General features: G+C 40.8%; 1 protein-coding gene and 2 pseudogenes across 1 annotated transcript; 1 reads left to right on the forward strand and 2 right to left on the reverse strand.

Annotated features, from left to right (window-relative positions):
- The first annotated feature begins 5,480 nt into the window (after positions 1–5,480).
- On the forward strand, positions 5,481–10,031 carry LOC147005260 (PRAME family member 8-like; annotated as a pseudogene).
- Positions 10,032–17,432: 7,401 nt separating this feature from the next.
- LOC147005261 (AMMECR1-like protein) lies at positions 17,433–19,053 on the reverse strand. The gene is made up of 2 exons (XM_085836264.1): positions 18,119–19,053; positions 17,433–18,002 (listed from the first exon to the last, which is right to left on the reverse strand). Exons 1-2 carry the CDS (start codon positions 18,949–18,951, stop codon positions 17,891–17,893), a joined length of 945 nt encoding a protein of 314 aa, XP_085692390.1. The 5' UTR covers positions 18,952–19,053; the 3' UTR covers positions 17,433–17,890.
- Positions 19,054–37,174: 18,121 nt separating this feature from the next.
- Positions 37,175–38,632, reverse strand: LOC147005262 (PRAME family member 8 pseudogene; annotated as a pseudogene).
- Positions 38,633–72,089: the final 33,457 nt, after the last annotated feature.

A 72,089-nucleotide genomic window follows, 5' to 3' on the forward strand; every position in this document is an offset into this window, starting at 1 on the left:
CAGACAGAAAGCCAAAGAGGACCCACAACACCACAAAGACACTTGCTTGACTATGTTCATAGTAGCCGTCCTTCCACTGAAGATACCAGGCCTTCTAAAACACAGCAGACCTGATTCACATATGAATTCAGAGAGCTTGAATCAGCGGGCACAGGGCATGTACAGATTTATACCACATGACAGTACTGAGAGAAACTCCCCTTCCTAACCCAAAAGCTGTCTCCAATCCATAAAGTCTTAAAAATGAAACACTAACCTTGTTAAATGGAAACTCCTTTTCCTTTTTTCTTTTTTTTGGTTTTTTCGAGACAGCTTTTCTCTGTGTAGGCCTGGCTGTCCTGGAACTCACTCTGTAAACCAGGCTTGCCTGGAACTCAGAAATCTGCCTGCCTCTGCCTCCAAAGTGCTGGGATTAAAGGTGTGTGCCACCTCTGCCTGGAGTTAAATGGGAATTTCCTGTGGATGCAAATCTCACTCTTTCTTTTTTTCTTTTTTCCCTTTTTTCCCTTTTTTTCTCTTTTTTATCTCTTTTCTTTTTTCTCTTTTTTCTCTTTTCTCTCTTTTCTCTCTTTTCTCTTTTCTCTCTCTCTCTCTTCTCTCTCTTCTCTCTCTTCCTTTTTTCCTTTTTCTTTTTTGGTTTTTCGAGACAGGGTTTCTGTGTATAGCTCTGCCTGTCCTGGAACTCACTTTGTACACCAGGCTGGCCTTGAACTCAGAAATCTGCCTGCCTCTGCCTCCCCAGTGCTGGGATTAAAGGTATGCGCCACCACGCCCTGTGCAAATCTCTCTCTTAATGGGAGACTAATTGACCAGTTGTAGGTAGGAAAGCAAAACAAACTCAAAGACTTTTTAGCAAATCTGAGTGTTAGAAAGTTGTGTCATGTACTTTTGTTTATTTATATTGTTTTAATTTTAGATTATAAGTTCTTTGCTTGTCTATTACAGCTACCATTTTCCTGTTTTTCTGGGATTTCTGTGTCTTTGAATGTATTCTGTATTTCTTTGGGATTTGTTTTTGCTGTTGTTGGTGGTTCTACTTTTTTTTTTTTTTGAGGGGGTGGGATTGGCTCCCTTTTTTCTGTTGGTTTATTTATTTTGTCCTGTTCCAACTTGTGTGTTTTTCTTTTCTTTTGGTTTTCTGTTGCTTTTTTGTTGATTTGTTAATTTCTGTGTTTGTTTTTCAAGCAGGGTCTGATTGTAAGTTCAACTGTTCTGTAACTCACTTCCTAGGCCAGGCTGGAGGTGGTCCTGCCTCTTTCTCCCCTGTCCTGGGAGTACACTTGTATACTGCCACACATGTTTCAGGATTCTTTAAGTGCCTGTTTCTTTTCTCAGGAGAGATACAAAGGGTGTGGATTGAGATGGAAAATAATGTGGGAATGATCTCAGAGGAGTTGGGGGAGTTGAAGCCATAATCACAACACATTGTATGAAAAAAAAATATTTTCACTAAGGAAAAAGCAAAGAAAAGGGGAGGGAGATATGACTGAATAGTTAGAGCACTGGCTTCTCTAACAGATACCTCAGGATCATTTCCAAGCTTCTCTGTGTCAGCTCCTCTGTCTTTATCCCCCATGCTCCTAACTCCTGAACCATCTCTTTATCCCATATGTGGTTAACATGAAGGAGTGTAATCTTAGCACATTGTCAACAGATAATGCCACCAAGATAGGAACTAGACGGGCAAAAGGCTCATACTACACAAAGAGGCAGAGATAGTATCTTCTTTAATTGGAGTGTAGACGGGTTTATACATGGAAACTATTTCACCTAGGCAGCCATAACGAATAATATGGGGTTCATTACAGGAAAGGATCTCAATATCTAGACCTGATAAGTAAGATAGTACAATTTTAGAATCTTGAAATTTGGGAGCTATAGCACTCTTGGTCATGATAGAGCCCCCAACATGGAGAAGACCAGTGGCTCCTTGAATGAGGCACAGTATTGAGGAGAGTGCCTCAAGAGAAGTTGTTCCAAGACTTGTAGCTGGTAAGCCTTTACAAGGTGTCCACTGGACTGGAAGGAAGCTGATCTATGTTTTCTACTTTCATAGGAACCTGTGTCATTGATGCTGTCCCCTGGAAGAAGTGATTCTGAAATGATCTCTGAGGTTACTCTCTAGACACATCTGGTAGAGATTTTCAAGATATGCAAAGGTTGAGGACCAAGCCTAGATGTGGCCATTGTCCTGTCACAGCCAAATTTCTGGAGAACATAAATGAGAGAAGCCGAGCTTATCAGTTCCATTGGATTTCTAGATTTTAGTCTCTGACTTATGCCTGTAAAATTCAATTGTCAGTCAAGGAAGAAAATGATTGCTCATAGCTTTGGGCAGCAAACAGGTGTTGCTCTTAGGCTCACAATGTTCCTTCCCTGGTCCTACTGGTGTGACTCAGAGGTGAAAACAGAAAGGAATTGTGTGTGCTAGGAAGATGTGAATGGCTAAATACTATAGGCACAGTTGTTGAAGGAGCTGCTACATCTGCATAGGTGGTAGTGGGCACCAAGCTACCAGAATAAAAGCTCTGGGCACCAGATGAGCAAGGGGGCTAGAAGTTTCATGGCCAGACAGAGAACAAGGCTTAGTAGCAGGATCTCAGCTTCAGCCATGTCCAGAGGAAACCCTGGAAACAAAGACAGAAGTAAAAAAATACCACCCTCCCCCAAAAAACCCACAAAGAAACAAGAAACAAATAACAACAAGAAAACCTTCAAGTCTTTCCATCATTCTACTCTGATGAGCACAGAACAGAAGGTCAACATCACCAGGACAGGGCTCCTAAAACCTTGGTGAAACAATGCCACCCAAACAGCAGATTCTACTGTGCATGAAATTCCCCAAGGACAGCCTGCACAAAGTGCTCAGAGGGACACAGGTCAATTACAGAAATTCTCTAGAAGTAAACTCATAGCAATATAACAGAATCAGGGATCTATACCCTCCCATTGAGCACAAAGCCTGAAGAAAGATTTTTTCCCACCATTGGATATGTATACAAAGGCCTCTGTTCCCTCTGATGTGTGACATTGTTCATGCATGCTAAATAGAGTATGCACATCAGGTCTCTTGAGGTTTTATTTAAGAATTTTATTTTGTGTTTTGGGCATTTTTTTTTTTTGTTTTTGCCTCTCTGTTTGTTTGATTGATTTATTGATTTTTTTGACAGGGCTGGTCAGTTTACCCATCTCTGGTTCTTCCTGAACTCACTTTGTAGACCAGACTAACCTTGACCTCAGAGTTTATACTGCTTCTACCGCCCTAATCCTGGGGTTTACGTCTGAACCTGCACGGTCTGGGAAACTTACCCTTGTTTGTGTGTTTGTTTGTTTTGTTGTTTTGAGACAGGGTGTCTTTGTTTAAGAGCCCTACATGTCCCATAAGCCACTCTGAGGAGCAGTCTGGCCTCGAAATCAAAGATGCTCCTGTCTCTGACTGTAGTGCTGGGATTAATGTCCTGTGCCACCCTGCCAGCTCTGGTTCAATTTTATGAAAGATCCTCACTCCATAGGTTTCACTGGTTGGGAATTAGTTATTTAGATAAGGGTAGCTCTGAACTCCCTGAATCAGTCAAACTTTGACTCCTGAGGGGAGGGAATAAATATGTATGCCACCATTCCCACTATAGATGTATTGCTTTAGTAAGATTTGTTCTATATGTAGGGGTGTTTTGCCTACAACTATGAATGGGCAGCCCTCACATGCCTGCTGCCCTCGAGGTCAGAAGGCAGTTTCACATTTGCTGGAACTGGACTCACAGATCATTTCAAGCCACCATGTAGATGATAGGATTAGAAGGTTGACAGGTGTTCCTTCTTTCTATGCCAAGTCTCCAGCCCAAGACCCACATCAGATCTCATACCCCTGAGGAATGTTGTGGGGCTAATTCTACTTAAGTTTCCTGAGCAGCCAAGGGCACAATCTCTCTCACACCTTCCTTTTCATGTTTTCCTTTATCCATTTAGAAAGCAGGTTGTGATGGTTTGTATATTCTTGGACCAGCGAGTGACACCATCTGGAGGTGTGAAGACTCAGATTAATTGCTTTGTCAAAGGAAGTCTCAAAAAAGCCTAGCAAAGGCTTTTTTCTCCGGTTAAGTCTTATGAAGAGAAGATTGAACAAGCATAGTAAGCATAGAAAGGAAAAATATAAAATACATGATTAAAGAAGTACCAGGGAGTGGAATGGAGCAAAATCTTGTGTTCTAGGAGATAACAGATTAAGGGAGTGGGACCTTGGGGCAAGATCCTACCCAGATAAATTTAGATCTAAGCATGGTGATACACACCTTTAATACCAGGAGACTGGCATGCTGATCTCTGCATTCAAGGCCAATCTACAGAGCAAGATCCAGGATAGCCAAGCTTAGGCAGTGAAGGATTTGGAAAACAGAAAGCCAGTGACAATATAATAGTACAATTGGGTCATGTTCTATTTCCTGCCAGCAGCAGAACTCGGCAGCTTCAGATATATGCTGAGGAAATCTGATAACAGGGAGTGGAAACAGCCCAGGAGAAAGCGGTTTGTTGCAGTCAACAAAGATGAAAAAGAAGTGGAGATCTGGAGACTGCTTTGACATCAGCCATGGAGATGCAGAGTTTGTAGTTTGCCCAGCTGGTTTAATGCCTTGCTTTGGGGATTACAGTTAAATTAGTTGGATGCATCTCAGGAGAGACCTTGAATTTTGGACTTTTAACATTATTAAGACTACTAAAGACTATGAGGACTTTGAAAGTTGGACAAGGGCTGGTGAGATGGCTCAGTGGGTAAGAGCACCCGACTGCTCTTCCGAAGGTCCAGAGTTCAAATCCCAGCAACCACATGGTGGCTCACAACCATCCGTAACGAGATCTGGCGCCCTCTTCTGGAGTGTCTGAAGACAGCTACAGTGTACTTACATATAATAAATAAATAAATCTTAAAAAAAAAGAAAGTTGGACAAAATGCATTTGCATTATGCTATGTTTAAGTATGGCCCCCATAGACTCATGTTTTTGAACAAGTCTATGGGGACCAGGGAGTGGAATGTGATGGTTTGTATATTCTTGGACCAGGGAGTGGCATCATCAGGAGTTGTGGCTTTGATGGAATAGGTGTGACATGGCTGGAACAGGTGTGTCACTGTGAGTGTGGGCTTAAAACTCTCACCCCAGTTGCCTGGAAGTCAGTCTTCCACTAGCAGCCTTTAGATGAAGACGTAGAACTCACAGCTCTGCCTGAGCCATGACAGCCTGGATGCTGCCATGCTCCCACCTTGATGATGATGGACTGAACCTCTGAACCTGTAAGCTAGCCCCAATTAAATGTTGTTTTTTATAAGACTTGCCTTGGTCATGGTGTCTGTTCACAGCAGTAAAACCCTGACTAATACACAGGTCTTTGTCCATTTAGATCAGACTATACTTCAGCTTAAAATTTGGCTGAAGATGACATTAAAACGAGCCTCCTACCTCCCACTTCAAATTTTGAGCTTACCGGCATGCCCCATCTTGTCTATTGCAAAGAGAGTTTTAGAGAGGAATCCCTGAATGTTGGGTAGCTCCTTACCAACTGAGTACACACACAACACCCTGGCTACTATAGTAATGGAATCAAGCCTTGCTCCTGCCCTACCATTTGCGTGGCTGCTGCTACATTTTACTGACAGAGCATCCACTTCAGCCCTTGAGCTCCAGTACATATTCCTAACTCTGACTCTGTATTCTGTCCCAAATCCAGCACAAAATAATACCTTTGAATTATGCTATGTCTCTGATCAACAACAGATTAAACCCTTAGCTGATGAAAACTGGAAATGACTCTGGTCCCATGAATAAAATCCAACCAGATGTGTTTATTCATAAAAGTAATCCTATCAATAAGAAGGATCCTGAGGCAGGAGAAGTTCTAGAATTAGACTTCTAAAACACCCTTGGCTTCTGAGCATGACAAGATCCCCGGAACAAATTGCAAACTAAGTAAGCCTTAAGTAAATGAAGGAACAAGTCAACAAACTTGATGTTTTATGGTTAATTAACAAGTGGAATATTTGTATTTCTCCATGAAACTTTTGAAGATGGAGAAGAGTGGAGAGTATGTGAACACAAGTCCTTCTGATTCAACCAATGAAATGATTAGATCTTTAATCCGGAATTTAAGGTGTGGAGATTAAACCAGGAAATCCAATTCCAGTTTTGGATTGGAGGGTGTGGCTACAATAGGGAGGGGTGAGCAGACAGGTATATAAAGGAACCAGTGGATCCAGAGAACACACTTAGAGACCTGCAGCCTGAGTAATTGCCTGGTGCAGCGGTGACTTGGAGAAATATCTGCAGTGCTCAACTGGTATGTACTGGTTTTTCCTTGGATAATGCAGTTTGATGTAGAGAAGTTCAGAGTTCTTTAGGGGAATAGGTTGAAGACCTTGAGTTTCATTCCAAATGAATTTTTAGCCTCATCACCGATATATTTCTGTGATAACTTTCATACTTCATTAGTGTGTTTCATATAATTTTTTTTTGAGACAAGGATCCTGCATCTTGATCAAACTCTCTTAGAACTGGCCATGTGACTCCTGGTAAGCTGGAAAGCAGATCATTCTGACTAACCTGTTCCCTCAGGTTAACCCTTCACTGAATTTGTGTGTGTTTGTGTGTATGTGTGTGTGTGTGTGTGTGTGTGTGTGTGAGTGTGTCTGTGTGTGTTTGTGTGTGTGTTTGTGTGTGTTTGTGTTTGTGTGTGTGTGTGTGTGTGTGTGTGTGTGTGTGTGTGACAGAGAGAGAGAGAGAGAGGGGTAGAGAGAGGGACAGGGAGAGAGAGGAGAGAGATCCTGGCTCACACTGTAGTCCTGTAGACCATGTATCTTTGATCTCATTCAATGCTCAAGTGAAACTTTTGAGTTATACATATGTATTGCTTTAGGCTTTGCGTTTCATTTTTTCCACATAGCTTTGCTCTGTGTACATGATTTGCTTCCCAGACACAGGAAACCCTAAAAATTGTAGAAATGCACTGAAGTCATTCTGCTTACTGGGAATTAATATTAATCCCCAACACAAGAATTTATGTTTGGTTGGTTGGTTGGTTGGTCGGTAGGTTGGTTTTGTTTGATTTCTGAAATTTTTTTTTAAGATTGTTTTTGAGAAAGGGTCATACAAAAAGGATTTTGATTTGAAAATTATGTGCTCATTTGTTTGATAGAAAGACCCCGGTTGTGGGATTCTATCTTTCCACCACCAGTTTAGGTTGAAGATGTAAATTGATTTCTCTGTCATTGTCAGAGTAGTAACTCTGAAGCTTAGTGGTTTATGTAATGGTGTGGAAGTTTTGCACACTTTGTCTTGAAAGTATATTTTTTTCTGAATCCTTCCCAAGAAGCCTTCTGACTGGAGACTGAAGAGGATAAGTGTTCAGACTCCATCCACACTCCAAAAGCTGGCATTGCAGGCTCTGCTGAGAGATGAGGATTTGGCCTTGTCCTCTCTGGAGGAGGTACCTTTTCTGCTCTTGCCAGCACTGTTGAAGGACGCCTTCACTGGCAGACTTAAGAAGCTCATTAAGGCAATGGTGGCAGCCTGGACTTTTCCTTGTCTCCCTGTGGGGTCTTTGATGAAGTCACCTAACCTGGAGACCTTGTAGGCTGTGCTGGATGAAATAGATATGTGACTGACAAGAGAATCTCACCCCAGGTGAATAATAATCAAGTCGTCTATAAGGGAGCATTTGGGTACACAGTAGAGATTGTGGGGTCAAGGAGAATGGTTTCTGATGGGATCATCAGGCAGTGGTGCAGGAACCTTGAAGCTATTGTCTTCTTGGACTAAGGACAGTTATCAGTGGATTGCAACTTACTATAAGTAACCTCTAGAATGAGCCTATCCCTAGTTTTCCCACAAGCATGATTAATGGTATTGAGGAGAAAAATAATAGTACCTTAGTGGAAGGAAAGTGGTCAGGTCTACACATGCAGCTCAAGGAAAGATTCTGTACTATGTTTGTGTGCACATTGTACTGTTTAAAGAAATTGTACCTTACCAAGGTGGGAGAGACTTGAGTTTAGAGTTTGGTAATCAAAGCTGACTAACAGTAGTCATGTCTGCTGACATTTGACATGTTTCACTCCCGGCAGGGGAAACCTTCAGGTTCTGGACCTGAGGAATGTGCACCATGCCTTCTGGGACATATGGGCTGGTGCAGAGGATGGTAGCTGTTCATCAGAGCCCTTGGATGAGAAGCCTACAGTAGTGAAAGTCCTTCCAAGATATGCACGGAGGAGGCAGCTGAAGGTGGTGGCTGACCTGTGCCTCAGGCCCCGCCAGGATGAGTCACAAGCATACTTCTTGAAGTGGGCCCAGCAGAGAAAGGACTCCCTACATTTGTGCTGTATAAACATGAAGATCTGGGCTATGCCCATGAACTTTGTCTTAGAGATTTTGAATGCCTTTCATCCAGAGCACATAGAGGAATTGGAACTGAACACTGAGTGGAATGTGTTTAATCTGGCCCATTTTGCTCCCTGCTTCGGGAAGATGAGAAATCTTTGCAAACTTCTCCTGGCACCCCTCTATAAGAACGTCTTCAAGATTGCCAATAGGACAGGACACAGAGAAGACAAGTGTGTCAAGGAGTTCATTTCTATCTTCTCCAAATTCATTTGTCTCCAGCATCTCTCCATGTGTGGTGTCCACTTTCTCACAGACCACATGAATCAGGTCTTCAGGTAAGCAAGGAGGGAGAGCTGGATTACCTAGCAGAGCACTTTTGCTTGTCCATTTTAAGGATTATTCATATACGATGCCTTACAGTCAGCCACCTGGAACAAAATTTAGGGACCCTTTAGAATATGGATGTTATGTGTAATGATTCAAAGTCTCAAATAATTACTCTTGAAGCAGAAGACTGAAGGGAGGTAAGGAGTAGCTCAGATCAGGTCAGAAGGAACTGTAATTCTTCTTGGAATCACGGCCAACAGGGAGGTAAGGATGTATTTAGGAGATGGGAGATATCATCAACGTGAGGAGGTGAGCTCTGTGCTAAGATATGCGGGAACAGCCTACTATATTCCCCTGTTTTCCCATGAGTAAAGGGTTTTGAGCCCCAGTACTGTGCAGTACAAGGGACATGAGGGATTGTATGGAACTGTAAGGGATAGCAAGAGTGACAGTTCAGATGCTGCGATTAAATGCAGCTTTGAATGAGCCTACATGTAATATCCCTAGATCCTGTCAGGACTCTCTTGCTATGGAAATTCCTCTATGTGTCTTAGGGGCTAAACTGGTTTTCTGCTTGAGACTGAAGCCAGCTGATTTCCTGTGTGTTTGACTTGACTAAGCTGATTTCAAAAGGAAGCATCTCAGATAATATCTATGGTCATTTGATCACACTGAGCTTGGTCACCTGGTCACTTCTATGACTGTGTAAACCCCATACATGCTTTCCCTTACCATTTTCCTGATCTAACCATCTGGTCTCATTTATCCCTAGGTGCCTGATGACATCCTTGGAGTCCCTCTTCATCACTCACTACCAAATTTCACAGTCAGACTTGGATTCCTTCTCTTGCTGCCAGAGTCTCTTTCAGCTAAAACATCTGGAGATGAAAGGTGTGGTCTTACAGGTTTTGGATGTGATGCCTCTGAGAGGTCTCTTAGAGAAAGTGGTAAAAACTCTTGAGACTCTGAATTTGCAGGGATGTAAGATTAAGGACTCCCAGTTCAATGCACTCCTACCTTCCCTCATACAATGCTTTCAGCTCACCAAGATCAACTTCTACAACAATGACTTCTCCATGCCCATCCTGAAGGACCTATTACAGCACACAGCCAGCTGGAGCAAGATGAATGTGGAATAATACCCTGCCCCTCTGGAGTGCTATAATGAGTTGGGCCATGTCTCTATAGAAAGATTTGCCCAACTGTGTCAGGATCTCATGGATACACTGAGGGCAATTAGGCAGCCCAAGAGCCCATCTTTTGCTACACATATATGCCACAAATGTGGCGAGTGCTGTGTCTATGGCCTGGGAGTCAGACTATGTTTTTGCTGGGGGTGAACATGGATACAGAACTTCTGCATGTGAATAAATGACAGGTTTGGGACACATCTCTGATGTGGGTTGCTCAGAGAATGTGACTTCAGGCAGTGTACAGATACTTGGAAAGAAAAGGATGAACAATAACTGGGATCTTGGAGGCTGAGCTTGAACTGGGGAACAGACAGATGGACTGTGTGTCCAGGTGCCTTGTGCAGTGATAAAGACAACTTGTTTAATTTAAGTGGACTCTGTCAGGACAGATTAACTAGATCCTTTGTCATTGACTTGTAAACTTTTTGTTCTTCACTATACTATTAAGTGAATACATAGAACATGGGTTCTTTAGATGTTATTCCTGTTGTCTGAGTAGAATAAAGTATCTAATTTTAAGCATTCTGTAGCAACTGCCCTCTGTTGAGAGTCAAAATGAACACATGGATGCCAGACATATCATGATTCAAAATCTTGGGTAGGTGGATAAAGTTATCAGCTAAGGTGGTTCACATATGGATATCTTGATTGGCCGGTGGTAAAGAAGTCAAAATACAATCTCCATGTCTCTCACACTCCTTTTTTTCTTTCTTTCATTCACCCTGTCTCCCTGACTGCCTTTCACCTTCACAGGCCTTGTTGCTTGGAACATGTGAACTTGCTGGAAGTTTGTTCACAGAAAATTCCTCTCAGGCTCTTCAGAAAAACAAACCAGTCAACAAACAAAACTCAGGAGCCCAAAAGTGCAATGAATCATGTTTTAATGGTACATGTTGCTTTAGAAGAGGGCAAAATTTGTTTTCAGAACTATCATCAGGTGCTTCCAGCTGCAACTCAGGCTTCAGGTGTTAATATCATTTCTTCAGACATCTGTGGATCCTGGCATTTACATGCACAATATGTACAATAAATCTGCGTATACACAAAATTGAGAATGTTGTAGACAAAAATCACACCATTTCACAGAGACTTCAGAAAAATGAAGTAATTGAATAAATGACATTGGTCAGTAGCAGTTACCTGAGTTTTGTGTGTCTTCAATGGTATTCCCCCTCCACCACAGTGTGAAGAGAATGTGTGAAGATTCAGGTATTTTCATTGAGCTTAACTGGGGAGTAGTAGCCCAGTTTGTTCTGGGCTCTGGTTTGAGGCCTGCACCTTGGATGTTTGAAAGAATACTAGGACTTCATCCTAGAACATATCTATCTTTCTGTCTATTTTCCTGTCAGTCCTTTTCAAGACAGTGGTTGGGACTCTTAGTATTGCTCAACAGTTCTACATACTGGGTTCCTGCCTAAAGAATCTACAATACACACATACATTCACATACACACACACACACACACACACACACACACACACACACACACACACACACTAAACAAATGAAAACAAGAAAGTATTGGGAATGAAAATTTAAAGATAATTCCAAATATTCTCTGTATGTGAAATAAACTCTTGATTGTATATATCCAATTACTTTACCTATAGCAATTCCTCACATCCTTAGTTTACCCAGTCTGGAGAGAGAAAGACCAGTAACTAGACTTGAGCTATAGTGTTAATTAGTCACTGAGCTGATCCATCAAATTTGAAAATTTCAAATTCTTTTCATACTATGTGAGATGGAGTCCCAAGACATCATACATGCCAAGCAAGCATCGAACCACTGAGATACATCTCAGGTTGACTTTGATCTACTCATTTAGTTGTTCATTTCTGATGTACTTCCAGGGTCTTACATCATAGTCTATCCTGGCTGATAATTCTGTCTACTTAAGAGGATGTGCAGTCCCTAAGAGATTTTTTTTTTATCTGGGGGCCACTTATTCTTCAGATCAGGTTTGGTCAAATTTACAAATCTCCTGCCTCATTCCTCATACTAATAAACATCATTTTAAGCCAATGTCACAAATGTCTTTATATGAGGAAAGAAAAATATTCAGAGTCACCTTGGGCTACATGCTAGTCTTAGAGACAGCCAGAAGATCTGTAATGTGTGCTTGCCCATTTGGTCAAGAGATGGGCACACTGAACCAGGTAAGCAGAGCACACTGTGACCAAGAAAACAGAACATGATCTCATTCAGAAAATCAGTCTCTATTCTAGCTTCTTTGGGGCTCTTTGTTGCTGTTGAGATGGGCTGTCATGTATGAGCTGCCTCTGCAGTAAGACAGCTGTGTACTCCTGATACTCCTCCCTCTTCTTTCCATGTGAAGGCAAGAGGTCAATATACCAAGCCCAGTCTCCAGCAAGGTTTTCAATGGCTTTTGAAATTAGACCGCTCATTACAAACAGTAGCTTGCAGTACCAAAGGTGCTTTTTACTCTCCAATTTCTCCTTAATGTAGAACAAGAGTACGCAGTTACACAGGAACTGTTTTCACTGCTGGCTGTGGTGGTCCACAGCCCCACTCTCAGGATTTAAGGGTGGTAGCATCAGGGTAAGTATTCAAGCTAGCCTCAGCTTCATAATTACCTGCAGGCTAGGTTAGTCTACATCAGATGACTCAAAAATAAAGAAATATGTATGGAAAGTAGATCAGGGCATATCATCTCTAAGATATTGACCCAAAACCCCCATGTTCTGAGTGGTTGGGTAATCACCTTCACAGGGGCAGAGTGAGGAAGATGGGAAAGGGGGGTTGCAAAAGGGAGACATGAAAAGGGAAAAACATTTGAAATGTAAATATAGAAAATATCGGAGACAAAATCCCCAGCAACAAAAAACCAAAAAACCAACAAATAAACAAAACACAAAGAGAATCATATGAAGAATCAACAAAACGAAGAGCTGATTCTTTGAGTAAAAGCACTAAAATGGATATACTCTTAGCCAAACTATAAAGGGCACAGAGCAAGAATCTAAATTAATAAAATCAGAAAAGAAAAGGAAGAATTAGCCACAGACTTAGCAAGGGGAAAGTAGAACACGATGGAGGAGGGTCTTTTCAGAGGGGAAATCAGGAACTGGGATAACATTTGAAATGGAAATAAAGAAAATATCCAGTAATAAAAAAGAAAAGGGAGACGGGACACCAGACACCAAGGAAATCTTTTGGTTTTAAGGCAAAAACCTGTACTCTACAAAATTGGAAAATCTAAATGAAATGGATTATTTTCAACACAAATGCAACTTACAAAGTTTAAAACTCAATGTCAAGTTAACTGTCTAGTCCTATAACCCCTACAGAACTACTAGTAATCATTAAAAGTCTTGCATCCAAAAAAAATGGCTAAGGGCCAGACTGTTTTAGTGCAGAACTTTACTATACTTTCTTATTTTTTTAATTTTTTATTAGGAATTTTCCTCATTTACATTTCTAATGCTATCCCAAAAGTCCCCCACACCCTCCCCCACCCACTCCCACTTCTTGGCCCTGGCATTCCCCTGTACTGAGGCATATAAAGTTTGCGTGACCAATGGGCCTCTCTTTCCAATGATGGACGACTAGGCTATGTTCTGACATATATATGCAGCTAGAGATACAAGCTCTGCGGTTGTTCTGGTTAGTTCATATTGTTGTTCCACCTCTAGGGTTGCAGATCCCCCCAACCCCACCTTTTTGGGTGCTTTCTGTAGCTCCTCCATTGGGTGACCTGTGATCCATCCAATAGCTGACTGTGAACAGCCACTTCTGTGTTTGCTAGGCAAGGCATAGTCTCACAAGAGACAGCTATATCAGGATCCTTTCAACAAAATCTTGCGAGTATATGCAATGGTGTCAGCGTTTGGAGGCTAATTATGGGATGGATCTCAGGGTATGGCAGTCTCTAGATGGTCCATCTTTTCGTCTCAGCTCCAAACTTTGTCTCTGTAACTCCTTCCATGGGTGTTTTGTTTCCAATTCTAAGAAGAGGCAAAGTGTCCACACTTTGCTCTTTGTTCTTCTTGAGTTTCCTGTGTTTTTCAAATTGTATTTTATATCTTCGGTATTCTAAATTTCTGGGCTAATATCCACTTATCAGTGAGTACATATCATGTGAGCTTTATTTTTTGTGATTGGGTTATATCACTCAGGATGATGCCCTCCAGGTCCATCCATTTGCCTAGGAATTTCATAAACCCATTCTTTTTAATAGCTGAGTAGTACCCCATTGTGTAAATGTACCACATTTTCTGTATCCATTCCTCTGTTGAGGGGCATCTGGGTTCTTTCCAGCTTCTGGCTATTATAAATAAGGCTGCTATGAACATAGTGGTGCATGTGTCTTTCTTACTATTTGGAACATCTTCTGGATATATGCCCAGGAGAGGTATTGTGGGATCATCTGGTAGTACTGTGTCCAATTTTCTGAGGAACCACCAGACTGATTTCCAGAGTGGTTGTACAAACTTGCAATCCCATCAACAATGGAGGAGTATTCCTCTTTCTCCATATCCTCGCCAACATCTGCTGTCACATGAATTTTTGATCTTAGCCATTCTGACTGGTGTGAGGTGGAATATCAGGGTTGTTTTGATTTGCATTTTCCTGATGATTAAGGATGCTGAACATTTTTTTTTTCATGTGCTTCTCAGCCATTCGGTATTCCTCAGGTGAGAATTCTTTGTTTAGCTCTGAGCCCCATTTTTTAATGGGGTTATTTGATTTTTCTGGAGTCCACCTTCTTGAGTTCTTTATACATATTTGATATTAGTCCCCTATCTGATTTAGGATAGGTAAAGATCTTTTCCCAATCTGTTGGTGGCCTTTTTGTCTTATTGACGGTGTCTTTTGCCTTACAGAAGCTTTGCAATTTTATGAGGTCACATTTGTTGATTCTCGATCTTATAGTACAAGCCATTGCAGCTCTATTCAGGAATTTTCCCCCAGTGCCCATATATTTGAGGCTTTTCCCCACTTTCTCCTCTATAAGTTTCAGTGTCTCTAGTTTTTTTTTTTGTATAGATGATTTATTATAAACAGTAAAATATGTCTCAACTACAAACCCTTTTTCATGTGTACAGGGTTTCTAACATGAGTTATTTTAACATTAGGAAGCAAAAACATTTTAAGAACCTCACAGTGGAAACAACCCAACACCAACAAACTCTAATGATCAAAGACATTCGATTTTAGCTCAGGAAAACAAGAACAATTCATAATTACAGAGTATATGTCCTAGCTGTGGGTATGATGAGACAAGCCATCTTTCCAGACCAAAAGGCACTCACAGCTAGGGATGAAACAAATTCCAAACCAAGCCAGCAGTTTAGCTGGTTCTCTGAGAGCAGTGGGTACCTTGCAGCCTATAGCTAAAGGAAACCCAGGGCAGGAAACTTTCCCTTTCCACTACCACCATTAACTGGCCACCCTTATCACTGCTTTGGTCAATGTATGAAAGGCAGCTCAGTTCTAATTCAGAGCTTTACCTCCCTATGCAAAGCTCCCAAGTGGACAATCCACAATTGCTTTTTCCTGAGAGCTATCTGCCACATGTTCCCATGAGGTGACCAAGACTGTGTACTTCAACTTGTGAATGCCTATGCTCAAGTCAGGACTGACACCAATAGAGCCCATGTTTTTTGGGGCAAATAATTTCCCTTGCCTGATTTCTGGGTCTCCTTGACAAGGCAGGAGGAACTTGAGCATTTGCATTGCAGAACTGCTTTGGGAACAGGAGGGAATGTGCAGGAGTAAGGCTTCTTCCCTCTGAAACCACTGAGCCCACTTCAGTGTGATGCTGGGCCTTGCCAGCTGGATTCTTGTTTACCGATTCCACAACCCCACCTTTCTGGGTCTTTCTGTTCATTTTCTTAATTGGCAAGTATTCTACCCCACCCTCAATAAAACAAAATACACACTATACATTGGGAAAGACAAGATAGGGCAACATTTCTACAAGAAAAACAGGCTTGAGGAGCATGGCACTGTAGATGCTTGCATGACCAGTCTCACTGAGTGCTCAGGGGTGAAGTTTAGCACCATTTTTTTTTTTTTTGCATTTTGCTTTAAATCTTTAGAAATCAAACAACTCTTAACATAGAACACTTGAACAGTAATGAGTGTAGCCCTATGTATCAATACTGTTTTACAAATTGGAAGTGGGTACCTCAGTCCAGAGCTGAGCACCCTGCATCAATCCATGGCACCTGAGAGCACCTGCTATCACATGTCGATAACATAGCCTTTATTCTCCTCAGCAGGCAGCATGAGACCCCTTCATCCTAGGTATGTGAAGGAACCCACCCTGGCAGTAAGGGCCATGCATCCTGGGCATTCCAATGTTATCAGCACTTCCCTCATCCATTCCAGGTCTGTCATCACTCCTGGTACAACCTCTCTGCCCAGTTTTAAAACAAAACAAAAACCACAGGAACTTTGAAGTGATGCCTAGAATAGCACATATGGAAGTACACCTACTTCCCTTCCTCCATTCCTGGCACAAGGAACTTATGAGCTATGACTTGAATATTTGCCCATTTTGGAAAGCCACACCATCACCACATCAATCCTAAAAAAGAAATCAAAACAGATGTTCACCAAGTTGAGGCCACATCTGCCTCCCGAGTCTCTATGAACATTGCTGAAAACCAGTGCACCATCCTCAGGATCCTTTCTTCCAGCTGGCCATTTCCTTTGAGTTGCCTGAGCAGTGCCTTTGAGACAGAGCTGTCAAAGCACCTCCCTAGTTTCCTAGTACTACATGTTTTGCCACCAAGTGAATGAAAAGAATTTGCTATCAGCTATTTTGGAATGAGTAAAGATGGGAGGGGGAATGTCAAGAGTTTAAATGAGCAACACGAACAGTTTGGACATTTGCACTGGTGAGGTGAGGAGTCCCAGTATGGTAGGCAAGTTAAAGGTTCACCTTGTTTTATTACACAGCATTGTTCTAGTTCTACTGAGGACTGATGTAGCAAGTCTTCCTACTTCTGCAGGCAAATCAGAATAAAGACCTCCCCTACTTAAAGGTCCCTCGGGATGTCTGCCTGTGAAGAAACCCAGCTCAGAGACCCTGAAAGCTCTCCTGTGACAGTATGTGCTAAAGCCCAACCCAACCACCTGTCTACATGCCTGTGCTTCTGAGAACCGAGATGCAGCTACATAGGCACTGCTACCAGAAAAAGAGTTGAGGTAGCCGGGTGGTTAGGAAGAGATCTCTCCTTTCACACCTGCTTACGACGATGACATTGGGACCTCTATAGGCATCTCCATTTCATTCATCAGCAGGCTATGCCACAGAGATCACACCAGGAGACTCAATGCAGGAAGAGTACCAGAATGTCCACTGAGAGTCAGGTAAGCATGAAAACCTTTACAGCTTACTGTACGATGAAATGCCATCACAGGACTTCTGATCTTGGTTTGAGAATCTTATCCAGGACTCACAGGGGCTCATGGTGCCCACGTTCAACCCTAACATGGTGTTCACTTCTGAAGCATGGAGATTGTGGATCGACCAACTCTTGGTACACAATAAACTGGAAGTTTAAAAAAAGGAATTTAAAACAACCTAAAAGTGGTTCATGTTGGTCTCCGTTGCCCAGACTGCCAGGGAGTACACCTAATTGATGTGGTGGGCTGTGGGGGATTGGGGAAGAAGCCTCCATGGATCACAGTCAATTCCAGTTTTCAGTGTGTGGCCAATATTTGTGGGAAATCACTAGACAACGTCTTCTGAACCCACACAGCCATTCTCACTGGTTATTGGGGAGCCCTGATCCAACAGAACCCCAGATTGAGGAAAGGCTGATATAAGGCTTGGGCCCCTCATGTTCTGTTGCATTCAATGTATCCCCACACCCTCCAGTCAGCAGGAGGCAGACTTGGCAAGGGAAGCTAGCATCATAAAATGGTGCAGTAATAGAAGTAACTGGACCAGGAAGAGGAGGCATCTGCTCCAATGATGTCATAGCCATTGGTGGCCACAGGGGGGTGGGACTGGTCATGTAGCCGTGTGTCAGGAGTAATGATTGTAGAGGGGCGGGGCATGAAGAGTGCCATTCCGGAAACAGTGCTGTCGAGAAGCAATATACTCTGCATAACTGATTGTCACCTTCTCACTTCGATACCTAATTCTGGGTCAAACTCTGATGAAGCAGGTTAATGGATCCTTGGCTATAGGAAGGTCTCAATCCCCAGGTGAATATGCCACATCACGGGGCCATCAGAACAGAATTCATAGCACTTTGGTTTTGCTCTTGTGAGTTTGATTGATTTTCTGAATTCACTGGTAATTGGAGCCTTAAAACTACCTGTCCTGAGCAAGGAATCTATTGTCTGGATCTGATCCCAGTCTTGTTCCTTAGCAACCTCAGGTAAATATGTGGCTGTGCGTTCGATGCCTTTTTCGTTGATGAATTCAATCCGAATTCCATGGACCCCTACCTCCCAGTCCAGGTAGTCACTGGCATCTTCAAAGTTAGTAAGGAGGGAGACAGAACAGAAAAGTTTGGGCAGCTCCTCTCGGGTCAGGGGAGGGAATCGACTGTCCTTAAGTGCACTGGTTAATGTGTATTCCCCGAGTCGTGAATGAAGATTCATGGCTGAGAAGGTCCCAATGCAGCCACGAAGCCGCTTGTTTCGCCCTGTCTTCCAGGTCACAAAGAGAGGATAGGGGTCATTGGTGAATCTAGGAAGTCGTGGCTGTGGAAAGCCATAGAGGTGACAGTAGAGTACATCAAAGCAGTAGCAGCACATTTCTGCAGTCACCACCAGGTTCTTAGTGGTATTGGCAGTTCCATTGGGCCGGGGGAGAGGGCTCAGGGCTCCAGATGCAGGATTCATTCGTGTAATAGGAGAGTTTCCAGGTCCCAGAGTTAAGTCCAATACATTTTCCCGACCACTGCTGTTGTCCACATGCTGGTGGTTTTGAAAAGGTCCTGAACTTGAGCCAGGAACAGTTGTAGACTGGTTCCCGTGACTGTGTGTTCCACTTCCAGATAGTTTGGGCTTCTTGACCCCACAACAGCCTGCTGCCAACTTGGGCTCAAGGGGAGGAACACAACGTCTTTTTCCCATCCTGATTTGGTGTTCGTGATCTGGAATGCTGCAGAACCTGAAAGCAGAAAGGTTATAGTCCCAGATGAAATAGCTACAATAGGAAAGGGAAGCTATTTTGTCTCTGGAATGAATCTTCTTTCTTCCAATTCCATTCCTTCTTCCAATGCAATCAGTCCGTAGTCCAACTAACCCAACAAAGGTCAGTTGTGATGAGAAATTCAAGAATCTAGTAGTTTCTCAGTCCCAACAGGATTTTCAGCCGGTCTTCTAAGATCTAACGGATTTGCTGGCAAACGTGTGCAAGCAGGCAAAAGAAGGGTGTCTCTGGTTTTATGTGGAGTTCCTTAATCCACTAAGATTTGCCCTTAGTACCTGGAGATAGAAATGGATCAATTCGCATTCTTCTACATGATAACTGCCAGTTGTTGTAACACCATTTGTTCAAAATGCTGTCTTTTTTCCACTGGATGGTTGTAGCTCCTTTGTCAATGATCAAGTGACCAAAGGTGTGTGGGTTCATTTCTGGATCTTCAATTCTATTCCATTGGTCTACTTGTCTGTCACTATACCAGTACCATGCAGTTTGTATCACAATTGCTCTGTAGTACAGCTTTAGGTCAGGCATGGTGATTCCTCCTGAGGTTCTTTTATCCTTCAGAAGAGTTTTTGCTATCCTAGGTTTTTTGTTATTCCAGATAAATTTGGAGATTGCCCTTTCTAATTCGCTGAAGAATTGAGTTGGGATTTTGTTGGGGATTGCATTGAATCTGTAGATTGCTTTTGGTAAGATAGCTATTTTTACTGTATTGATTCTGCCAACCCATGAGAATGGGAGATATTTCCATCTTCTGAGATCTTCTTTAATTTCTTTCATTAGAGATTTGAAGTTCTTATCATACAAATCTTTCACTTCCTTAGTTAGAGTCATACCAAGGTATTTTATATTATTTGTGACTATTGAGAAGGATGTTGTTTCCCTAATTACATTCACAGCATGTTTATCCTTTGTGTAGAGAATGGCCATTGACTTGTTTGAGGTAATTTACATCCATCTACTTCACTGAAGCTGTTTATCAGGTTTAGGAGTTCTCATGTGGAATTTTTAGGGTCACTTATATATACTATCATATCATCTGCAAAAAGTCATATTTTGACTTCTTTCCAATTTGTATCCTCTTGATCTCCTTTTCTTGTCGAATTGCTCCGGCTAGGACTTCAAGTACAATGTTGAATAGGTAGGTAGAAAGTGCGCAGCCTTGTCTAGTCCCTGAGTTTAGTGGGATTGCTTCCAGCTTCTCAACATTTACTTTGATGTTGGCTACTGGTTTGCTGTAGATTGCTTTTTTTTTCTTTCTTTCTTTTCTTTTTCTTTTTTTTAAATTTTTTTCTTTTTTTTAAATTTTTTAATTAGGTATTTTCATCATTTACATTTCCAATGCTATCCCAAAAGTCCCCCATACCCACCTCCCCACTCCCCTACCCGCCAATCCCCCTTTTGGGCCCTGGCGTTTCCCTGTACTGGGGCATATAAAGTTTGCAAGTCCAATGGGCCTCTCTTTCCAGTGATGGCCTACTAGGCCATCTTTTGATACATATGCAGCTAGAGTTAAGAGCTCCGGAGTATTGGTTAGTTCATATTGTTGTTCCACCTATAGGGTTGCAGTTCCCTTTAGTTCCTTGGGTGATTTCTCTAGCTCCTCCATTGGGGACCCTGTGATCCATTCGATAGCTGACTGTGAGCATCCACTTCTGTGTTTGCTAGGCCCTGGCATAGTCTCACAAGACACAGCTCCTCGTTTGGGTTGGTTCTTCTTGTTTCCACTTGTTTGATTTCCCCCCTGAGTTTGATTATTACCTGCCATCTACTCCTCTCGGGTGAATTGGCTTCCCTTTGTTCTAGAGCTTTTAGATGTGTTGTTAAGCTGCTCATGTGTGCTTTCTCTAGTTTCTTTTTTGGGAGGCACTCAGAGGTATGAGTTTTCCTCTTAGAAATGCATTCATTGTGTCCCATAAGTTTGGGTATGTTGTGGCTTCATTTTCATTAAATGCTAAAAAGTCCTTAATTTCTATCTTTATTCCATCCTTGACCAAGGTATCATTGAGGAGAGTGTTGTTCAGTTTCCACCTGAATTATGGCTTTCTATCATTTATGTTGTTATTGAAGATCAGCCTTAGTCCATGGTGATCTGATAGGATGCATGGGACAATTTCAATAATTTTGTATCTGTTGAGGCCTGTTTTGTGACCAATTATATGGTCAATTTTGGAGAAGGTACCATGAGCTGCTGAGAAGAAGGTTTATCCTTTTGTTTTAGGATAAAATGTTCTGCAGACATCTGTTAGATCCATTTGTTTCATAACTTCTGTTAGTTTCACTGTGTCCCTGTTTAGTTTCTGTTTCCATGATCGGTCCATTGGTGAAAGTGGTGTGTTGAAGTCTCCCACTATTATTGTATGAGGTACAATGTGTGCTTTGAGCTTTACTAAAGTTTCTTTAATGAATGTGGCCGCCCTTGTATTTGGAGCATAGATATTCAGAATTGAGAGTTCCTCTTGGAATATTTTACCTTTGATGAGTATGAAGTGTCCCTCCTTGTCTTTTTTTATAACTTTGGTTTGGATGTCGCTTTTATTAGATATTAGAATGGCTACTCCAGCTTGTTTCTTCAGACCATTTGTTTGGAAAATTGTTTTCCAGCCTTTCATTCTGAGGTAGTGTCTATCTTTTTCCCTGAGATGGATTTCCTGTAAGCAGAAAAATGTTGGGTCCTGTTTGTGTAGCCAGTCTGTTAGTCTATGTCTTTTTATTGGAGAGTTGAGTCCGCTGATATTAAGAGATATTAAGGAAAAGTAATTGTTGCTTCCTATTATTTTTTGTTAAAGTTGACATTCTGTTCTTGTGGATTCATGGAAAGATAAAGTGTGAATTTGGTTCACTCTTGAAACACTTGGTTTCTCCATCTAAGGTAATTTAATGTTTGGCTGGGTATAGTAGCCTGGATTGGCATTTGTGTTCTCTTAGTGTCTGCATAACATCTGTTCAGGCTCTTCTGGCTTTCATAATCTTTGGTGAAAACTCTGATGTAATTCTGATAGGCTAGCCTTTATATGTTATTTGACCTGTTTCCCTTACTGCTTTTAATATTCTATCTTTATTTAGTGCATTTGTTGTTCTGATTACTATGAGTCAGGAGGAATTTCTTTTCTGGTCCAGTCTATTTGGAGTTTTGTAGGCTTCTTGTATGTTCATGGGCATCACATTTTTTAGGTTTGGGAAGTTTTCATCTATAATTTTTTGAAGATATTTGCTGGCCCTTTGAATTGAAAATCTTCATCCTCATCTGCTCCTATTATCCGTAGATTTGGTCTTCTCATTGTGTCTTGGATTTCCTGGATGTTTTGAGTTAGGATCTCTTTTTATTTTCCATTTTCTTTGATTGTTGTGTGGATGTTCTCTATTGAATCTTCTGCACCTGAGATTCTCCCTTCCATCTCTTGTATTCTTTTGCTGGTGCTTGCATCTATGGTTTCAGTGTTCTCTTCTAGGGTTTCTATCTCTAGCCTTGCCTCACTTTGGGTTTTCTTTATTATGTCTACTTCTGTTTTTAGGTCTTGTATGGTTTTATTCAATTCCATCATCTGGTTTGTCGTGTTTTCGTGCAATTGTTTAAGGGATTTTTGTGCTTCCTCTTTAAGGTCTTCTACCTGTTTAGCAGTGTTCTTCTGTATTTCTTTAAGTGAGTTATTAAAGTCCTTCTTGTTTTCCTCTACCATCATCATGAGATATGCTTTTAAATCCACCTCTAGCTTTTCCGGTGTGTTGGGGTGCCCTGGACTGGGCGAGGTGGGAGTGCTGAGTTCTGATAATGGTGAGTGGTCTTGGTTTCTGTTAGTAAGATTCTTACGTTTACCTTTCGCCATCTGGTAATATCTGGAGTTACTTGCTATGTTGTCTCTTGTTAGAGATTGTTCCTCTTGTGTTTCTGTTAGCCTCTATCAGCAGACATGGGAGACTAGCTCTCTCCTCTGAGTTTCAGTGGTTAGAGCACTCTCTGCAGGCAAGCTCTCCTCTTACAGGGAAGGTGCACAGCTATCTGGTATTCGGAACGCCTCCTGGCTGAAGATGAAGGCCCAAAACAGGACCTGTCCCAGAAGCTGTGTTGCTTCGGCCTGTCCCAGAAGCTGTTACCTTCTGTAGTCCACACTCTCACCTGCACAAACTAGTCTCAAAGGGATCCGGGAACCAAGATGGCTCCCCAGGTGCTCCTGCAAAGCCCTCCCAGGCAGGGCAGACAACTCTCCTCTGGCAGGGAAGGTACCCAGATGTCTGGAGCCCGAAAAGGGGGCTGCCTCAGAAGCTCTGTGGCTCTCGTCCACACTCTTACCTGTGCAGAGTACTCTCAGCAGAGTCCCGTAACCAAGATGTCTCCCACCGATCCTATTTAGAAATTTTTAAAATATACTTACGAATAATAAAATGTATCTCCTAGAAACACTCATAATCTTTTATGTGTAAACTGATCGTTAGACAATGCACACAAATGTACAATGCATTTTAAAAACTCTTTCACTATATCAGCTGATATTACATGAGGGCTTTTGAATATATTTCTTAATGATTCATTATTAATATTTTATGCTATTTTACTATGCTTATTTTTCATGTTTTGAAACAATTTATTGTTCATCATTATATGTAGAATCCTCAGTTATGGATAGTATTAAATATTCATTAATGATATTTTAGGGTATAAAAAGATATGAATATAAAAGTTGAATAATTTTTATGTAGTATTTGATTCTCAAAATGCTCAATATTATTTTGTTTGAGTGTAAAATGCATTTAAATAATAAAAAAGATTAAATTTGTACTTTAAGAGGAGAGAACCAGGCCACAGTCATAATTAGGTTAGAGCAAACCTCAACTGCAATAGAGTAAAGTACTCAATGTCTTATATCTGGGATCGACTCACTCTCTTCTGGGCTCTTTTAAAGGGCTTGAGTCACTTCTTCACTCTTCCCTGTACAGAACACAAATCTTGTCTTCTAGGCTCAGGCTGGATCAACTCCATACTTGTTCTTGGTACTCATGCCTAGGTACTGCATCTACAAATGCTGGGGGTCTTTCAACTGGATAGCACTTTCACCCATAGCCTTTCGTAGACTCCAAGACTCCAGAACTGCTCTCCAATGCCAAGCCTCATCTGTTCTCCCCTAATTACCTTCAAAACCAGCGCCACCTGGGTAACTCTTTCACTACCAAGTTCAGCTGCTAATCTTGGAATACAGCTTCTTTGGATTCTGAGAGAACACTTTACAGATGACTTCATCTCAATAATGCTGGTCTCTTAATGTAACTCTGCTGATTCTTAAGCCCCAGCTAACCTGTATTGATATTTCAGGAAAGCAAAGGTTTCACTTTAGTTGTTCTGGTGACTTATTCATCAGAGCCGATTCTTTAACTAAAACCTGAATATATATAATATAATATATATATTGGATATTAGTCCCCTATCTGATTTAGGAGCATGTGGGGGATTTTTGAGATGGCATTGTAAATGTAATTGAAATAAATACTCAATTAAAAAAAAAGAAACAGAAAAAAAGTAAAGGAAAGTACCATAAATCTTATACATAAGTGCATGTAGTGCTGTTGGGTGGTTGGTTTGGGTCCTAGTTTATTGTGGGTAACTATACAAAACAGATCTACTGACTTCTATCATGATCTATTTCTATTGGCACAGTACATAACAGAATCTGTAATTGATTTTGGGATTGGACAGTTTCCTAGTGTGAGCAGGAACATATGAGAAAGTTGCCTTATACTTGACAGACTAGCCAGGTAAGAGTTACCTAGGCCTTAAATTCCATCCAGGCCTTCATAGTTTACCTGAGTGCAAGGAATGTGTTGGTGTGTTGGCAGAGGACTTTGCATGTAGGCTTGGGAGCACTAGAACCTGAAGTGATTTCTCTCCTTACACCTGTGGTCCCATTGTGGCGTTCAGGCTTGGTAGGAAGTACCATTGACCACTAGCCATCTCACAGCCTACTAAGATCTCTTAAAGTTTTTTTCTTAGAAAACATTTATTTTTCATTTTTTGTTTTTACATTTTTGAGACAGGCATTCTGTTTAACAGGACTGACTGTCCCAGAACTCACTTGGTAGACTAAGCTAGCTCAAAGTCAGAGGTCTACCTACCTCTGCCTCGCAAATGCTTGGATTAAAGGCCTGTAGTAGCACCCCCCAGCTAAATTAGATTTTTGTATTGTTTGGTTTGGTTCGGTTTTTGAGAGTGTGTTTCTCTATTTTAGAGTCCCCCCCCCCCCCCGTCTCACATTTCTTTATGTAGATTGGTCTGCACTGTAAAGCTCCATCTCCTGTCTGCAGGGTGCTAGGATTAGAATCACGTGCCAGCCCAGCCTGCTCTAGTTAAATTCTAAAACAGATGCTTACTCCATAGGCTTCACTAGTTAATAAATATCTACTTAGATAAGGCTAGTCTCAAACTCATCGAACCCAGGCTACCTTTGCCTCCAGATTTGAGAGATTAAAGGGGTTTGCCACTGTTCTACTTACAGATTTATTTCTATTAATGATTTGTTCTCTTTGTTTTGGTGTTTTCCCTGCATATATGAATGTGCACCACATGTATGCCAAGAAGGTCAGAAGGAGGCTTCATATTTCAAAAAAAAAAAAACTGGAGTCACATGATCAAGTAGGTGCTGGGAATAGAAGATTAACAGGTGCTCATTATTGGGCAGCTAACTCCACAGCACCGATCCCACACCTGATTTCATCTTGAGAAACCGTGCTGGCATGATCCTTCCTGGCACATTATCTGTTTTCTGTCTGCTAAGGTTAGCATCTCTCTCAGACCCACCGTTTTCTGATTGTCTTTGGCTCTGTTTAGAAGTGGGCCCAATTATAAGGCTCAGGCTATCCTTCTATTAACAATATGGCTGAGGATGGCCTTGAATTGATCCTTTTGCTTCCAACTCTTGAAGTGTGATGTTCTAGGCATGGTCATATTGTTTGCATGTGGTCTGGAGAGAGGACTTCCTGTATGCTGGATAACTCTTTACAAACTGAATACACACCCAGAATTCTGGGACAATGTTAATGGAATCAAGCCTTGCCCCTTCCTCTAAATTTTCTGTAGGTATTACTGCAGTTTATTGCAAAAGCATCTAATTCAGTCCTTGAGATCCAGAACATATTCCTGACTATTAAAAAATTATTTTTTCCCAAGTAGAGTGACAATAATATCTATGAATTATTTTATGTCTATTATCAGCAACAGACTAAACACTGTTCCGAGGCAAATCAGACTGATTTAATCATATGAACAACATTCACCCAGGTACAGTGATCCAAAACAGTAATACTAGCAGGAAAAGGGATGCTGAGGCAGGAGGATTGCTAGAACTTAGATTTATAAAACCTTAGCTTTAGAGCAAGACACATTCCTGTCATACCAAACTCAAAACTACACAATAATTAAGCAAATGAAGGAAAAATATCACAAATTAAGTGATGTGATGTTAATAAGTGAAATGTTTGAGGCGTAGGGTGATATAGAGGTATACTCACAATGAGTTCTGATTCAATTAGTATAATGGATGTTATGAATACAATTGAAAGGGTGGAGTTTAAAAATCTAATTCAATTCCAGTTTGTGTTTGGAGGAATGGATGCAACAGGGAGCAGTAGGCAGAGAGGTTTATAAAGGCTTCAGTGGAGACATTTATAATATTCAGAGAGCTGGAGCCTGGATAGCTGCCTGGTTCATATGGGACTCAGAGACCGATCTGCAGGGCTTACAATAGGCATGTCATTATTTTCCCTTCAGTCATGCAGTTTGAAGTAGAGAAATTTAGACTCCAGGATAGGATTCCAAATTTTAATTTCTGTCTCTTTAGAGGAACACGTTGAAGATGTTGGCTTTCATTCAAAATAAAGTTTTAGCCTCATTACCAATGTATTTCTATTATAGAGTGTATATTTCCATATAATTTTTTGAGACAAGTATGCTCTATGTTTTTAGCCATGTGAGTCTTGGTAAGGTAGAAATCAGATCTTTATGACTAACATGTTCCCTCCTGTTTCCTTTCACTGAAATGATGGTCTTTGTTTGTTTTTGTGAGACCCTGACTCACACTGTAGACCTAGAGACCATGTATCTTTGATATCCTTCAATTTCCAATAGCTAGAATGAAACTTGCGGGTTACTCGTGTGTCTTAGCTTTGACTTTGCATCATTTACACAAAGTTTTCTTTTTTGGATATGATATGCTTTTGCGACCCAGGAATGCCTGAAAATTGTAGAAACCCATTGTCATCAACCTGGGAATTATGGGAATTCAATACTGATCCTCAACAAAGTATTTTTGGTTTGTTATAATGTTGGCTTGTTTGGTTTGGTTTTACTGATTTTGTTGGTTGGTTGCTTTTTTTTTCTTTTTTTACATTTTTTCTTTTTCTTTATTAATGAATTTAATATTCCTTAAATTCTTTATTTACAGTACAGTCCTTATCCCCATCCTGGCCTGACCTCTGATTGTTCCTCATCCCATAACTCCCCCTCATTTCTTTGCTTTTTTTATTGACCATTTTATTAATTTCTCATTTGGGAGATATTTTCTTTTTTTTTTTTTTTTTTTTTTTTTGGTTTTTCGAGACAGGGTTTCTCTGTGTAGCCCTGGCTGTCCTGGCACTCACTTTGTAGACCAGGCTGGCCTCGAACTCAGAAATCCGCCTGCCTCTGCCTCCCGAGTGCTGGGATTAAAGGCGTGCGCCACCACGCCCGGCTGGGAGATATTTTCTTTATTTACATTTCAAATGTTATCTATCCACTTTCCCAGTTTCCCTCCCTCCAGGAAACACCCTATCATATCCTCTCTAACCACCCACCCACTCCCACCTCCCTACCATTGATCCACAGAAGCCATCCTCTGCTACATATGCAGCTGGAATTGTCTCTCTTCCAGTTTTCACCTCCACACCCCCTTCCATCCTCCTCCCCTTTATCTCTAAGAGGGTGTACCCCACCCACCCACTCCATTCTCATCCCCACTAGCATCCCCCTTCACTGGGGAAACAAGCCTCCAAAGGACAAAGGGCTCCTCTCCCATTGATGCAAGATAAGGCAATCCTTTGTTACTTAAGTATCATGAACCATAGACCAATTCATGTATACTCTTTGGCTGGTGACTTAGTCCCTGGGAAATCTGAGGAGTCCAGTCAGTTGATGTTGTTTTCTTCCTATGGGGTTACAATCCCTTCCAGCTCCTTTAGTCCTTCCAGATCTATTTCATTGGGGTCCCCAAGGTCAATCAACTAGCTGGATGTGAGTGTAAGCAATTGTCTTAGACAGATGCTGGCATAGCCCCTCAGAGGAGAGCCATATCTTGGCATCAGCAACAGTGTTGGGGTTTCCTGTCTGAGATTTGGATGGATCCCAAGATCCCGGTCTCTGGATGGCCTTTCTTTCAATCTCTGCTCCATTTTTTGTAATTATTTTTCTTTTAGACAGGAACAATTCAGGGTTAAATTTTTATGATTCGTTTTGTTTTGTTATTCGAGAGAGGGTTTTTTTTTTCCAATTTTTAAAATTAGGTATTTACTTCATTTACATTTCAAATGCTATCCTAACAGTCCCCTATACCCTCCCTCTAGCCCTGCTCCCCTATCCACACACTCCCACTGCTTGACCCTGGTGTTTCCCCTGTACTGGGGCATATAAAGTTTTCAAGACCAAGAGGCCTCTCTTCCCAATGATGGCCAACTAGGCCATCTTCTGCTACATATGCAGCTAGAGACACCAGCTCTGGGGGCACTGGTTAGTTCATATTGGTGTTCCACCTATAGGATTGCAGACCCCTTCAGCTCCTTGGATACTTTCTCTAGCCCCTCCATTGGAGGCCCTATGTTCCCTCAAATAGCTGACTGTGAGCATCCACTTCTGTGTTTGCCAGGCACTGGAATAGCCTCACAAGAGACGGCTATATCAGGGTCCTTTCAGCAAAATCTTGCTGGCATATGCAATAGTGTCTGTGTTTGGTGGCTGAATATGGGATGGACCCCCAGGTGGAGTAGTCGCTGGATGGTCCATCCTTTCATCTCAGCTCCAAACTTTGTCTCTGTAACTCCTTCCATGGGTGTTTTGTTCACAATTCTAAGAAGGGGCAAAGTGTCCACACTTTGGTCTTCGTTATTCTTGAGTTTCATGTGTTTTGCAAATTGTATCTTATATCTTGGGTACTCTAAGTTGCTGGGCTAATATCCACTTATCAGTGAGTACATATCATGTGAGTTCTTTTGTGATTGGGTTATCTCACTCAGGATGATTCCCTTCAGGTCCATCCATTTGCCTAGCAATTTCATAAATTCATTGCTTTTAATAGCTGAGCAGTACTCCATTGTGTAATTGTACTATATTTTCTGTATCCATTCTTCTATTGAGGGACATCTGGGTTCTTTCCAGCTTCTGACTATTATAAATAATGTTGCTATGAACATAGTGGAGCATGTGTTCTTATTGCTAATTGGAACATCTTCTGGATATATGCCCAGGAGGGTATTGCTGGATCCTCTGGTAGTACTATGTCCAATTTTCTGAGGAACCACCAGACTGATTTCCAGAGTGGTTGTACAAGCTTGCAATCCCACCAACAATTGAGGAATGTTCCTCTTTCTCCACATTCTTACCAGCGTCTACTCTCACATGAATTTTTTTATCTTAGCCAGTCTGACTTTTGTGAGGCGGAATCTCAGGGTTGTTTTGATTTGCATTTTCCTGATGATTAAGGATATTGAATAGTTTTTTCAAGAGTTGGGGTTTCTATGTGTAGCCCTGTCTGTCCTGGAACTCACATTGTAGACTAGGCTGGCCTCGAACTCAGAAACTCACCTGCCTCTGCCTCTCAAGTGCTGGGATTAAAGGATTGTGCCACCACTGCCCAGCTCAGGGTTAAAATTTTGAGATGGGTGACTGGCCGTTTCCCTCAACTGAGAGTCATGCCTATGCACTGTGGGTAGTCTCTTAAGGTTCTATCCTTTGTTCCTTATTTCAGCTGGGGATATGTTGGGAACAAAAAAAGTGGGGGCAGGGGAAGGCCCTGGGAGGAGGGGGAAGGATAAATGGACCCAACGTCTCTCCAGAGTTGCTGTGCTCTGGGCAGGTGGATACAGGCCTTGGAGGGCTGCTGGACATTTTTCACTTGGCCCAGGGTGAGCATAGCTCTGTCCCACTGAGCAGGTGGGTGATAAGGGGCAGCCCCTGATCTGAAGATCCCTAGGCCACACCCTGTAGCCCCAGGGTTATGAGAGAGAGGAATAAGGGAAGAGGTTCCCAACACTGATCAGAGTGTACAGCAGATCTTGATGGAGCAGAGACTCTCCATAGTTTAAGAGCTTTATTATAAAAATGAAGGGAGAGAGAGACAGAGACAGAGACAGAGAGACAGAGAGAGAGAGAGAAGAAGAAGAAGAAGGAGGAGGAGGAGGAGGAAGAGGAGGAAGAGGAGGAGGAGAGAAAGGCTAGAGTGAAACAGAAAGAAAGAGGGAGAGAGGAGAGGAGAGAAGAAAGAAGAGAAGAGAGAAGACAAAGAGAGGGGAGAGAGAAGGGTAGAGTGAGGGGTAAGAAGTGAGAGCATAAGAATAACAGAGAGTGAGGTGGGGGTTGAACACATCTTTTATGGTCTTTACTGGTGCTAGGTAACTGGGGAGGACTTTAGCCTGAAGGTCAGAAGCTTGGGCCATTGTCTACGTGACTAATGACCATGCTTTTCTTGTGGGAGCTGTGGTGGGCAGTAAATTAGGCAGGGGCCAAAGTTCCAGGAGCATGAGAGAATGCATACTGTGTCATGAAGGTGAATTATGACCATCAGGGTTCAGACCTCAGCTCAACTGGATACCAGCCTGCAATTCCCCACAGGGACATCTTCATCGAGTCCTGTGAGTCTCTCCCATTTTTCAATCTACATTTCATTCATTCTCTTTTTTTTTCAAAGGAAGAGTCACACATAAAAATATTTTGACCTGAAAATTATATAAACACTTGAGTGATAGAGAGGCTCCCATGATGCCAGTGTTGGAGACTGTCTTTCTATCACCAGTTTAGGATGAAAAGGTAAATTGATGTCTCTGCTTTGCCTGAGCAGTAACTCACAAGGTTAGTAGTTGATGTGACTATGAGGAAGTTTTATAAACTTTTCTGGAAAGTATATTATTTTTTGACTCCTTGCTCAGGAGCCTTCTGACTGGAGACCTTAGAGTATGAGTGTTCAGACCCCACCCACACTCCACAAGCTGACAAGTCTGAATCTGGTGAGACATGAGGCTCTGGCCATGTCATCTCTGGAGGAGCTGCCACCTGTACTCTTCCCAGGACTGTTCAGGGAGGCCTTCACTGGCAGACAAACCAAGCTCATGAAGGCAATGTTAGCAGCCTGGCCTTTCCCCTGATTCCCTGGTGGGGAGGGGAGCACTGATGAAGATGCATAACCTGAAAATGTTCCAGGCTGTGCTAGATGGAGTAAACATGTGACTGAAAACAGAGTTTCACCCTAGGTAAGGAATAACTAAGTACTGTAGAAGGGAGCATGTGCAGTATACAGTGAAGGTTGTCAAGCTTAGTTTTAAGTGGATCAGATGCTTCTAATGGCATACTAATACAGATTTACAGTTTTCTTGAAACTTATACTGAGCACAGTTGGATATGGATTAGAGTGGAATATGGACTAGAGTAGACATAGCCTTTCAGTAGAATAGTTGCATAACTAGAGTTTCCATAACAAGTAAAAATGTGTCTAGGAGAAATAATGTATATTTTAGTGAAAGAAAAGTAATCAAGTATACTGAAGCCTGGGAAAGTTTCTGTAGTATGCCTGAGTCCAACTTGAATAGCAAGTGCTTAAAAAACATTCATCATAGCAGGGAAGAGAGTGGAGCTTATATATATGTAGCAAAACCTGATTCAGAGTCTGCTGACATTCATATGTTTCACCCACAGGAGGGAAAAACTACTGTTTCTTGACATAAGAAATGTGTACCATACCTTGTGGAACATATGGGCTGGTGCAGAGGACAACAGCTGTTACACAGAGATCTTGTATGGAAAGCAAGCCATGAAGGTCTGTCCCAGATATGCACTGAGGCAGCATCTGAAGGTCAGAGTTGACCTGTGCAAAAGTCCTGCCTCAATGAAACACAAGGAAGTTTCTTGAAGTGGACCCAAGAGAGAAAGGGCTCCCTATATTTCTGCTGTGGAAATATGAAGATCTGGGATCTGTCAGTGAAAGATATCAGAGAAATCTTGAATTTTTTTTAACAATTGTTTTATTAGGTATTTTCCTAATTTACATTTCCAATGATATCCCAAAAGTACCCCATACCCTCCACCCACTCCCATACCCACCCACTCCCAATTTTTGGACTACAGTAATTGGCCACTTCATCCTTTATCTCCAGTTAGTAGGGTCTCAGCCAAGGTCACTCCCTTATCCTCCCAGCAGCCTGCCTGAAACCAAGGTCTCTGGCTTCTTACTGAGATGCCCCCACATTGATGGCTTTTCCCTCTCCCAGTCCTTTGTAGACAGCTCTTCCTACCACACCTGATCTCTAAAACTGTTCATGTCCCCATACCCTCTCCTATACAATTCCTTCTAATCAAACACTATTGATATACATTGTATTTCCCCTTTTGAGTGAGATTCAATCATCATATTACCTTGGGCACTACTGTTTCTTAGCTTCTTTGGGTATTTGGATTATAGTATAGTTATCCTGTACTCTATGGGCAATATTCACTTATCACTGAGTATACACTATGCAAGTTCTTTTGGGTCTGTGTTACCTCACTCACAATGATATTTTCCAGTTTTCTCCATTGGCCTGAAAATTGTAAAGCAGTTCTTATTTTTAATGGTTGATTGGTATTTCATGGCATAAGTGTACAAGATTTTCCTTATCCATTCAATTGGTGCAGGACAGGTGGGCTGCTTCCAGGTTCTAGTTATTATGAATAAATGTGCTATGAAAATGTCCATGTGCTCTGGGGGAACATATTTTCAATATATTCCCAGAAGAGGTATAACAGGTTCTTGAAGTAGAATTATTTCTGAGAAATACTCAGATTAAATTCCAAATTTGTTTTACAAGTTTGTACATTTTTCACAGCAGTGGGATGGTATTCCTAGTTCCATATCCTCACTAGCATATGCAGTTACTTGAGTTTTGATCTTAGCCATGATGATATGTATAATATGGTATCTCAGGGTCCTTTCTGTTTGCATTTGACTAGGAATAGTAAATATTTCATAAGTGCTTCTTGACCATTAGAGATTCCTCTTTTGAAAATTCTGTTGACCTCTGCACCCCTTTTTTAAATGGGGTATTTGGTTTGCTGATGTCTAATTTCTTGAGGTGTTTGTACTGTTTGGATATCAGCGCTCTGTCAAATATATAGTTAGTAAAGTTAATTTTCCATTCTTTAGGCTACCATTTTGTCCTATTGATGCTGTCATTTGCCTTACAGAGGATTTTTAGTTTCGTGAAGCCTATTTATTGTTGATCTTAACACATGAGCTATGGGGTTCTGTTCAGGAAGTAGTCACCTTTTAAAATAACATCGAGGGCCCTGACAATATTAATGATATTCTCCAACCAGGAGTAATTACGAGTGGAAGATATTGAAGTATTTTCTCTACTGCAGTTTGGTTTCCTTCTAATCTGATTGTGACTGTGCCCCTTTTCTTTTCTCTTGAAGCAAGAAAGTATTTCATACCCAAGAGCCACCATAAGCTATAGCCTAAAGAGAAAGTTCCTCTTACTCTGAACTGGGGACCACTGAGCAAGAGTGAGGGAGAGGGACTGGCATTTCTTATCAATGGTTTCCTGAAGGACCAAGGTCTGCTGCCAGGAAAGGCAGAAGAATCCAAAGAAAAAACATGTGGAATAAAATCATCCTGAGACCCAGGTGAGCTAACCAACCTTGATGACACATGAGGACATTGCAGTCCATTTCCCACTGCCAATTGATCAGTACAAGCTCAGCTTTTGTTAGCTTCATTTCTAATGGATTTCCATCTAGTTGTATTTTCAAGTACAAATTAATCATGGTTGCAAGAGCTGGGGAGAGGGTGGTGGTGTAGGTAAGCATCTCAACCTAGCCCTTGATGAGAACACACAACTACCCGAGGCACCATTTATACTCTGTGTCAGTGCTGCCCCCTACTGGAAACTGAGTTGATCTTGGTCACTGGTTTGGTTCAGAGAATTAAAGAACCTACTACCTGTACTCCCAGCCAGTAAGGATCATTCTTCAAATAACATGTATTTTCTAAGACAGAAAAATCACAATTCATTACTAACCGCATTGTATGAACTTAGTAGAACTTACAAACCAAATTCATTATCGTACTTAGTGTTTCTATTTCTGCAATAAAAAATCATGACCAAACCGGGCAGTGGTGGTACATGTCTTTCATCCCAGCACTTTTGAATCACAGGCTCTCGGATTTGAGATATAAATGTCAGCCTGGACTACAAAGTGAGTTCTGGGACATCCAGGGCTACACAAAGAAAATATGACTCCATAACGACCAAAAAAAAAAAAAAATCATGACCAAAAAAAAAAAAAAAAAAATGGGGAAGTTTATTTGGCTTCCTATCAGAGAAGGGGAGGCCTCAGACAAACACACATTAGCTTATCAAGTTGCATATTTTTCTATTTAGGCTAGATAAGTTATCCCACATGGGGGAAAGGGACCAATGAGAACCAAAATTCTTTCTCTAGTGTACCCCTCCAGGTTCCTGGTTACCGTCCTGCTCTAATGCCCCTCAGTTAAGGACTGGGACCTGAGGGATGTAAGAGGACAAAAATCCTGTCTCTTCAAGTTACTTTTGGGCAGATTGTTTTGTCACACAGCAGAAAACTGATTAATACAGAATGTCCCAAATCCAGATGCCATGTCTACATTGACAGAGCACCCATATGGTAATATGTATCTTATAGAGAGGCCACCTGGTCCAGGGAATAGAGAGTAAAGACAAAAGTCTTATGCTTTTCCATCATATCTACTGTACCTCTAACTGAGTCTTGCTTCAGGAAATGCTCACTAATTGAATGGTGAGAAAGTTGTGTTTACATGCCAGGCTCTTGTAGGACTGAGGAAGCAATACCTGAGACTCTTATACAAATTCCTTCCTCAAGGATTCTTTGGAAATTGCTTCTCTCATTGTAACTCATCATGTATCTGTCACACTTCAAGAATATGTTGGGGTGACAACAAACATGACAGCATAAAACAGAATCTGGGGTAATAGCTGCAAGGGAAGCATGTGGGGGGAGGGGAACCTGAGTGAGAAGTGAAGTGAAGCAGGTACAACCCTGATGACAGTACTGTGCACTACACAGTTTTTTTCTTTCTCTTTGTCTGTCGGAACTAAAAAGGGGCCAGGGGAGGGAGGATAGCCGCTCCTGGCCAGATTCCCTCCTATGTTCTGGCCAGAAAATTTGGGGGCGGGCTGCCAGACTCTTTCCACTCCATCCCAGGTGAGCACCTAAGCAATTGACCCCACTCAAGAGTGGGGGGACAAGGGGCAGTCCCTGATCAGGGCCCAGGGACAACACTCTGTTGCCCCAGGGTTATGGGAGAGAGGACTTAGGGAGACAGGTTCACATGCAGGCAAGAATAAGCACAGCAGGCCTTGACTGGAACACAGGAATGTGGGCCTTGACTAGAGCCCAAGAAGGCCTTCCATTGGGAGATTAGAAATGGCTCATTAGGAGAAAGCCTATCTCATCATTTAAGCTCACTGGGCCCTCATGAACAGAGACAGTCTATGGTTTTAGAGCTTTAGTTTAGAAAGGCAGGGAGAATGGAGAGAAGATGGAGAGAGAGAGAGAGAGAGAGAGAGAGAGAGAGAGAGAGAGAGAGAGAGAGAGAGAGAGAGCACAGTAATGGCCAAGGGGAGACAAAAGGGAAAGAGAGGGAGAAAGAGAAGAAAGGCTAGAGAGTAAGAGCAAGAGAGGAAGGGAAGGAGAGGAGAGGAGAGGAGAGGAGAGGAGAGGAGAGGAGAGGAGAGGAGAGGAGAGGAGAGGAGAGGAGAGGAGAGGAGAGGAGAGGAGAGGAGAGGAGAGGAGAGGAGAGGAGAGGAGAGGAGAGGAGAGGAGAGGAGAGCAGAAGGATATGGGAGGAGAGAGGAGAGAGTAAGAGGAGTGCAGGGGAGTAAGAGCAAGGTGGGGCCAAGCAACCCCTCTTATGGTCTTTACTGTTGCTAGGTAACTGGGGAGGAGTTTAGCCTGAAGGTCAAAAGCTTGGGACATTGCCTGTGTGACTACTAACCATGCTTCTCCCGTGTGGGGTGAGTGGGAGGTAACTTAAGAGCCAGAGTTCCAGGAGCATTAGAAAACTCCTTATTTCCCAGGTAGGCAAATTTTCACCACTGTGTCCTGGGGTTCAGACTTCAGCTCAACTGGAGACCAAACTATGGGTGTATAGCCCAATGCCCAACATTGTCCATCTCTACCTTGGGCCAGACAAGAAAGCACTGCTCTGAACCTTTAAAAAGAGTTAGATCTATTCAGATCAGTGAAAGGCAAATCTTGTGAATTCAGAGGAAAAGTCTGCAACTAAAACCTGGACAGCTTACATGTACAGTTGGCTCCAAGACATTCTAGATAAGAGGCCATTTTTTTTTTCTTATTCAAAACCGATTTATTAGAACCTATGAGAAATTATAATCGTAACGGTTGTGGTAGAAGATAATAGCAGGCTGCTAGACCTCCCCAAGAAAGAGATACAGCTTTATAGTGGTAACAGTCTAATACAAAAATATTCCAAGTTTAGTCAGATTTATACTTCATAAAAATATATCCATATACTGTAGAACAGTATGTAAGGGGAGAGCCAAAAAGTGGTTGCTATCCACAGGGAGAATGAAACAGAGCCCTCCTATTCAAGTCCATTATGATCTTTATAATATCCTCTCTCTTTATCCCCTTCCCTACTTTTAGGGTCCCTCATACTTGGAAAGTGCTGGAATGCAGGCCTACAATTTTCAGATATAGTTGCTGTTCAAGGGTGTTTCTGTACTGTAGACATTAGGCTGAAAATAAGCTCATGGTTTTCCATCTCAACACAACTACCTCAAATCAGAAGAATTTGACTGTCATCCAAAGGAAATGAAATAGTTATCTTTCCAAAGTACATCCAAAAATGCTTGAATACATATGATCTATAACTCCAATGAGTCTCTTGAGACCTGCCCTCCATTTATCAGAGCCCAGCAATGACCTCTCCTTCTTAATTGCTCAGAAGATACCATGCCCTCCAAATTATAAATGAGGAATTCATAATTAGGTAAACATGTCGTACTCACAAAATAGACCTGCTTTGGCTGCCTTACACCCTTGAGTGTGTTCATAAGCTCAGAACAAAGTTGTACAAATCTGTCTGGAATAACACCATGACGGTCATCATAGACTTCAACAGGGGCAGGGTACTTCTCCAGGGTCAGCTGTGTGAGGTTGGCAGTATGCTGCAGCAGCTTCTTCAGGCTGCCCATGGAAAATTTGTTCGGCACAAAATCAACTTCAGTGAGCTGGGAACACTGGCTCAGCACAGGCAGAAGGTCATGGATTTGGAAGTCCATGAGGTTAAAGCACTTTAATTTTAATGTCTGCAGAGTAGCTGTCAGTCTTTCTAGTAGGCTTCCTAGAAATCGATGACTTAAAGGCTTGAAGGTGGTGTAACTAATGTCCAGGTATTTGAGCTGATGGATGCTTGGACACTGGGACAGATACCTCATGTCTGATTCTGAAAGCCTGAGCATTAGGTCCAGGCATTCATTCAGGAAGTAGACATTATGTAAATGGAGATGCTGGAGCTTATGTAGTTTGGAGAACTCAGAAAAGATCTCTGTAACAATACGGGTTTCCTCTAATTCCCTAAGGTCAGCAGGTCTCCTGATGTTCATGAAAATGAGTTTCTGGAGGCTTTTCATCTGGCCCAGGCCAGGGGCTAGCAATGCAAGTTTATATATATTCCAGTGTGTGGACTTTATTGCCAATTCCTGGATTGAGGCTACATATGAAACCTTCAAGAATCGCAGCGGGTTACAAGGAATGCCCCTAAAATCCAGCTTCTCACAGATCAGCTGTATCCCATCTTTTCTCTGTTCGGCCCACCAATGCAAATAGTTTAGGTATTCAAAATGACGGCAGTACTTGAGGGAAAGATTCATTTTTATAGTCATGGTCTGTTTCCCCCCTAGGATGTGATGATTTCCCACTGGTTGGTTCTTGCCAAAGACATCTTGAGAACAGACTTCATGAAGTAATCCAGCCCAACCTTCCCAGAAGTCCTGGTGGGCATTTCCCAAATCAAGAACTTGTAGGTTCCACCTGCTAGGTCGATCCTTTTGTGACATCAGCAAATCAAGGCCATCTAGTACAGCTTTCAGGGTCTCCAGGTGATCAATCCCACTCAGAGCTCCCACAGGAAGGAGTGGGAAGGGCCATGCTGCCACCATCAGGCTCAGGATCTTAGGTTGTTTGCTGGTGAATGCATCCTTGAAGAGTGGTGGGAAGAGTTGCACAGGCAGGTTCGGCAGAGCAGAGATGGTCAAGGCTTCATCTTTCAACAGACTTCTTCTTGCCAGCTGCTGGAGGGTTGGTGGGTCTTTGAATCTCATCGTAGCTTTCAGGTAGGCAGATGAGTCTGCAGTCCAATTCCCAACAATGTTCCAGTAGTAGCTGTGAGTGGAAGTCCAAGGATCTAGCAGTTGCTCAGTCCCACAAGGCAAGCAGGCAAAAGAGGGAGAGAGTCAAGAGGCCATTTTGGCAAGAACTAGATTTCTCTTTTTGATTCTTTTATACCCTTTGTAAAAAAAAAAAATCATGCTCACGATTAGAGTTATATTTAAGACTTAAACGATTATATTTATAAAGAAGTATGTGTATACAAAACATATATGGGCCAAATAACAACTAAGCAGAAAACTGGCCATGAAGCTGAAGACATGTGTAGAAGAATATATAGGGGTGTGGGAGGAGAAGAAAAATGTTGTGATTGAAAATATTTCAATATTGAAGAAAATTGTTTACCCCAAACATTTATTACAAGTCCACAGATACAGATGTATATATCGACCTCTTATTCTACATTTAGCAAGACAACTTCTGTGGCTTTTTCTTTTGATCCTAGATCCTGGTGTTTCTCCTGCTCTTCCCACTTCCAAGAGCTGTGATGCAGTCCACAGGACAGACTCTCTTCTCACCTGCTTGTCTAGACTAGAAGCTTCTTCCCTGTGACTATCCTGGCAGGGATGAAAGGGGAAGACAGTCTAGACCAGTGGGTCTCACACTTCTTATGCTGCAACCCTTATTCAATGCACTTCCCATTATTGTGGGGGCACCCACCAAAAAGTTATTTCATGGTTAGTTTTTAACTGCAATTTGGTATTGTTATGAATTGCAGTATAAATGTCTGATATGCAAGATATTTAATATGAAATATCAAATGAGTCCTGTTACACAGGTTGAGAACCACTGGTTTAGTAGATGGGCTGAAGAAAATGGTGCAATTAATATAATTCATTTTAACCTCATTAAAATGCCAGTATCTGAAAAAAAAAAAAAAAACGCTTCATGAAAAGACATTTGTATCTGCACTGGAGTTTTGATCACATACTCTCATATGGTCCTCAGGCAAGAATGTTCTCCCAGCAGATAAGGAACCATTGCTTCCTTTTGGCATTTCTACCCAGATAACCAGGGATATTACTAGAAATCTTGTTCTGGGTCCTTGCACAGCAAATCCTCAGTAAACTCATATTTCCTGATCTGATGAATTTCTTTTTTAATTGACTTACTATGGAAGAGTGACCACACTTGGAATTTTAGGTCTCTTAAGCATCAGGCTCTGACCCTTACTTGCTGCAATAACAAATGCTGTCACAAGACCACTCACAAGAAGTGATTTAAAACAGGAAGAGGTTTCTTTAACCAACTATTCTTGGGATACTCTCCAGCATGGTAATTTGGGAAAGGACTTGTGGAAATAGGAGAGGCTTGGCCACTGTGTATCCTAACAGGAAGCAGAGAGTATGTGATGCTCAGATTGATTTCTCTCTTTAATTCAGTCCTGGCCTCTTGCCCATTAGATGGTGCCACTCCCAGTTAAGTTGGTTCATCTTCCTGCTCAGACACAGGTCTTAGGAAACAGGTGGGTTTCCATAGAGATTCAAAATCCCATCAACATGCTTAGCCATCACACCGAACCTATACACCAAAAATAGATGACTGGATATCTTGTTTGGCATTGGGATGAAGTGTAAGGTTTTGGCAAAAGGGATTATCTGTCAACTAGACAGGCTCTAATCACCAAAGAAGATGGTATCTTGGAATCCAGGAGAGTTAGTTTTTGGATTGAATTAAAGTTTGAAGGTATGGTAGTTTGAATCTTTGTTACTAGAAAGTCCAACTTGCTCCTACCTGTGAAGATTCCTTGTGATGACTTACTAGGGCTCAAAGAAATCAAATTTTTGGAAGTATATAATCCTTTTGGCCACAGCCTTGTATCTTTCCTCCAACTTCAGTATAAACATCTAGTGTTCTACTTTAAGTGTTAAGAACCATTTAGGAGGCTGGGCTTGGTGAGGCATACCTTCAATACCACCATCATAAGGCAAAGAGGCAAAAAGAGCTCTGAGCGTTTTAGGCTAACCTGGTCTGCAGAGTTCAAGCACAGCCAAAGCTACACAGACAAACTATCAAAAACAAAACAAAAAAAAATCAAACAACAACAGAAGAAGCATTTACATAATGGTTAACTTTTTCCCATTGACCCATCAAGGAAATATACCTGATGGTGTTGTGAAAGGAAATTTTGGGCAGATGCTCCAATGTGAATGTGGAGGTACTGTTTCATAGGCTGAGGTCAACAACCCATTGGCTGGGGTCATAACAGGATAAGAAAGATAGTGCAAATTAACTATGACCCTTGCCTTCTCTCTGCTCATTGCCTGTGCACACATCCTGATCATTCTCACTCTTGCAACTGTGTCACCCTTGATGTGATGACCAGTATTCCCATGAACTTGGAGACAAGGAAGTTCTTTTTTTTTCAGATATACTGCTTCCTATGGGTATTTCATCACAACAAGTATCACTGGTCTTACTAGGGATTAGGCAGAGAAACTAGGTTTATTAACAGTTGTTAAAAGAAAGCTACTTTCTCTTGAACATAGAATAAGATATGAGTTTGACCACTGACCCTGAGAGAAACCTGTCTCTGTACTCTGTACCAAAGATTAGAACATACATTACATTATCCCTTTATCTTAGAGGAGTTAATCCAAGTTGACTTGTCAATCACCTGGCCAAGTAGACCATCCCACAGGAGAGCTGGTTCACCTGAGGATACTCCAAGGACATGGGAGGAGTGATCATCCCCTTAATAAGCTGCTGTTCTTACACTTTCCTCCTACCTGTTGCTCAGTCATCTTCACTGCCAAACCAGCCTGTTGCCTGGGTTCTAACTCAAAGTTGTTAGTGCAGTCTTTACCCTTTCTCTCTCTAATACCTGTGTAAATTCTAACTGTGCCAGCTGAGATATTCTAGGTTTTTTGCCCTTGTCTTCCGTAGACCCTACCTGCATTTTCTATTATGTATGCAGTCCTATATTGCTGCCCCTAACTCTAAAGACATGACTCTCTCTCATTATCTCCTTCCTCATCTGGTATTTTCTGGGATTTACAGCAGGCCTGTCTTCCTCTCAGACTCTAATAAGATGACAAAGTAGTTTCTTTCTGAATTTCTTCATGAATTATTTGTAATGTATATCATCTCAGTGAGAAGGGCTATGAAGTAATTCCTGGGAAGATTCAGTGACTGCAGAGGCTGACTGACTGCCTGGCATGCAGTGACATGAGGGGGATGGAATGCATCAGGCAGGAGAATGAACAGAGTTGACTTGGGGAAGCTTTAGGGTATTAAATAGTCTTGCCTTGTCTCTCCCCACATGTCCCACCAAACATCCTGTCACTAACAAATAAAACAGGACCTAATATCCTAACAGATTTTTGATATCTTATAGTGCATTAAACTAAAAACTCTGGTCCCAACAATCAAAAGGCTTTAAAATGTTTTCAGATGGCATCTGAGGGTGATATGAGAGATTTTTCAGCTTTTCTAAACCTATCCAGTAACTTTTCTAGCAATGTAAATATTTTAAAATTTTTACCAATGTATCTAAGAACTGCTTTAATTTAAGATTTTTTTTAAACTTCTTACCAAAAAATATCATGAAACTGCTTTTATGTGGAAATATGAAAATTGGAGTATTCTAAATCTTTTTTCATAACATGGCTTATTCTATTTGGCTCCAGAATAAAGGAGTTTTTTAAAATTTATTTTGAGATGAAACCTGGTTACTTTGTTGTTTGCTGTTGTTGTAGTTGTTGTTGCTGTTGTTATTTGTATCAACAAAGGGAACTCCACTTCTCCCCTTCATTGATATGTCAATCTTAACACTTTGTTCATGATGAAAAATACCTGAGCACTGCACTGTGGGATATCCTAGGATCACTTCCAGTATTAATCATTGAGCGATATAAAAATTATATCTTTCTTACAAACAGACTTTCTCTAGTATCAGAGTTATGAAACAGAAAACTCAAGAAATTAAAGAATCAAAATAAAAACTCCTTTGTTAGGTTGAAGTATATTTTGAACATTGTCTTTCAATTTTCTGTTAATATTTATGTTTAAAATGTTTAATTATGCATTTCTATCTGTGTATGAGTGGAATCCCAGGGAAATCCAGGAGAAGGTGATGGATTGCCCTAAATAGAGAGTTACAGAGGTTTGTGAACTACCTTAAAGTGGTGCTGGGAACCCAAGTATGGTACTTTGAAAGAGCAGACAGTGCTCTTCATTGTGGAGTCATCTACTTATTCCCCATTTTTTAACTGCTAATATTTTAAATTAAAATATATTCATAATATTTCCATTATATCACTCCAACACTTTCCAAGTATGTACCCCTGATCCACATTAAATGCAGTGCTTCTAATTTCTTTTTTACAAATAACCCCCCCCCACACACACACACAGAGTCACAAACACAATTACACATACACACGTGAACATAGGAGTATGGGTATAGATGCCTAATATACAAATACAACCTACTGAGTCTTATATATGTGTTTTGGTAAACTGAAACATGGTCTCCTATAATCCAGACTAAACCAGAAACATATATGTATCTTAGATGTGTGTGAGCAGCAGAGACCTTCTGCCTCTACTTCCTAAGTGGTGGAACACAAAGTCCAATCACTGTGGTCTATTAACAGAGTGTGGTGTTGGAGAGTTCTCAAAGCATGCTAGGCAAGCCTTCCAGAAACTGAAAACATCTCTAGTATCTACCTTTAAACCTTCTCTAAGGAAGCTTCCAGTCCCTTGCTGGGCAGTATCATTGGCACTTACAATAATAGTGAATGATCTTTTTCAAGCCTGGCTTCACAGCACATTAATGCTTTAATCACCACCCTCAGAAAGGACTTAGAGCTGTAGATTTTTATTAATGTCAACCACCCGTAGAAAGAGTTGGAAATGGTGATTGTTAATAAAGGTAGCTTAAGATGTTTTTGCCAATGGCTTTAATGTATAAAATAACTGAACACTGTCACAATTCCCTGCCTGCTGGCCTCTCTGAGAAAACTCAGTGTCAGGGAGTTCTGACACTGAAATCCCTGAACCCTCTGCTGTCTATTTCTTGGTCCACAGCTAGCTCCTCCTGCTTTCTTGGAGGCCTGGAACAACCAGGCTATATTCATAAGCCTCAAGCCCCAACTCAGAGGCCGAGAATATATCTTTAACAAAATTATAGAAGAAAATTTATGTCCCCTAAAGGAAAGGATGCCTATAAACATACAAGAAACTTACAGAAAGTGTAGTAGATTGGAAAAAAAAATTCTCCTTCTGCCATATAATAATCAAACACTAGGTGTATAGAACAAAGAAAAAGAATAGTAAAAGGTGATAGGGATGAAGGCCAAGTAACATAAAAATGTAGACCAGTTAGAATTACAGGAGAATTCTTAGAGGAGACTTTAAAAGCCACAATGGACTGGGGAAATGTCTTACAGTCTCTAGGAGATCACAGGTACCAGGTCAGACTATTATACCCAGCAAAACTTTCAATCATCATGGACAGTGAAGACAAGATGCACGATGACAAAACCCAATGTAAACAATATTTTCTACTAATCCAGCTCTACAGAGGATACTAAAAGAATGACTGAAACTGGAGGGGGATAATTACACCCAAGAAATAATTCTACATCAACAAAACCAACACATACACACACACACACACACACACACACACACACACACACATACTCAACACCATCAAAATATCAGAAATTAATATTCACTGATGATTACTTTCTCTGAACATCAATGGACTCAATTTACTTTTTAAAAGTTGGGGCTTAACCTAGTGGATAAATAAACTGGATTCATTATGTTGTGGAATATAACAAATACAGGCCAGCAACAATGACAGGCATAACCTGAGAATAAACACCTGGAAAAAGATTTTTGAGCAAACCGACCCAAGAAAGAAGCTGGAATCATTTTGTAATATCTAATAAGATTTTTAACCAACATTAATCAAAAAAGATGAGGAAGAATATGTGATACTCTTCAAGGAAAAATCTACCAAGATGATGTTTCAATTTTCAATATTTGTCCACATACCAGAGGATCCACATTCATAAATCATACATTACTAAAGCTTAAATCATACATCAAACTTAATGTAGACTTCAACACCCGACTCTTTCCAATGGACAGGTCATATAGAAACTAAACAGAAGTAATGTAATTGATCTTATGAATCAAACAGACCTAACAGACCTGAAGAACATTTCATCAAAATGCAAAAGAATATATCTTCACAGAATCTCATAATTCCTACTCCAAAACTGATCATAAATTGGGTTATAGAGCAAGCTTCAACAGATAAGGGTGAAATAACACCTTGTATCCAGACCACAATGGATTAAAGCTGGACAATAATTGAAATAACAAAGCTTACAAACTCGTGGAAAGCCTACAAACTCATGGAAACTGAACAACACCCCATTAAATTGTCACTGGGTCAGGGAAAAAATAAGGAGATGAAAGATTTCTTATAATTCAATGAATATGAAGGCAGGACATACCCAAACTTATGGGACCTAATGAAAGCCGTACTAAAGAGTACTAAGAGGAAATTTTGTTGTACTGAGTGCCTTCAAAACAGGAATTGGAGAGTTCCCATGCTATCAATTTAAAGTACATCTGGAAGTTCTATTAAAAAAGAATCCAAACAACTAAGAAGAGTAGACAGCAGGAAATAATCAAATTCAGGACTGAAATCAATCAATTAGAATCAAAGAGAATACAAAGAATCAATGAAACCAAGAGCTTGTTCATTGCAAAATTCAACAATATAGACAACCCCTTAGCCAAATTAAAAGGCAGAGAGACAGTACCCAAATTAACAAAATCAGAAATGCAAAGGGAGACATAACAATTGATACTTAGGAAATCTAAAGAACCATTATGTCTTACTTCAAAAACCTGTATTCCACAAAATTGGAAAATCTAAATGAAATGGATGATTTTCTAGACAGACAAAAATTTACAAAATTAAATCAAGTTCAGGTAAATGACCTAGTCCTATAAAACTGTGATGGGTTGTATATGAACTATTAGAAGGTCTGGCCCTGTTGGAGTAAGTATGGCTTTATTGGAGTAGGTGTATCATTTTGGGATTAAAGACCCTCATCCTACCATCCTGCAAGCTAGTCTTCCACTAGCAGCCTTCATATAAAGACGTGAAATTCTCAGCTCTGCCTGTATGCTGCCATGTTCCTGCCTTGATGACAATGGATTGAACTTCTGAATCTCTATACCAGCCTCAACCAAAACTTTGCCAGGGGCAGATGGTTTTTAGTGCATAATTTTACCAGACTTTCCAAGAACAGATAATATCAATACTTGTGTGCCTTTTCCCCAGCCTTGACAAGGATAAACAGACATTGAATGCTTGCCACAATGGGTTTTACAGCCTAGGTGGACGTGTCTGCACCTACAATTTCCTACAGGGACTTAGAGGAATAGACTGCCTTCTTTGCTTTCTTTGCAACATAATCCAGCTGAAACAAAGAATGAAAGAAATTGGGCTTTCCCTATATAAACAAAGTGCTGAATAATAAACTTCGAGACTTGATCAGAAACTTTGTCTTCGCTTCATCTTTCTCTTGCATTCTATCCTTTATCATTTCCAGGCAACCAAGTTTGTCCATGGCTACTGGACAGCTACAAATACCCCTCAAGGTATTCCACAAAGTAGAAACAGAATGGACATTGCCAAAACTAATCTATGAAGCAATAGTCACCCTGATACCTAAACAACACAAAGACTCAAGAAAGAAAGAAAATTTCAGACATAATTCTGTTATGAACACTGATGCAAAAATACTCAATATGATATCAGCAAACAGAACCCAAGAAGACATCAAAGTCACAATCCACTATGATAAAGAAGGCTCCATAACAGGGAAGCAGGGTTGGTTTAAAATACAAAAATTCAGCTGGGCGTGGTGGCACACACCTTTAATCCTAGCACTTGGGAGGTAGAGGCAGGCAGATTTCTGAGTTCGAGGTCAGCCTGGTCCACAGAGTGAGTTCCAGGACAGCCAGGGCTACACAGAGAAACACTGTTTTGAAAAAAATATCCATCAATGTAATCTATCATATAACCAAAAAAAAAAAATTCATCAATGTATTCTACCATATAAACACACATAAGGGAAACAATTACATACTACTGAGAAGGACTTTGACAAAATTCAACATAATATATTGATAAACTTGGAGAGATCAGGGATACAAGGCATAGAAAAAATAGGATACAAATTGGAAAAGAGGAATCCAAAGTATTGCTATTCACAGATGATATGATAACATAAGTTTATGAGCCCACATATTTTTTCAGAGAAATCTGATAGCTGATAAACATCTTTAGTAAAGTGGCTGGATAGAAAACTAATTTAAAAAATCAGTATCCTGCCTTTATACAAGTGATAAATGGGATTAAAAATGAATTAGGCAAACAATTCCCTTAAAATATTCACAAATAAAATATCTTTGTGTAACCAAGCAAGTGAAAGACCTGTATGACAAGAACGTCAACTCCTTGGAGAAAGAAAATGAGGAAGATATCAGAACATGGAAAGGTCTTCCAGGCTCACAGATTGGTATCAATGTCTAACTCATTGGATACCAAGTGTAGAGTTGCATTAATCAGTACAAAGGGGATGCATAGTAACACTGTGCCAATGCATAGTTTATTGAGCATTCAATCATCTTTATAGGCAAGCAGAATAAAGATTTCCTACAGCTTCTAATTCTCAACAGCTTCCATATTCCAAGCAATAACTTATCTAGGTTCATGGTGACCCAAACCTCCTTGCTGAGTGAGAAGTCTGTCAGCAGCCCGCCTCTTTTAAGTGTGGCTTAATTTTCTTAAAAACAAAGTATATTTCTAATGAGAAAATGGCCATGAAGGGTACTTCCTTAGGCACACAGCTATATTAGCTGAACATCAGGGTTCCCTTCTGAGAAAGTATGTCTTCTCCCTGTTCCAGTATGCTGAGATTTACAGAAATCCTTAAGTGACCTTGCAGATAGCAGGCTGGGAGTCATACCATTTTTCTACAGATAAGTAGGATTAACATAGTGAAAATGGCTACCTTATCAAAAGCAATCTACAGATTCAATGCAATTCCCATCAAAACTCCAACACAATTATTTACAGACCTTGAAAGAGCAATTCTCAATTTCATATGAATAAACGAAAAACTTAAGATACTTAAAACAACCCTGAAAAATAAAAGAACTTCTGGAGTTATCACCATCCCTTACTTCAATTGGTACTACAGAGCAGTCATAATATAAACTTCATGGTGCTTTGAGACAAACAGGTTGATCAATGGAAATGAATTGATTATCCACACACCCATGGTCCCTTGATCTTTTGACAAAGCCAAAACCAGACAATGGAAAAAAGGGTCTTTAACAAATGGTACTTATCTAACTCAATGTCTGCATATAGAAGAATGTAAATACATCCATATTTATCACTCTGCAAAGTGGGTCAAAGATCCAGTATGTTGCTTCCCTGAATCCCAGTGTCCTCCACTTAATGCTACATGGGTCATGTTACATATAAAGGGAGACCTATTGAAATTATACCCAACTTCTCAAAAGAGACTTCATATCCAGAAGGGACTTGGCAAAAGTGTCTTACAGCAGAGACTGCAAATGGCTTTCCCAGACAGCTATACCCAGGTAAAATTTTGCATCACTGTAGATGGTGAAAACAAGAGTTTCAATGAGAAAATGAAAGTTAAACAATATTTATCTTGAAATACAGCCCTACAGAAGATATTAGAAGGAACACTCCAACACAAGTAGGTTAAGTAAACACAAGAAAACACATGAAATACTATAACTCCACACCAGCAAACCAAAAGCAGGGGAACACACACACACACAGAATCCATCACCAACATCAAAACCGGAATTACAAATCACTAGTAATCAATATCTCACAACATCAATGGACTCAATATTTAAGTAAAAAAACATAAACAGAATGGATGTGAAAAGAACTTCCTGCATTCTACTCCATATAATAAACAGACCTCAACAATAAAGATAGACATTACCTTAGAATAAAGGTCTGGAAAAAGATTTTCCAAACAAACAAACCAAAAACCAAGTTAGTGTAACCATCCTGATATTCTGACAGATTTTCAATGAAAATTATCATAGGACACTTCATAGTAAAAAAAAAAAAATCCACTAAAAGGATGTTTCAATTATGATCATCTATGCTCTAAATGGAAAGCCCACACAATCATAAAACAAACATTTCTAAAGTTTAAATCAAACCTGGAATATCACACATTAATAGAGTGATACATCAATACCCCACTTTCACTAAAAGACAAGTCATTGAGACAAACAGTAAACAGAGAGATAATGAAAGAGAAGTATGTTTCAAGTGGATATAACAGATATCTACAGACCCTTTCAACCAAGCACAAAGGATATGCCTTCTCCTCAGCACTTCATGGAACATTCCCCAAAATTGAACATGTAGTTGGTTACAGGGCAAACCTCAACAGATATAAGAAAATTGAAATAAATCCCTGTATCTTATCAATTACTATCACAATAGAAACAACAGAAAACTGACAACCTCATAGGAAATGAACAACTCTCTACTCAATGATCACTGGATCAAAGCAGAAATAAATTAAAACCTTTTGATAATTCAATAAAAATGAAGGGTGAAGGTATCCAAACTATGGGACACAGAGAATACAGTTCTCAGAGGTAAATTCATAACACTAAGTACCTTCATGAAGAATTAGATTTCTTATACTAGCATTTAATACTACACCTGAAAGCCCTAGAAAGAAAAGAAGCAAACACACCCAATAGTTGTAAACAACAGGGCTGAAACCAATCAATTAGAAACAAAAAGAAGAGTACAAAGAATCAAGCAAACAAGTTGGTTTTTTTTTTTGAGAAGACCAACAAGACAAACAATTCTTTAGACAAACTAACAAAAGGCAGAGAGACACTACCCAAATTACCAAAATCAGAAATGCAAATGATGACAACAGACACCAAAGAAATCATTAGGTTTTACTTCAAGAACTTGTACTCCTCAAAACTGGAAAAACTAAATGAAATGGATGATTTTCAAGACAAATACAACTTACAAAATTTAAAACTCAATGTCAGGTTAACTGTCTAGTCCTATAACCCCTAGGGATATAGTAGTAGTCATTAAAAATCGCTCATCCAAAAAATTCTCAGGGTCAGAGGGCTTTAGTGCAGAACTTTACCATACTTACAAAGAAGAGCTTATGCCAATGATCCTCAAATTATTCCATACAATAGAAACAAAAGGAACACTGACAAACTCATTCTAAGGCCAGAGTCTCCCTGATACCTAAATTATATAAAGCCTCAACATAAAAGTAGAACTCCAGACTAACATCCCTTATGAATATTTATACAAAAATACTGAATAAAATATAGGAAACTGAATCCAAGAACACATCAAAGACCTAATACACCATAATCAAGTAGGCTTCATCCTAGGGATGCAAGGAGAGTTCAACATATGAAAGTCCATCAATGTACTTCATCATAAATACAAACTTAAAGAAAAATATCACATGACCATCTATATCACTCCATGCTGAGAAAGCCTTTGACAAAAACTAACAGCCTATTATGTTAAAAGTCTTAAGGTTATCAAGATACATGTTGGTTATGTAAACATAATAGAAGCAACATACAACAAACCAAAACAAATTAAAAAGAGAAATATAAAGCAATCACAGTAAAACCAGAAACAAGGTTTCCCACTCTCTCCCTATCTACTCAACACATTACTTGAAATTATAGCTAGAGCAAAAACTAAAGGATTTCAAGTGGATAAAAATTGGAAAGGAAGAAATCAAAGTAAAGGAAGAAATCAAAGTATCACTAGTCACAGATCATATGATAGTATAGATAAGAGATCTCCAAAATTCTACCAGAGAATTCCGACAGCCGATAAACACCTTCAGCAAAATGGCTGGATAACTAAACTCACTGTAAAAAAAAATAACCCTTTTTTAGACAAATTATAAACTGACTTAGAAAGAAATTAGGGAAAGATCACCCTTTATAATACTTACAAAATATCTTGGTGTAACTCAACTAAAGCAATTGTAAGACATGAATAACAAGAACTTCAAGTTTTTGAAGAAAGAAATTTGAAAGAAATTGGAGAAAGAAATTGAGGAAGATATCAGAAAATGGAAAACTCTCCACACACATGGATTGGTTGCCTCAATCTAGTGAAAATAGCTGTAATACCAAAAGCAATCTACAGAGTCAATGCAATTCCTGTCAAAATTCCAACACAATTATTTACAGACCTGGAAAGAACTATTATAATCTTCATATGGAAAGAAAACCAAGACAATTAAAGCAATCCTGTATAATAAAAGTTCTGGAGTCATAACCATTGCTGACTTCAAGTGGTACTAGACAGTAATAGTAATAAACCTTGAATCATTGGTATCAAGACAGAGAGGGTGAATCAAATTGAGGACCCAGAAATAAACCACTACAATTATGGACATTGGTTTTTGACAAAGAAGGCAAAACCATACAATAAAAAAGAAAAGATCTTCAACAAATAGTGCTGGTCTAACTGGATGTTTGCATGTAGAAGAATTCAAATAGGTCCATATCTATCACCCTACAGAACACTCCAGTCCAAGTGGACCAAAAACCTCAACCTAAACCTAGAGACATTAAATATAATTAAAAAGTGGGTAATAGCTTTGAATCCATTAGTACAGGAGACATCTTCCTGAATGATCCAACATCTCAGTCACTAAGATCAAAAAGTAATAAATGGGACCTCATGAAACTAAAAAAATCTACTGTATGGAAAAGGAGATTTTGTCAAGGACAGTAGTGGTCAAAAGCACAAAACAGTAGCCTAGAGATTGGGCAAAGATCTCCACCAACCTTACATCTGAAAGGGGGCTGATATCCAAAATACCTAAAGAACTAAAAAAAGTAGACACTAACAAACCAAATAGCCCAAAATTTAAAAGTGTGGTACATAGCAAAATAGAATTTTCAACAGAGGAATATTTAATGACAAAGAAGCACTTACAGAAATGTTCAACATCCTTAGTCATCAGGGAAATCCAAATCAAAACTCTGGGGTTTCATTTTACACCCTTTAGAAGGGCAACTGTTCATGCTAGCTAGGGTGTGAAGCACGGGGAACACTCTCTTCCTTTGCTGGTAGGACTGCAAACTTGTACAACCAGTCTGAAAATAAATTCAGTGCTTTCTCAAATAATTGGAAATAATTCTCTCAGAAATGATTATACCACTCCTGGCCATATACTCAAAATATCCTCCATCATACCACAAGAATAGTGTTTTAACTATGTGCACAGTTTTATTGAAAATAGCCAGAAACTTGAAACAACCCAAATGTCCCTCATCTGAAGAATGGAAAATGAATATATGGTACATTTACACAACAGAATACTACTCAGCTGTTAAAAACAATGACATCATGAAATTTGCAGGCTAAACCCAGTCTCAGAAAGACAAATGTGGCATGTACTCACGAGTGAATATTAACCATAAAGTACAGGATAACCTTGTTATCCAGAGAACCAAAGAAACTAAGAAGGAAGTTTCTGGCAGAGGATATTTGAATCTTACTAAAAACATAAATAAAGTACACTTAAGAAGTAGATGGATGGATGGAGGGATCTATTTGTAAGAGAAATTCTGGACAGTAACCAGAGTCATCACATGGGGTGAAGATGAAGTGAGAGAGAAGTTGAATATGTGACTTCGGAGAATTTCTAAGATGAGCTAGATAACTAGGACAATGGAAACTCCCTGGAATCTATGAGAATGACCCTAGCTATGACTTCTTGCAATAGGACCTATTGAACATGAAGCAGTCACTCTTGTAATTAGGCAAGTCTTATGGAGACAAAAATTCACCCACAAACTTTTGACACACAAATTTTCCTGCTTATAAATATGCATGGATAAAGAAGGAACAGAAATTGAGGGAATGCCTAACGAATGAATGGCCCAATGTGAGAACCATGACATGAGAGAAACACCACCCCTGATGTATTATTAACAATACTGTGGATATTTACAGATAGGAGCCTAGCATACATGCCATCTGAGAGGCTTCATCCAGCAACTCATGGAAACAGATGCAGAAACACACTGCAAATCATTAGGCAGAGCTTGAAGAATCTGTGGAAGGGGGGGGGGCTAAGATTGAAGAATCAGATAATCCAAGGATACAAGAAAACCTACAGATTTAACCAACCTTGAGACTGAATTACCAACCAGAGTGCATCCATAGGATAGAAATAGGCTCTTTACACAGATGTAACAGATATGCACCTTGTTCTTACCATGGGATCCCAAATAGCAGGACCAGGGGCTAACTGCCTTTGGGTCCCTTTTCCCTAATTTGGTGGCCTTTTCTTGCCTCAATAGAAAAGAATGCAACTAGTCCACTGCAACTTGATATACCAAGGCAAATCCATGGGAGGCCTCCACTTCTCTGGGGAGAAATGAAGGGGAGTGGAGAGAAGGGAGGTGAGAGGGAGTGACTGGGCAGATATGGAGGGGAAGCTGCATTCTGGATGTGAAATAAATAAATTAATACATTAATGGAAATCATCCAGTCTCTCTTTCCTCCTATTTGGTTCCCTTGTACAGCCTTGATATGGGGGCCTTTGTCTTGCCTTGTTTTGTTGTCTCTAGCTTTCATCCCTTGGAAACCTGCTTTTTTTCTAAAGAGAAAACAAAGGGGGATTGGATCTGGGGAGGGGATATATGTTGACAGGGAGTTGGGCAGAGTAGATGAAGAGGAAAATGTGCTTTAGATGTGTTATATATATTAGAGTAGAATATTCTAAACAAAATATCCATTCCCTTTTAAAATACAAAATCTTTCAAAGTTCAAAGTCACTCAAGTTTGGGCTCCTGTGAAAATCAAATGTCAATTAAACTCTTACTTCAAAAGGAGAGAACCAGGGCACAGTCACAATCAGATAAGAGCCAACCTCAATGGCAAGAGTATAATGTACTCAATGTCCAATGTCTAGGTACTACCTGTCTCTTCTGGGTTCCTTCAAAGGGCTTGGGTCACTTCTCCACTCTGCTCTGTATAGCACACAGAGCTTGACTTCTAGACTCAGGCTGGCTCCACTCCATACCTGCTGTTCTTAGTACTCATGACTAGGTACTGCATCTCCAAATGCTGTGGTCTCTCAACTGGGTAGCACTTTCACCCATAGCCTTTTGTAGACTCCAAGACTCTAGACTCCAAGACTCCAGCACTGTTCTCCAGTGCCAAGCCTCACCTGTTCCCCCTTAGTAACTTCAAAACCAGTACCACCAAGGTGATTCTTTCACTACCGAGTTCAGCTGTCAACCTTGGAATAAAGCTTCTTTTGATTCTGTGAGAACACTTTCCAGATAAACTTACCTCAATAATGCTGGTTATCTCAGCTGATTCTTCAGCCCCAGCTGACCTGTTGATATTTCAGGAAATCAAAGGTTTCACTTTACTTGTTCTGGTGACTTGTTAATCAAGAGCTGATTCTGAAGCTAAAACCTGAACTATGAAGTGTTAACACAAATGACTCAGTAGAGTCTTGGCTTCCCTCTGAAACATAACAAGCCATGCGTCCATCATCTGTACTGCTCTCAATGCTCTTACCTTCCAACATCCTACAGAACATCTAACTGAGATCTCCTCACTCAATGGATTTTCTAGTCCAAATTTCCAAAGTCCTTCCACAATCCTCCATAAAACATGACCAGGTGTGTCAAAACAACAGCCCATTGTGCCTGTACAGGGTTATGTCTTTGGGATTGTTTGCTGTGATGAACCAAGTCCACGAGCCCAGGGGTAGAACTACCCAAACATGGGCTGTGCCCTTCCCCATTAATCACTAATTAAGAAAATGCTCCAGAGGCTTGCCTATAGTGCAGTCTTATGGAGGCATTTTCCCCTCTCTAAGATGACTCTAGCCACTGTCAGGTTGTCACAAAACTAACTCTCTCTCTCTCTCTCTCTCTCTCTCTCTCTCTCTCCACACATACACACACACTTACACACAATCACACACAAATTCCAACTCAATGGAGTGTTCTCTTATTAGCAACAGAGGAAAACCCCTCTTCAAGTTATTTAATGTATTTTTCTATACATTTCTCTAATCCGTGAGAATTTCACTTTTCCTTAATGAGTCTATGTTTTCTGAATGCTCACAAAAAGTAAATGAAATAAAAGTTTAAATGTAGATACTAGACATGTAGTGAGTTTCAGGAAGGTTTGTCTAGCATGCTTTGAGCACTCTTCATCACCACACTCTGTTAAGAGGACACAGTGCTTGGACTTGTGTCCCACCACTTAGTAAGTAGAGGCAGAAGGTCTCTGCTGCTCAATCACATCTAAGATACATATATACTTCTGGGGTAGCCTGGACTATAGGAGACCACGTTTAGCTTAGCAAAAACTAACCAAGCAATCAAACTAACCAGAAACACTGAAATGAAACAGAAGGTTCTTGAGTAACAATCTGTAATGAGAGCACCGGGGAGCTGAGGCTGCATTTGGTGACACATGCCAATGACTCAAGCATTCAGGAGACAGGGACAGGAGGACTGGAGGTTCCAACCACTCTGAGCTACATGGCCAGTTGCAGGCCAATCTGGGCAACATAGCAAAATGCTGTCTCAAAAATTAAAAGACTTACAAATTATCAAAGAAACTCTCTTTCAGTCAAAGGTAAAACTGAATATGGGTTTGAAACCAATCTCTAATCTGCAAATCTGGGGTCAGAAATTACAGTGCCTTGTGCCACCTAATGTCCTCAGTATGGAGTGGCAGGGTGGGCTGCAGAATGCAGGGGTTTAACTTACCTGAGGTGACAGTGTTCCTATTGCAAGCAAGGACAAGCTGAAGTTTTAGGTTCTACAACTCTGAAAGTTTTCCTGACTCCTCTGGAGCAAAAAGCCACTTTTCTCCTCACTCCTCCTCTTTGCCACCCCAAATCTACCCACAAGCTACAGTTTGATTCTATGGGAAGGAGTAAATCTCAGAGAGCCCCACCTGGAGTTAAAAAATGCAGTTAACTAAGGGCTGCTGAGTGAGGGGGAATTATTACAAAAACCTGAGCCTCCTAATTGCTGTGCAGTTCCAGGTGGTTGGCCTTGAAAACACATATACACCGTAAAGTGTAAATAAGACTCAGCAGGTTGTAGTTATATATATTAGGCATCTATACACACACCCATAAGTTCATGTGTGTATGTGTAATTGTGTATGCGTATCGTTACTGGAAGTGATCCCATGATGTCTCTTAATGCAATGATCAGGTTCTTTGTGTCATGAAAAAAGAGTTAACATTGACACACCAATCCAGGGGAGAAGTGAAGTTCCTCTTGTTGATAAGAAAACAGTAAGAACAACAAACCCCCCACCCCCGCCAAAAAAAAAAACAACAAGCAAACAAAATAACAACAACAAAAACAAAACAAAAGAAAATGCGACAAGCCAGCTCTGATCTCCAAGGGAATAAAACATACTTTATTCTGGTGCCAAATAGGAGTAGCTATGTTCTGAGAAGAGATTTACTTTTCACCAAATTTCATATTTGAATATAAAAGCAGTTTCATGAAGTTCTTATGGTAGCAACTCAAAAAAGAAATCTTAAAGCAATTCTTAGATATATCAGTAAAAATTTAAAAATATTTACATTGGATGGATCCCCAGGTATGGCATTCTCCAGATGGTCCATCCTTTCGTCTCAGCTCCAAACTTTGTCTCTGTAACTTCTTCTATGGGTGTTTTCTTCCCAAATCCCAGAAGGAGCAAAGTGTCCACACTTTGGTCTTCGTTATTCTTGAGTTTCATGTGTTTTGCAAATTGTAACTTATATCTTGGGTACTCTATGTTGCTGGGCTAATATCCACTTATCAGTGAGTACATATCATGTGAGTTCTTTTGTGATTGGGTTACCTCACTCAGGATGATGCCCTTCAGGTCCATCCTTTTGCCTAGGAATTTCATAAATTCATTGTTTTTAATAGCTGAGTAGTATTCCATTGTGTAAATGTACTACATTTTCTGTATCCATTCTTCTATTGAGGGACATCTGGGTTCTTTCCAGCTTCTGACTATTATAAATAAAGTTGCTATGAAATAGTGGAGCATATGTTCTTATTGCTAGTTGGAACAACTTCTGGATATATACCCAGGAGAGGTATTGCTGGATCCTCTGGTAGTACTGACCCGTCCAGCAGGTCCAGTTATTCGAGGGTCACGAGGGGACCTCCTCCTAAGAACCAAATGGGGGGTAGAGAGAGACGAGGGCCTTGTACGAATAACGACACAGAAACCGTTCTGGAATGTATCAAAGCCCCGAATCTATTGAAAAAGGTCTAAGGCTTAAATGCACAAGCAAAAGGGGAAGTACAGATACTTATCAGTGGGAGGGGTAGGATAATACAAGCAAAAGGAGAAGTACTTATGGGAGGGGGGCAATAGAAATTCTTTCTTTTGGCAGCTACACGGGGAAGCAGGAACTTGGTGGTATCAGGGTGTGGTCAGGACGTCGGTGATGGCTTAGGGCTGGAACATTCTCAGAATTGGTGTCGGTGGCCTGCTTTTGACCCCCTTTTCTTCTCGGGGGGAGAGGCCCAATTCAGAGACCAAGAGTTGTCTTAATAGTTCCCAACATCTCCCCCGTTTTAATATTTTTATAAAGGCATATTGTATAATAAATTTGTAGCCAAGTTGTTAATAATCGTCTAAACGTCTGTTTGCTCACCAGGCGATTCTCTTAAAACCACGAAGGACACAAGGACAAGTCATCTATGAGGCTTGAATTAATGGTCTCAGCCTTTTGGGTATAACCTGGGCCAGCCAAGGGATTTAGGAACGAAGCAAGCTCCGTGGGTAGAGGTAGAGGTCTGATCCCCAGTGTGCAATGTTAGGGGCCATGTACAGGATTGACTCTTAGGCCCACAGACTTTTACCCAGAGTAACCCTGACCTGCTCCCGTGCCGTTTTTTCTGGGGAAAGGACCCTAGGGCACTCAACCTTCATGCAATCAGAAATGCCTCTCAGAGACTGTCTAACAGCTTCCAGACTAATCTCTGTGCAGTACTTAGTCTTACAACTCTCACGGGCGACGGCTTCAAGTTCCAACTTTTCGATGTGTCTAGCCTAGGATGACTGTTTAGTTTCCAATGTGGCGAGAATGTATATTACCATGTGGGAAGCACAGACTACGGCAATCTATAAATGATTTGTGGCATGAGACTGATGGCCGAATTTAGGGGGAGGGGAATGATCTTACTTAAGCATTTTATGGAAATTGAGTTTCTCTCCCCGAGAAGAGGGTGATGAAGCAGTATCCACATCTGTCTCTTTTCCAGTAACCTGCTTGTTATCACCAAAGTCCAGCCGATGGTAATGAACTGAAACAGATGCGATTGAAAGAGATGAATCAATTTGAGATTTAACAAATCGGGTCAATTTCTGAAATGCCCAAGGACCGAAGGAAATCAATAATAGGAGTCCCAATAGGGGCCCTAAAAGGGAGGGCAACAAGGTTGAAAGCCAGGGGGAGGTTGAAAACCAGTTTTGGTAGTCTACCTTTCCTCTAGGCCATTGTAAATACGTGTGTATGGGTGTAACTCAGCTATCTATAGTTCTAAGTATCCACTCTGGTTCCTCTTTAGGTCTCAAACTTTCTTTTTCCTAGTAGATGGTAAATTCCTGTGTAAGGCAGTGACCTAGCTTTCATTCTAAGTGATAGTGTAATGCCAGAGGCAATTCTGAATGTCACTGAATAGGCAACACTCTCCCTGAATTCTAATCCCTTGGTCTGCTCAAGGACTTTCTAGGACAGTGGAACACCGGTCATGGCTTGGCTATGTCTGAAATTTCTATCTTTCTAGCCTTAATGTATGTTATATCCTGTCTTCTTACTAAGACTACTACTTCTAAGACATCCTTTGCCTCTAAATTTTTATCTATATAATATGTTGTTCTGACAAAGCTATGGAAATATTCCTATGCTTATCATTAACAAAATGGGCAGTAAGTAGCTGCTGATCTAAAGCCATGGTAGATACATTTTTAAAGTTTGCATTCTCAGATTTTTAAACCAAGGATCATTTAACTCTAATAAGCAGCAAAACATAAGCAGGTCTCTAACAAAAACATAACAATAGATTTCTTATCTAAATTAGGATCTACACAATTAGTTAATTGACAAGAATTACAATGAATATGAAAAGACTTGCCAAGATTGGCGACCTTAACTCTTAAAATTATTTAACAATAAGCATATAGGTAAGGTACACAAACTTTCATAGCTGTAAGGAGCTGGCCTGAATGGCCAAAAGCAGTGTCTCTGACGAAAGCATCTTGTACATTCTCTGTACCAGTCTTTTTGCCTCACGAGTCAGCTTTTTTAGTTGTTTTTATTTAAAGTTGGCACCGGGTTGGTACTCCTTGCTGCAGCCCATGGTGGAGATAGGAAGTTTTTTCATCTGTTTGTAAGTGGCTGCTCTCCGATTTCTCCTCTTTTGTGCACTCAACACAGCTTTTTGGTCAACACTGTCAGGGTACTCACAGGTCACAGGTCAGCCTGTCACATTGGAAGCTAGCATGCTCTTGTAGCATTCTGTGGAAAAAGCAGAAACATTCCCTCTTCCCCCCATATTAAGTATCTGAACAGGATCATGGCATGTGCCAATAAGTGGATCCTTTTTATCTGCCCTAGACACTATTATATCCAGTTTTTCCAAAAACAAAATGTGATCCAAATAATGTGCACGGGATATAATTCCTCCCTTTTTGTTTTTAAAGAAGGTATAGTTTTTAAAGTTTTACAATATCTTGTCTTTGAGAATTATATAATATATCTCAGTAACATGTGTAACATTAAATTGTTGACAAAACATTTCTTGGAGGTTTTGAAAATAAAAATTTTGAAGCAAATTTGTACCACAATTTTCCAGTATAACTAGAACTCTAAATATTAAAAATATTGTCTCTGAATCTTATGGAGCAACAATTATTCCCCAGAACTTTAAACTTTCCTTTAGAGGCATTGGCTAATAGAATACTTTTTACTTAGGAAACAATATATACTGAAAGATTTAAACTTTGTTTTTTGTATTGAAGCAGACAATAAAAATTTCTTACATATTGTAAAGCTATGTTAGCCATATTTACAGGCAAAATTATCTAGTGATCACCAGTTTATTAAAAGCAAAACTCTTTGAATTTAAGCATTATTTTAAACATCTGAATAGATTTGCAACAAAGCTAAAAAGAAATTGCCTTGAACACAGGGGAAACTTTCTTAGGCACTGTTTGCAAGATAAAAGAAGGTTACAAGCTTCTTTGGGGCTGCCTTGAGCCCTGCATTAACTCAAACGTAAAATATTTTTTAATCTGAGCATTTTGGCCTTCCTGTAATAAGGACCGATTTTAGAGGAACAATTTAACTGTCTATGCCTCTAATTTTTGATACTCTTTCTTAAAGATGATTACTCTTATAATTATCTTAATTACAATATACAGGTGAATTAAAGATCTTAAATTTGAAATCAAACTGTAAGCTGCAGTCAATGGAACACTGGCAATTTTAACCATAATTTTTAAGTTTTTGTTGTAATATTAGAATATATCTATAACTTTTGGAAAGCAAGACCCAATTTTAAACAATTTATTCTCCTTAAAATCAATACTAGAAACATCACTATTGTGTTACGAAGTTTGGCTGTCAGTTCATGAGTGCAAATTTTAATGTTCTATTAAAGAGACATTGTTTTAAAATCTTATCTCTATAAGTCTACTTTCTAGGATAAGGATTACATAAAATTTTATCTCAATTTAGGAGTATCTTTAGAGGTCTAGTTTTCTGGGCTGGTTTATGCCAGGTGCTTTTGTTTGAAAATGACTCTAGCCCTGAGTTACTACTTAAGCTAACTTTGTAACCAGTGTTACACCTTTTTAATCATACCCAAATAACTTATAAGCCAATTCTCTATGACCAAGATACGTAGATCATATTTATACCTTTAAGATCAGTCAAGAACCAAATGAAGTGGCTACACGAATCTTATAAATTTAGATTAATTAAAGAATTTTACTTTTTATAGCTATACTTATAAGATAAAAACACACCTTGTCATTTGTTAAACACAATAATCACAAAATTGTAGAGAATTTTTTAGAAAAAAACAACTACCAGCTTATTTGCCTTAGAACTAAGAGGTTGCAGATTCCTTTTCTTTAAAAACAAGTTTTTCAGCAGGACCTCTCCTGTTGTGCTTGATTTTTGGCTAAAGGGAGGGGCCTCTCAGCCTCAGTTGTGCAAACTGAGAGTGATTTAGCAGGTAGAGTTTTAAACATTATTTTTTTTCTTTTCTTTTCAACATGAAACATAAAACAGTCAGTCATTCAGACAACGAAACAATCATTCAGACAATGAAACAGAAAACATATATGAATTGACACGTGATTGGTGCACCAACCATAGACAATAGAAAGAGGGTAGAGAGCTTCTCTTGTAGGGGCCAGAGAGAATAAAACAGGGCGTCCCCCGATTTCTCTCTGTCCCTGGGAGAGTTCTAAAATCTATTTTTCTCTATCCCTTCCTTTCCTTTCTTGCTTGTAAGAGGCAGCTTGTCAAACCAAGATTAAAATCCAAAATTTTCTAACAGCTTCTGACAAGCATTCAAAACTTCTAATTTACTTAATCTGAGGGCAAATTTTTGAGAAAACACACAATCTCTATACACTAAATGTCTCAAATAGCCTAAAAGTTTACCATGCTAAATCTTTTTTGAAGCCATTATCAGTCCACAATTAGTCAAATATTTTATAGCCATGCAAGAACGCTCTCTTTTTTTTTTGCAACCAACAAAAACACCATTGACAAAATGAAATATATATGTTTTAGGAAATGATTTTTTAATTTTTAATAAAACCTAATCTATGAATTTTTTGACACAATGTAGGATTGGGGATTTGTAAATAAGATAACAGTAAGAATTGAGCTATATTTTGACCTTTATGAAGTCTCTTTAAAACCCATTTTTATTTACTCCTAAACGTGTTATTGCAAATCTCTAGCAAGGGCCTTGGCGGAAGCATGTCTGGGCCCAACACACAACTTTCTACCCCAGAGAGTTCTGTCAAGGTAAGCTAAATAAATTGACTCGAAGGGAAGCTGCCTAGTATCTGAAAGCGGGGTAAAATTTTTAAATAAGGCTATGTCCTCATAAAAGGTCGGGGAAGCAGAAAAGCACATCCAACAATCTTCAAATTCTGATGCATTATCTCTTTGTGTCTTATCCAACAGGGCTAAAGCAGAAGCATTCAATATAGACCACAGTAAATCAGTGGAAGAGGGGGGCCTCCTCGCAGGGAGAGTGGGCTGAAACAGGGTCATAGCACGCCCTAGGGCAGGAACAGGGGGGCGGGTACCTGGAAGTCCTATGGATGCTTTATGATTGTTAGGGGTGGTTTTAAGAAGCTGAACCTTAAAGGTCAGGCCATTGTCATAGTTATCTTGATACAATCTTAGGCCCCAGGTGAGAGGGTGAGAACTTTCCTAAGCCTCTAAGTTCCTCCCTTTAGCAGAAAATTTTATGATCAGTGGATTACACCATCCCTTAGTGGGCTGTAAGGGCCAGGCTGCAGGCCAAAGTGTTGAGGAAATTACTGTCACATCTGCCCCGGTATTCAGGAGCCCTTGAAACTGTTTGCCCTCTAGAAACAAAGTCAGCATGGGCCATGAATTGGTTATTTTCTGTGCCCAGTAGACTTCTGAGGATCCCGGGGAGGATAGTCCTCGGTCTTCTTTCATATAAGGGAAATGGCCGAATAGTGGGAGTGGTAAGGCTTGGGCTATGTGCTCTCCAGCCCTAAGGGTAAGTGGTCCCTGCATGGTGGAGACTAAGATTTTTATCTCCCCATGGTAGTCGTGTCAACCACTGTAGTAATCACCGTTAGGCCTTGTAAAAGTCTGGACACTCGGCTGATGATGAGAAAAAAGTCTTTTGGGGAGGGGGCCCAAATTTACCTGTGTTAACTGCTGTTAATTGAGGCATATAATGATCAGGGGTGCCCCAGGCGGCATTTGCACCCAATGTGAGGACACAGATGTCTACTTCTAACTCGGGCCAATGGGGCTCGGCACCAATCTTGGAGCTGGAGTTAGAGCAGCCCCAATAGCCAGGTTAATAGACTTAGAAACTTGTTGAGAAAACACATCTACCTCATTACAAAGCTTGATCATACCATTCATATCTAAACTCTTGGTTTTACCTCTCAGGGCAGCCCTGCATGCCGAATTGGCATTTTCAAGAGCAAGTTGTCGGACTAACAGACCCTCACTTTCCTCAGGTCCCAAAATTTTCTAAGCTGCTTCCTGTAATCTGGCAATGAACTGCGCATAGGACTCTTGGGGGCCCTTGTGTAATCTTGGTTAGGGGCATAGTTAGCGCCCCTGCTGTAGGGACAGCATGCCAAGCTCTCAGAGCCGCTTGTGCCTTCTGGGCGAGGACACCAGGGGAGAGTCCTAATTGTTTTATGTCTGCAGCAAAATTGCCTTAACCACAGATTTTATCAGCAGTCCAGGAGGCTGTCTTTCACAAACTCTGACTTTTAAGTTAAATATTGGCCTCTAGTAAGGACAGACTGAACAACTTTATTCCATTCATTGGGTATCAAGTAGCCTTCCCTTGCTAAACCTTCTAATATAGATACTGTGCGCCGGCAGCTTAGTTTCGCTGGGAGATGGCGATCGGAAGTTTTCTAAAAAATCTTCAGTAAGGGCTAGGAGGCGAGCACCTTCTCTGCCCTCTTCTACCTGTTCAAGATCTCTGATTATTCCCCAATTCCTAAAAAGGACTCAGGGACATCTTCTCCTTGTTTTATCAAAGCATTAATGTATTTGCCTACTTTATTCTAAGAACCATTCAATACCAGCCATGGACATCTCTCATCCACAAAACAAAAATATTTTATTAAATTCCTTTTTTTTTTTTTTAACTCTTATCCCTCTCTCCTTAAGAGAACCCTTCATCTCTTGACCTAAATTCCCCATGGTTGATGGGACAACAACTGAATGCCTAGGCTTACCTCCCGACATCCGTCTGCGACACTAGAGCAAAGTGGCGGGGGACTGTCCCACTGTCTCACTGTCTGCGTGGTACCTCTTTAATCCGTTGTCCGAAGGGCGGTCGTACCTCGTGCTCCACGTCGGGCGCCACTTGACCCGTCCAGCAGGTCCAGTTATTCGAGGGTCACGAGGGGACCTCCTCCTAAGAACCAAATGGGGGGTAGAGAGAGACGAGGGCCTTGTACGAATAACGACATGGAAACCTTTCTGGAATCAAAGCCCCGAATCTATTGAAAAAGGTCTAAGGCTTAAATGCACAAGCAAAAGGGGAAGTACAGATACTTATCAGTGGGAGGGGTAGGATAATACAAGCAAAAGGAGAAGAACTTATGGGAGGGGGGCAATAGAAATTCTTTCTTTTGGCAGCTACACGAGGAAGCAGGAACTTGGTGGTATCAGGGTGTGGTCAGGATGTCGGTGATGGCTTAGGGCTGGAACATTCTCGGAATTGGTGTCGGTGGCCCGCTTTTGACCCCCTTTTCTTCTCGGGGGGAGAGGCCCAATTCACAGACCAAGAGTTGTCTTAATAGCTCCCAACAAGTACTATGTCAAATTTTCTGAGGAACCACCAGACTGATTTCCAGAGTGGTTGTACAAGCTTGCAATCCCACCAACAATTGAGGAGTGTTCCTCTTTCTCCACATTCTTGCCATTGTCTACTGTCACATGAATTTTCTATTTTAGCCATTCTGACTTTTGTGAGGTGGGATCTCAGGGTTGTTTTGATTTGCATTTCCCTGATGGTTAAGGATATTGAACATTTTTTTCAAGAGTTGGGGTTTCTCTGTGTAGCCCTGTCTGTCCTGGAACTCACTTTGTAGCCTAGGCTGGCCTTGAACTCAGAAACTCACCTGCCTCAGCCTCTCAAGTGCTGGGATTAAAGGATTGTGCCACCACTGCCCAGCTCAGGGTTAAAATTTCGAGATGGGTGACTGGCCACTTCCCACAACTGAGAGTCATGCCTATGCACTCTGGGTAGTCTCTTAAGGTTCTATATCTCCTTTGTTCCTTATTTCAGTGAGGGACATGTTGGGAACAAAAAAAAGGGGCCCAGAGGATGGCCCTGGGAGGAGGGGAAAGGAAAGAGGGACCCAACCTCTCCTCAGAGTTGCTGTGCTCTGGGCAGGTGGATGCAGGCCTTGGAGGGCTGCTGGACACTTTCCACTTGGCCCAGGGTGAACATAGCTTCTGTCCCACTGAGCAGGTGGTGGATAAGGGGCAGCCCCTGATCTGAGGATCCTGAGGCCACACCCTGTAGCCCCAGGGTTATGAGAGAGAGGAATAAGGGAAGAGGTTCCCAACACTGACCAGAGTGCACAGCTGATCTTGATGGAACAGAGACTCTCTATGGTTTAAGAGCTTTATTATAGAAATGAAGGGAGAGAGAAGGGAGAAAGAGAGAGAGAGAGAGAGAGAGAGAGAGAGAGAGAGAGAGAGAGAGAGAGAGAGAGAGAGAGAATGGCTAGAGTGAAAGAGAGAGAAAGAGGGAGAGAGGAGAGGAGAGAAGACAAAGAGAGGGGAGAGAGAAGGGTAGAGTGAGGGGTAAGAAGTAAGAGCATAAGAATAAGAGAGAGTGAGGTGGGGGCTGAAACCTCTTTTATGGTCTTTACTGGTGCTAGGTAACTGGGGAGGACTTTAGCCTGAAGGTCAGAAGCTTGGGCCAATGTCTACGTGACTACTGACCATACTTCTCTTGTGGGGACTGTGGTGGGCAGTAAATTAGGCAGGGGCCAGAGTTCCAGGAGCATGAGAGAATGCCTACTGTGTCATGAAGGTGAATCATGACCATCAGGGTTCAGACCTCAGCTCAACTGGATACCAGCCTGCAATTCTCCACAGGGACATCCTCATCGAGTCCTGTGAGTCTCTCCCATTTTTCTATCTAACTTTCATTCATTCTCTCTCTTTTTTTAAAAGAAAGTGTCACACTTAAAAATATTTTGACCTGAAAATTATATAACCACTTGAGTGATAGAGAGGCTCCCATGTTGCCAGTGTGGGAGACTGTCTTTCTAAAACCAGTTTAGGATGAAGAGGTAAATTGATGTCTCTGCTTTGCCTGAGCAGTAACTCACAAACTTAGTGGTTGATGTGACTGTGAGGAAGTTTTATAAACTTTTTCTTGAATGTATATTCTTTTTCACTCCTTCCTCAGGAGCCTTCTGACTGGAGACCTTAGAATATGAGTGTTCAGACCCCACCCACATTCCACAAACTGACAAGTCCGAATCTGGTGAGACATGAGGCTCTGGCCATGTCATCTCTGGAGGAGCTGCCACCTCTACTCTTCCCAGGACTGTTCAGGGAGGCCTTCACTGGCAGACACACCAAGCTCATGAAGGAAATGGTAGCAGCCTGGCATTTACTCTGATTCCCTGGGGGTGGGGGGGCACTGATGAAGATGCATAACCTGAAAATGTTCCAGGCTGTGCTAGATGGAGTCCACATGTGACTGAAAAGAGTTTCACCCTAGGTAAGGAATAACTAAGTACTGTAGATGGGAGAATGTGCAGTACATAGTGGAGGTTGTCAAGCTTAGTTTTAAGTGGATCAGATGCTTCTAATGGCATACTAATACAGATTTACAGGGTTCTTGAAACTTTTACTTACACTGAGCACAGTTGGATATGGATTAGAGTGGAATATGGACTAGAGTAGACATAGCCTTTCAGTAGAATAATTGCATAACTAGCATTTCCATAACAAGTAAAAATGTGTCTAAGGAGAAATAATGTATACTTTAGTGAAAGAAAAGTAATCAAGTATACTGAAGTCTGGGAAAGTTTCTAGCATGCCTGAGTCCAACTTGAATAGCAAGTGCTTAAAAAACATTCATCATAGCAGGGAGGAGAGTGGAGCTTATATATATGTAGCAAAACCTAATTCAGAGTCTACTGACATTTATAGGTTTCACCCACAGGAGGGAAAAACTACTGTTTCTTGACATAAGAAATGTGTACCATACCTTGTGGAACATATGGGCTGGTGCAGAGGACAACAGCTGTTCCACAGAGATCTTGTATGGAAAGCAAGCCATGAAGGTCTGTCCCAGATATGCACTGAAGCAGTGTCTGAAGGTCAGAGTTGACCTGTGCAAAAGTCCTGCCTCAATGAAACACAAGGAAGTTTCTTGAAGTGGACCCAAGAGAGAAAGGGCTCCCTATATTTCTGCTGTGCAAATATGAAGATCTGGGATCTGTCTGCAAAAGATATCAGAGAAATCTTGAATTTTTTTTTACAATTGTTTTATTAGGTATTTTCCTAATTTACATTTCCAATGCTATCCCAAAAGTACCCCATACCATCCACCCACTCCCCTACCCACCAACTCCCACTTCTTGGGCTACAGGAGGTGGCCACTTCATCTGTTATCTCCAGTTAGTAAGGTCTCAGCCAAGGTCACTCCCTTATCCTCCTAACAGCCTGGCTGAAGCCAAGGTCTGTGGCTTCTTCCTGAGATGCCCCCACATAGATGGATTTTCCCTCTCCTAGTCCTTTGGAGACAGCTCTTCCCACCACACCTGATGCCCAAAACTGTTCCTGTCCCCATACCCTCTCGATACATTTCCCACTAATCAAACAGTATTGATATACATTTTATTTCCCCTTCTGAGTGAGATTCCATCATCATATTACCATGGGCACTACTGTTTGTTAGCTTCTTTGCGTGTTTGGATTATAGTATAGTTATCCTGTACACTATGGGTAATATTCACTTATCACTGAGTACACACTATGCAAGCTTTTTTGCGTCTGGCTTACCTCACTCACAACAATATTTTCCAGTTTTCTCCATTGGCCTGAAAATTATTACACAGTCCTTATTTTTAATGGTAAATTGGTATTTCATGGCATAAGTGTACAAGATTTTCCTTATCCATTCAATTGGTGCAGGACAGGTGGGCTGCTTCCAGTTTCTAGTTTTATGAATAAATGTGCTATGAAAGTGTCCATGTGCTCTGGGGGAACATATTTTCAATATATTCCCAGGAGTAGTATAACAGGTTCTTGAAGTAGAATTATTTCTGAGAAATACCCAGATTAATTTCCAAATTTGTTTTACAAGTTTGCATACTTCTCACAACAGTGGGATGGTGTTCCTAGCCCCAAATCTTCACTAGCATATGCAGTTACTTGAGTTTTGTTCTTTGCCATGATGATGTGTATAGGATGGAATCTCAGGGTCCTTTCAGTTTGCATTTGACTAGGAATAGTAAATATTTCTCTAAGTGCTTCTTGACCATTAGAGATTCCTCTTTTGAAAATTTTCTGTTGACTTCTGCACCCCTTTCTAAATGGGGTATTTGGTTTGCTGATGTCTAATTTCTTGAGGTGTTTATACTGTTTGGATATCAGCACTCTGTCAAATATACAGTGGGTAAAGTTAATTTTCCATTAATTAGGCTACCATTTTGTCCTATTGATGCTGTCATTTAGCTTACAGAGGATTTTCAGTTTCATGAAGGCCATTTATTGTTGATCTTAATACATGAGTTGTGGGGTTCTGTTCAGGAAGTAGTCACATTTTACAATAATACCGAGCACCCTGACAATATTAATGATATTCTTCAACCAGGAACAATTAGGAGTGGATGATATTGAAGCATTTACTCTACTGCAGTTTGGTTTCCTTCTAATCTGATTGTGACTTTGCCCCTTTTCTTTTCTCTTGAAGTAAAAAAGTATTTCATACACAAGAGCCACCATGAGCTGTAGCCTAAAGAGGAAGTTTCTCTTACTCTGAACTGGGGACCACTGAGCAAGAGTGAGGGAAAGGGACTGGCATTTCTTATCAATGGTTTCCTGAATGACCAAGGTCTTCTGCCAGGAAAGGCAGAAGAATCCAAAGAAACATGTGAAATAAAATCACCCTGAGACCCAGGTGAACTAAACAATCTTCATGACACATGAGGACATTGCAGCCCATTTCCCACTGCCAGAAGGATCAGTACAAGCTCAGGTTTGTTAGCTTCATTTCTAATGGATATCCATCTAGTTATATTAACAAGTACAAATTAATCATGGTTGCAAGAGCTGGGGAGAGGGTGGTGGTGTACAGAAACATCTCAACCTAGCCCTTGGTGAGAACATACAACTTCCAAAGGCAACATATATACTCTGTGTCAGTGCTGCCCCCTACTGGAAACTGAGTTGACCTTGGTCACAGGATTGGTTCAGAGAATTAAAGAACCTACTACCTGCACTCCCAGGCAGTAAGGATCATTCTTCAAAATAGCATGTATTTTCTAAGACAGAAAAATCACAATTCATTATAACTGCATTGTATGAAGTTAGCAGAACTTACAAACCAAATTCATTATCTTACTTAGTGTTTCTATTTCTGCAATAAAAAATCATGACCAAGCTGGGCAGTGATGGTGCATGCCTTTCATCCCAGCACTTTGGAGTCAAAGGCTGGCAGATTTCTGATGTAAAGGCCAGCCTGGTCTACAGAGTGAGTTCTGGACAGACAAGGCTACACAGAGAAAATATGTCTCTATAAAGACCAAAAAAAAAAAAATCATGACAAAAAAAAAATTGGGGAAGTTTATTTGGCTTCCCAACAGAAAAGGGGAGGCCTCAGACAAACACACATTACCTTGTCAAGGTGCATATTTTTCTATGGAGGCTAGATAAGTTATCCCACACGGAGGAAAGGGACCAATGAGAGCCAAACTTCTTTCTCTAGTCTACCCTTCCAGGTTCCTGGTTACCGTTCTGCTCTAATGCCACTGAGTTAAGGACTGGGACCTGAGGAATGTAAGAGGAAAAAAAAAATCCTGTCTCCTCAAGTTACTTTTGGGCAGATTGTTTTGTCACACAGCAGAAAACTGATTAATACAGCATGTCCCAAATCCAGATGCCTTGTCTACATTGACAGATCACCCATATGGTAATATGTATCTTATAGAGAGGCCACCTGGTCCAGGGAATACAGAGTAAAGACAAAAATCCTATGCTTTCCCATCATATTTACTGTACTTCTAACTGAGTCTTGCTTCAGGAAATGCTATCTAATTGAATGGAGAGAGAGCTTTGTTTACATTCCAGGCTCTTGTAGGACTGAGGATGCAACACCTGAGACTCTTGTGGAAATTCCTTCCTCAAGGATTCTTTGGAAATTGCTTCTCTCATTGTAACTCACCTTGTATCTGTCACACTTCAAAAATATGTTGGGGTGACAAGTAACATGACAGCATAAAACAGAATCTGGTGTCATAGCAGCAGGGGAAGCATGTGGGGGGAGGGGAACCTGGGTGAGAAGAGAAGTGAAGCAAGTCTAACCGTGATGTCAGTAGTGTGCACTACACAGTTTTTTCTTTCTTTTTCTGTGGGAACTAAAACGGGGTCAGGGGAGGGAGGATAGCTGCTCCTGGCCACATTCCCTCCTATGCTATGGGCAGCCAAACTCGGGAGGTTTGCCAGACTCTTTCCAATCTGCCCAGGTGAGCACCTAAGCCATTGACCATACTCAAGTGTGGGTGGACAAGGGGCAGTCCCTGATCACTGCCCAGGGACAACACCCTTTGTCCTGGGGGTATGGGAGAGAGGGCTTAGGGAGAGAGGTTCCCATGCAGGCAAGAGTAAGCACAGCGGGCATTGACTGGAACACAGGAAGGTGGGCCTTGACTAGAGCACAAGAATGCCTTCCACGGAAAAATTAGAAATGGCTCATTAGAAGAAAGCCTATTACATCATTTAAGCTCAGTAGGCCCTGATGAACAGAGACAGTCTATGGTTTTAGAGCTTTAGTTTAGAAAGGCTGGGAGAAAGGAGAGAAGAAAGAGAGAGAGAGAGAGAGAGAGAGAGAGAGAGAGAGAGAGAGAGAGAGAGAGAGAGAGAGAGAGAGAAGTCATGGCCAAGAGGAGAAAACGGGGAAAGAGAGAGAGAGAGAGAGAGAGAGAGAGAGAGAGAGAGAGAGAGAGCAAAGAAAGGCTAAAGAGTAAGAGGGAGAGAAGAAGGGAATGAGAGGTGAGAGGAGAAGAGAGGAGAGGAGAGGATAGGAGAGGAGAGAGGAGGGGAGGGGGGGAGAGGGGAGGGGAGAGGAGAGGTTAAGAGGAGTGTAGGGGAGTAAGAGAGCAAGGTGAGGCCAAGCAGCCCCTCTTATGGTCTTTACTGTTGCTAGGTAACTGGCGAGGAGTTTAGCCTGAAAGTCAAATGCTTGGGACATTGCCTATGTGACTACTAACCATGCTTCTCCTGTGGGAGCTGAGGGGGAGGTAATTTAGGAGCCAGAGTTCCAGGACCAGGAGGAAACTCCTTCCTTCACTGGTAGATGAATTTTCACCACTGGGTCCGGGGTTTCAGCTCAAGTGAAGAACAGACCGTCTGTGTATAGCCCAGTGCCCAACATTTGTTCATCTCTACCTTGGGCCAGACAGAAAGCACTGCTCTGAACCTGTAAAAAGAGTTAGATCTATTCAGATCAGTGAAAGGCAAATGTTGTGAATTCAGAGAAGTCTGCAACTAAAACCTGGACAGGTTAAATGTACAGTTGGCTCCAAGACATGCTGGATAAGAGGCCATTTTGGCAAGAACTAGATTTGGCTTTTTGATTCTTTTATACCCTTTGTAAAAAAATATATATATATCGTGCTCGCAATTATATTTAAGGGTTATATTTAAGACTTAAACGATTATATTTATAAAGTAATGTGTGTATACAAAACATATATGTGCCCAATAACAACTAAGCAGAAAACTGGCCATGAAGCTGAAGACATGTGTAGAAGAATATATAGGAGTTTGGGAGGAGAAGAAAATGTTGTGATTGAAAATATTTCAATAGTGAAGAAAATTGTTTACCCCATACATCTAATACAAGTCCAGAGATACAGATGTATATATTGACCTCTTATTCTACATTTAGCAAGACAACTTCTGTGGCTTTTTCTTTTGATCCTAGGTCCTGGTGTTTCTCCTGCTCTTCACACTTCCCAGAGCTGTGATGCAGTCCACAGGACAGACTCTCTTCTCACCTGCCTGTCTAGCCTACAAGCTTCTTCCCTGCGACTATCCTGGAAGAGATGACAGGGGAAGACAGTCTAGACTAGTCGGTCTCAACTTTCTTAGTGCTGCGACTCTTCTTTAATGCACTTACCATTGTTGTAGGGACCCCCACCAAAAAGTTATTTCATGGTTAGTTTTTAACTGCAATTTGCTATTGTTATGAATTTTAGTATAAATATCTGATATGCAAGATATTTAATATGGTACATAAAATATG

This window comes from Mus caroli, unplaced genomic scaffold (assembly GCF_978045245.1).
Source record: "Mus caroli unplaced genomic scaffold, Mus_caroli_1 scaffold_4, whole genome shotgun sequence".
Classification (NCBI taxonomy): Eukaryota; Metazoa; Chordata; class Mammalia; order Rodentia; family Muridae; genus Mus; species Mus caroli.

Bases quoted from the DNA above. Each gene is read 5' to 3' on its own strand.
- LOC147005261 (XM_085836264.1), bottom strand. From the start codon at position 18,951: ATGGGAAAAAGACGTTGTGTTCCTCCCCTTGAGCCCAAGTTGGCAGCA. The intron at 18,003-18,118 runs GTGCTATGAATT...ACCCAGAATTAG, and splicing joins CTCACAAGAGCAAAACCAAA to GTATCGAAGTGAGAAGGTGA.